This window comes from Anopheles bellator, chromosome 2 (genome assembly GCF_943735745.2).
Source record: "Anopheles bellator chromosome 2, idAnoBellAS_SP24_06.2, whole genome shotgun sequence".
In the NCBI taxonomy this organism is placed as follows: Eukaryota; Metazoa; Arthropoda; class Insecta; order Diptera; family Culicidae; genus Anopheles; species Anopheles bellator.
In genome coordinates, this window is record NC_071286.1 from 55,046,746 (window position 1) to 55,113,732 (window position 66,987).

Genomic DNA, 66,987 nt, shown 5'->3' on the forward strand with positions numbered 1-66,987 from the left:
TTATATACGTGAGCTTTTTGTCTCATATATGTATTTTCTTCCACTCAATCGTATATTTACACTCTTATTATTGGTGTTGAAACACACGTTGTTGGTTTTGAAACGTAATTTATTTTTTATTCATTCAGTGCATCCTCGTATCATGGCCGCAGTTTGACAGTTGTCAACTGTTATCATCTGCCGATTCAGCTGGCCTAAAAATTAATACACTTAAGAAACGGAGCTCTTTCCAAATGCTTACAAATGTTCGACACTTTTCACTCCATGTAGTATGCAGAAAAGGAAGCAAATGATGGGGAGACCGTCGCTGTTCTGTGTCGCTGCTGCGCTCGCTCCACCAATCGATGGCATAATCATTTTTTGTCCCGCCCGACCCAACCAACACCCACGCCTGCTGCTGGGCCTGGACGGTCGCATGGCCTACTGTGCGAAGGACGCGCTCCTCCACACTCTAACTGCTGCTCCCCCGGATTCGCGTGGAGCAATTTAGTGATCGTCGTTCGTCGTCGAACGCGCGCCCGCTGGACTCTGTTGGGCATGAGAGAGGGACCACCCAGCTGCGGCGGGGGGTCAGATGGCCGGGACTGATGGCGGCGTGTGGCTCACACCCAACAAGGGTCCAGAGAGAGAGAGAGAGAGAGAGAGAGAGAGAGAGAGAGAGAGAGAGAGAGAGAGAGAGAGAGAGAGAGAGAGAGAGTGCCAATGCGTGTGCCTGCTACCGAGTGGTCCGCGAGGGTTAGGTTCCTGTTTTTTTTATTCATTTCTTCGAGTTTGCTGAAGTGCAGCAGCTTTTTTGGACAATCGGCGCGGATCTCTCCTGTGGCTCTCTCGTTCGCCGCCCTTTGTCGTCACACTCGTCACTTCCATCTGTCAAATCCCAGCTTCGCGGAGGAGCGAATCAAAGCAAAAGGTACCAGCCAGTGGATATGGTGCCTTAGGAGGAGGTCGGATGTCGGGGACAGAGGAGCGGACGAATTGTGCCCCCAGAGTAGCTACCCTCCAAGATCCATGTGCGGCGGCCGCCGTGGTGGGTGGTGGCTGCACTTTTTCTGTTGCGGTCTGCGGTGTTTCTCCCGCGCGCACCTTTCGCGATAGTTTCTTTTCCCTCTTCTCGTCGCTGCGACCAAATTCGCCCGCCTCGTCACCCACACACACACATAGAGACACGGGCTGACCAGCACATAATTTCCCCGGGGGAAAATCGTGAACCTGGGAGCGGGCAATGGCGCGATGCCGCTCTTTGGCTCTGCCGCGCACTGCCTTCGGTGGCCATAATTACTCCACTTTTTTCGCTGTGGTGCAACGCCAATCAGTCGCCCCCGCCGCCACCACCACCCACCCGCCACGGTAAGCGCGCTTTATCGCGGCGAAGCCTTACCCTTAGCGTGTGACCCTTATCTCCGGGTTTGGCCATCGGTTATTACGAGGAATTGCTCGCCGCGCGTTTAGTGACCAATTGAACACTTTTTTAGAGACGAAGGCGCGCATGTAAATGAAGTGTGTACAAGTGTGTTAAATGAAGTTTCTCCACGATTTTTAAGTTTCTTTTCCTGTAGTCAATATATTCGCAGTCTAGCATTGGATTGCTTCCAAAGCTTTACGCTTATAAAGCCTGACGTACTGTAAGGTAATAGAATGTTCGAAGTCGTCGTTAGCTTCACCTATCTGGGGTGAAAGCTTAGCACTAACAACGACATCACTAAAGAAACTATTTCGCTGACATCTCGCGTCAGAGTTGGTGGAAGCCTTACAAAACCTGCATAATCTCAATGCTCACATACGCTTCTCGCACAGAGTGTGGCAGCACGGGTTGTTGCCGTGTCGAAGATGAATTCGTCGAAATGTCCCGACACTATAGAAGTTAACCATGCGTTGAGAATTTCTTAAAGCTTAACCCAAAAGTCCAATGAATGAGAAAATATCAATTCTTACCAAAGACCAAGACTAGACCAAGGAAAAACTGTGTGGCCCAACACCACAAGCAGTTAATAAGTGGAATTGTGATTTTTGGGGTTCGAAAAACCTGCACATCGTGCAACAGAGGCCAATGCACCCACAACGACTGACTGTTTGAGTTCTTCAGCGAAATTGAAGCTGAGGACTTGAACGGTATTTTGTTTCAATAGGACGGCGCTACGTGCGATACAGCGACAGCCACAATCGGTATTTATGTTACGTGAACAAACCAGCAACTATTGACGACCTCAAGACCGACATTGACATTGGCATTGCCGAGATAAGACCACAGATACTCGAAAATGTATTCAAAAATACTGCCAAGCCAGCCGTGGTGGACATTTAGCCAAAATTGTTTTTCATAAAAAAATGAAATGAATGAACCTTTCGAATAAATGTTCAACTATTGAAAAATATTACCCCGTTTTTTATAACCAAATGAAAAAAAAAAATCTTTAATGGGCTTTACCTATACATCAACCTAATAGTTCAGTCTTGAAAACAAATGTTCATAGCCTTGCTTGGCCCATAGCTCATCGTCTTTAGGGTGGAAAATTCAGCAGAAGCTTTATGTCAGAATCGAATGTCAATTCGTCACTAGGCTTTCGAAATATTTTCACGAAACATATTTGACCTACATCGCGGATCATGCCAAGTCTGTCAGAATACCCAACTGAATCAAAGTGATTGTAATCCAGAGCTTCGATTCAAACACGCTTGGTTCTGTACCAGTTCTGTTGTTACATAAGACACACCCGACGACAATCCAGAAGATGACTCTTCCACCTTTGCGATGAGATCTGTGTGTGTGTCGCGCCAATATTCAGAGGCCCCGGCAATAATCCCCGTTCCTCAATTTCCAACTAATGCCGCCGTGTGCCGCCTGGTTTTGGCCAGGTTTTTGCACACTACTCCGGGGGAGGATGAAGTTATTTTCGCACGGTTTTACACTACTGTGGATTACGTCGAGCGGCGGCGGCGGCGGCGGCCGGTGGCCTCTTCGCCGCTTCATAGACGCGCGCGGTCCACGGATTCGTGGTTCCAGATGCGCGGTCCGAAAGTACGTGCCGCGAATGGCCGATGTTTCGATACGGTTTCCCTCTCTCGCTCTTTTTCCTGTTGCCACAGCGCCAAAAGCGGGGACGAACGCGACACACATCTGCCTGCCTCGGCACCGGCTCTCTTGTATGTGAACGTCTCGCGTCCCAAAACGGACGCGCGGGGTGCACGCAAACGCACACGGCGGGCAACGCAACACTACCGTGGCGGGTTCGGTTTTCGTTTTCCTCTTTTTCCACCCCGGGGCCGCAGAGTGTTTTCCCTCTTCTGATTCCTGGTCTTCTTCCAGCTCACGGACGCGCGCGCGCGCGCGGCGGCGGCCCATCGCAAGAGCATTAATAATAGTCTTTTTATTCGAAACCCCACGAGGAGGAGCACCACACGGAAGGGACGGCAGCGGCGGACGACGGCCAACGTTGCTCGCGCGAATTTGCATTCGCGCGCAGAGGCCAAGCTCTCGAAACCCCAGAAGGTGATGGCAGCGGGAAAGATTTCCCTCAATCCCGTCCCAGGTCGGGCGGGCGCCATCTTTTGCCGTGCTCCGGCGGTACACGCGTCCCATCAGCCACAGCTGCCTCTGCCTGCGGCACCATCTTCCGCTGCATTCGGGGAATGCATTTTGACAGATCGGCTGGTTTGCCAGGTTCTGGTTTTGCATCGTTTAGTTTTTTCGTAAGCTCGTTTTGCTTTTGCGGGACATCCCATCCGAGGTTATGGTATTCCGTGGGTCCGTGATGAGGGCCAAATCATTTTTTGATCACATTTTGAATTTTTGCTGTACTTCAAACAAGACTCTCAAAGCTTCACTAATTATGTCTCTCTCCGTTCGTCGTGTGAAGTGGACCCACGGTGCGAAACTGTTATGACTTTATGTTGCCCTAATGGTGTCAAAAATTGGGCGTACGAATTATGCTAAAATCGACGATTCTTCGATTAAAATTCTTGCACATTATTGGCCTTCAAACTCGATCCGATCGTCGTCGTCGTTTCGTCTCGAACAAATCGTATCGTACACGTATTAATATTATGAATGAAGAATGCAGTAAGAAGTAGAAGCTTGAAAGCAAGACCAACCTTCATTAGTCACCATGGTTACTGTTAATGACGTGCGATGAACATCGAACGAGAGAAGCAACAAGCATCGTCGACATCGAAATTCAAAATCGACGAAGATCCGTGCCGATAATTAAATATTCTAAAAGCAAATGAAGTAAATGGGTAAAACGTGCCTCTTCATGGGATTCATAACGCAATCGCACTATTTATCCACATATTAGTAACATTGTAAAATCGAACGACTTTCAAATACTCTATGTATGCGATGTATTCGATGTGCTTGATCGATTTCTGACGCAGTTTACCTTTTATGGATATGAATTTAGTAGGAAAAGTAGCGTTAGTATAATAATAAGAAAATTGAGTAACAAATTGAGTTCCGTTAGGTATCCCGTCCCGTTCGAACAATCATGAAGTGCGTGGCAATAGCTTTGATTACTGAATATTCTTGCCGCACTAACAGAGATAGTTCGGCCGTAGCGTTGAATAATGCTTATGGATTTTTAAACGTTGATTAGGATGATTAAGAATGTTTTTCTAGAATTAGATTTTGCATTTTCCTGGTTCGGTAAATGAAACCTAGGGCGGGTTCGGTCGATGACGCTGCCCTCCAGAGTGGCGTACGATGATGACGGGATAGACAGTAGTTCTTGTCGGGGCATGGAGTGTTGTCACCACATTAATGAGTCCGCGCGCGAGCACACGGCGGGCGGGACCAGTGCGCAGTGTGTTTGCTGTTTTTTTCCTTTCTGATAATCTAGCGCGCGCCCGGGACACGGGTCGAAGGGGCCTTCGCTGGTGCGATGTTTATGAGCATGAGCTGCTGCTGTTGTTGCTGTTGATGATGGCGAACGACAACTCGCGCGCGCACCCATCACACACCATCAGCAGCAGAGCGCGCCTACGATGGCACCTTTAATTTGCGTAATCTCTCGCACTCTTTCACTCGCACCCTGGCCCTGTTTCGATTATCGTTTTCGTGCGCCGCCAAGGTGGGCGGGAGTGTGCGGGATGAGAGCGCCACCCCGTCGTCACCCTTTGCAGCGGCGCTGCTCCGTTTACAAACTCGGTGACCAGAAGTTGTGCGCGGCGTGTGGGGTGCGTCATGATGGCAGCCATCCACCGCCCCCCGTTTGCTTCCGGGTTGTGGGGTGATGGTGGGTGGTGACACGGGGAGCACACAGCGCCCGCCGTCCGCACTCTCGCTGTATGTGCTTCACGGCGGCCGTCATGGACCACCGCGCGCCGGTGACCACCACCGAGCTTCAGTTCGATTGGAAATAAATTTCATATACGCGACCGACCGAACCACCTCCGACCACTTTTGCGTGAGGCGGTAAAGAGGTTGTCCATTGGGGCGGGGGGTGGTTGAAGAGCGCCATCGTTCGCGTTCGTGTGGCAGTGAATTACCCTCCTCATGGTGGGGTCCCCCTTGGGAAGAAGAACCTCCGGTCTTTCGGGGTGGCGGCCGCGAAGAAGAAACGCGTGCGTTTTTATGTGCAGCAAAGGCCCCCTTGGCGGCCAGGCAGTGGTCAGGATTATAACTCAGGGTCTCTGAAGAACGGCTCCTTTGAGCTCGCGTTCCATTTAGAGGGCCCCAGCGCGCTTCTGCGAAAACGTTTACAATCTCGTTAGAAAAACGTCCGCTTCATGTCTCTCTCTCTCTCTCTCTCTCTCTCTCTCTCTCTCTCTCTCTCTCTCTCTCTCTGTCTGTCTTGTTCGTTGTTTTGCTGTTGGGTTTTGTTTTTTTGTTGCCCTGTATGATGCCTCGTTGATTTTCTCACGATCAAAACATCCTTATCCATCCGTTTCCATTTTCCAGTTCATTTCTCGCTATCGCGATTGTTGATTGCCTGCCGCGTCGTCCCGTCCGTCTTTTACCGTCCCGACCGCCACACGCATACGAGTTTATTAATCGCTTACCATAACTCTGTGTTCCCTTCTCTCCACAGCTCTCAGCTCCCGACCGAGATGATGATGATGATCACGATGATGCTGGTGTGGCAACGCTGACGATGATGATGAGAAGATCATTGGAACGTGTGCGGAACGCTCGCCTCGCGGATGTTGGCGGCAATTACACACAAACACGCGCACGCACGCACAGAGCCAAAGAGAGGCACACGTTAAAACTCGAGGCAACCAATCGAATCCGAATTTGGTGCGAAAAGTAGACGACGTCGTGGTTCGTCGCGGCTGCCGCCGGCCATGGGTCAGAGCCAGCAAAGAAACGGGGCGATCCGCGAGACGGACGGAGAACGGAGGCTTCCTGTGTCACACAGCGAAGCGATCACAGCGGGACACTGTACGAAATGGCGCCTAGAGTGCTTCGACACAATGGTGAACCTGTTCCCGTCTCTCTCTCTCTCGCGAGCTCTCGCATGAAGTGCAGCAGATGCGGCAATGCACAACCCTCTTTGGGACACGATTTTCGTGAGACGTTCGATCGATCACACGGCGCGGGGAAGTACGCGGCGAGGACCCTCGTTATCTCGCCCCCCGAGTGCTTACGGAAGTTTATGACAAGTTGGTGGTGCTTCCACGAATTGTTCCACTATCTCTCTTTAATACATCTGCCCCGGGGCTGATCCGGCAAACCGATCCCTGATACCGAATGTGACATTTTTGCGTGCTAATGGTTCGTGGAAATTTACCCACCAGATGAGGGTCGATTGCACAGCCGATTGAGAATTGTCAATCGTGCATAATTAACGTACGGTTCTTTCAATGCCGGATTGAAAATATTTAACCATGCCCGAATTTTGCATTCGAGCGACTGCTCGAAAAATCTTACTCTCCAGCTCGCGCGGAGCTGATCAAAGCAATCACTGTCTTGTCACACAAATAGCACAAATAGCATTCGAAAGTGTACTAGAGGGGCGCCTGAATTTTGAAAACGCTTTCGAATGTTGTAAAACGCTGTTTTTGGTGTGTTTTCCACACGGATCCCTCTAATAACATTTTCTTCCGTTTTTCTTCGCCACAGCACGCGCGGGGTGCGAGCGCGCAGTATTTATTATAGGAAAATGCACCGAAAACAGCGGCAGCAGTAGCAGAGCGAGCGAGCGCGTCTTGTGACTTAAACAATAACAAAAATAGGAAATCATCTCTCAATCAGCAGGCCAGGCCGATGAGTGAAAAGTGATCTGCGCCGACGACGACTCATCTCAAGTGGTGAATGTGATCTCATCCATCGGGCCCGTGAGTTGGAGCAGAATAAGAATGAAAATGGAGCAGCAACGGTTGTTGTTGTTGTCCTGCAACTGCGGCACCGCCCCGTGTGCCGTGTAGCAAAAGCAACAGTGTATGTGTAATGTGTATGTGCGATTGTGTAGTGTGCTGTCCGTGCGGCCCCGAAAATGCGCCTGTGAGAAGAGTTTAAGAATTTCGCTTCGTTCAATCGTAGCAACCACCGGCGCGCGGGAATCAGTGACGTCACGAGCAGCAAACTTGGGCGAGATGGTGTTGCCGCCAACCACGGGTTGATTGTGTGCGTGCGTTGGGAACTCTGTGAAGTGCGCCGCGGATAAGAGCGAAAAGATAATAATTGTATGAATCACCATCCTTCCCAATGCCCCACTACCCCCATTGTTCGGCCACATTTCGGTGTCTCATCGTTCGTGACGTAAAGTGTCAAGTGAATCGGAATTTGTGAGCAACTCGAAGCGAATCAATCAACCCAGCGCGCCGCTACGAACACGTCTCACGAAAGCGCTTCTTCATCCAGCGCACTTTGGTCGGATATAATAAAGCTGTAACAAGCAGTCAGACGGGTGGTGAGGACGGGCACTCGTTCCAATTGTGCAAAATCGGGCCACAAGAAAAAAAGGGTTACGAAGCGTGTGCTGAGGAGTGAGAAAGATAAGAAGTGGTAGTGAGTGAAGTGAGAACGGCCTGCCACGGCGAGACGCGAACAACAACAACAGCAACAACTGTGCACGATCGGCAATCGGAATCGCTCGGCCTCGTCCCGCCGCCGCACCACCACCACCGTCACTCCCGGCGCGATCCAGGGATCCCTTTCGGCGCCAACCGTTACCGAGCCAGCCGTCAAAATTGGCAGAATGGATAAAGATGGTGACAAGAAGGGCGGCGGCGAGAAGAAGGGCGGCGGAGGTGGCGGCGGGGGCGGAGGGCAGTCGGGGGGAACCGGTTTGGGTGGCGCAGCCGGTGTCAACGATCCGGCCGCCCTCCTAGACGCCGCCTCGCTTTTCGGTAAGTAGTGGCCCATCGGTGCTGTGGATCGGATTTGTGTGTCAAAGAGGTTTAGGATCGGGATAACGCGGAAGTGGGCGTAATTTAGTTTGAGTAGTTTGTTTTACAATTACAAGAATTGTTTTTGAGGGTTAGAAAGATTTAGTCCTATTAGTTTGAGGAATCTTCCGAACTGTCCTGGATAGTCTATCATTGTTGATGTGATAAATGTCATTCCTTGGGGTGGTGCAGTATTTGATCTTCATCCGCCGGAGTTAACGTCCGACTCACGTAGCCGTTAGACTGCATGAATTTCAACCATTTTTTGTGAGCAAATATTTGCCGCTGGTTATCACTTACACGACGAGAGTGTACTGCAAGAGGAGACCACTGAGCTGCAAACGGTCAAATTTTGAAACAGAATCCACTGCACGGTGATAGAGAAGCTAAGAGATGAGAGGCGTTCCGAGGCGTCGAATCCGTTAGCTTTAGGAATTGTAGATAGGATTTTTTCAACAGACTGGTAATACTCATACAGTGGCCCCTTTCGAAAGTTGTGAGCAGGAAGAACATTTTCTTGAACCCCTGCGACTCTGAAGTGAATCCAAATTTTTCCTACGATCGTTGACCCGCGCTGAGCCTGTGTGTTGTGTGTGCATATATTTGATGTATATCGTGTATCATTCCACTTGCTTTTCACGCCCAGTTAATTTTCTTCAATTCTTCTCCCTTCTCCCTCTCGGTAGCATACTGGGGACGTGATCCGTCAGCCATGGCAGCGGCGGCCGCCTCGAACCCGCTCTTCGGTTCCCAGTTCGCGATGCCTGGCGGGCTCGGTGGTCTGATGCCCAATGCCGGGTCCGGTTCCGGCAGCGGTGGTAACGACCGTTTCTCGATGTCCCACCAGCACCAGAACACGATGGCCGTGGCCGCCTCGCAGGCAGCCTCGCTGGCCGGTTTGCACAACAGTAAGTACTGTACCGCGATTTTCCTACCATTGATATGTGCTATTGATGTGATTGTGTTACCGTCTTTTTCTGCACTCAAATTGTTAAAATTTCATTAGGTCTTTCCAAACTAATTTCACTCTTCTTTGGTGTTGTTTGAGCATTCGCTTCTGTTTATTGCTGTTGTTTCCTTTCTTTAATCTCGTTACAAAACTATTTCGTTGCTGATGCATTTTGCATAGTGCCTTGTTGTAGCCATACTCAACCAGCATCAAGAACGTCACCTAATGTTTGGAGAATTTTATCTGAAGCCAACGCGAATGATGGATGAATGATTTCCGAACAGCGAATCGGGATTGAAGTGGTGCCACAGAGCGCATAACACATTACAATTACGTACTTTTGAATTATTTAAAATATTTACACATTATGCACAAGCCGCCGTTGTCCATGCCTTTGTGGGTGCAACAGGTACACATTTGTGTTTGCCAAAAATTGGTATCAGATCGAAGGGTGGATGATGCATTAAATGACCACCCCACCTTACCCCACTGGCCGTCAAATTATTCACACTTTATTAGCCAATAGCTAGCGGACCAGCCCAGGGCCGGTATGCAGCGTGATGTCACGTCAAACAATTGTGGGCCCGCATCGAACTCAATTGGGTGGAAAATTGCAACGGAATTCAAACCAGCAGCCTAACGCAAACATTTCACTGTCGTCATCAATTGCGTTTCGTCGATGTATTTTGATCGCTCTCTGATATTGAAAGTAAAACCCTACGGCACGAATCGCTGAACGAGGGACAGAGAGGACTGGTGCGCACGCGTTGGCGAGATAGAGACAGAGCGTCCGTAGCGCGAAGGGCATCAGCTTAAAGTCACTCACCGATTTTGTGCTACTTTAAAGCTCTTTAGGTCAGGCGCGTTTATGTTTAATGTGCAGCACTGCCATGGACAAATAGTAGAGCCGAATTAAAGTTGCCCTTCATTTTTGGGTCAACATTTGGACTGAATGAGCTTGAGCGTTGCTGCGGGAGTTGTTTAACCCCCGGTGCAAATCCGAGCTGCAATCATTTTCATTCAAACTTATGTGAGTGTTTAATCATGGTTTTGTAGCCAACAAACTGTTTAAAGACGCCGAAACCGAAATATTGATTAGTCTACATCTGATGAACATGCTCCAGTCGGAACTTAAAGCCGCTTTTGTTTGGTGCCCACTTGTTGTGGGAGCATTAAAGGGGCCTATCCTATTTCCAGATTATGCATTGATGTTTAACGAAAACATGCACCACCAACATCAACATGCACACCACGCCACCCCAGTCATCGAAGGGAGATTCGTTCACGACCGCACATCATCAGTTTCGATTACTGCCAAAGAGCGCCGGGCCCGGCCGGGTTTAATGTCTGCCATATATGGCTATAAAAATATTAATCGTGTAGCAGTCCCATAATCGTAAACGGCTCGCGAAATCATCGGGGGGGCAGTGGGCGAGTTTTATTGGCAAGCTCAGTCTGAGCTCTGCTTTGGTTGGTGACTTATTTGGCAAAATCGCTGAAAATGATAGGTTAAATCCTCGAAAACGAGCAAAATGTTAACACCACTAAATAGATATCTGGCACAGGTGGTGGTGATGGCGCGCCACTGCTCGCTGTAGGCGAATTATGGAAAATGATGTTTTTTTATCCAACGGAGCTAGCTTGTTCACTTAATCCCTTAATTCAACAATTATATTATGACGCGCCCCCTAATCAGTTCAGCTTTTGATTGATAATGGATTTTGCGATTAGCATAATCGTATAAAATTACTGCGCCTACATGCTGCCCACCCATACATGCGTGTGTATGCATGCTCCCTTCTCTCTCTCTCTCTGTCGATGCTGGTGTGCGGTATATTATGCTTCACCACACAGCATATCATCGATGGCCGAAAGCGAAAGTGAGCATATAATGCCGCGTGTGAATGATTAACGTGTGCGCTGTGCGGGCTGCCAGGACTCCAGGAATCTAGGTCTTTTCCTGTGTGTGGTGGTGGTGTGTCTAACCGATACACACAGAACATTCTTGCGTCACATGACGTCACAATCCATTCACCGTCTTCGTTCCGTTCCGTTTCGTGGTGTGCTGCAGAAATCGGCAAACTCAACTGACTTTAAGTTTACATACGCGCTGCTCCTCTTTCAGCCAGCCAGAGTCAGCTGACTTCGAGTGGTGCCGAGATCAAGTTCAAGGTCACGACGCCGTGCAAGAAATGCAAACGTGGCCAACTGGTTCTGTATGTGTGTATGTGTGTGTTGTGTGCATGGTGCGTTGCGGCGAAATGCGATGTGTTTAGCCAAAGGTTAAACACTCAGCCAAGCCGCCCCACACAAACGAAGCTTCGGCGAAAAGGGCTTTTCACGAGCGCGCGGGCGAGTTCTTCTTTTTCGCACTTCTTCCGTCACTCTCGGTTCCAGACATTCTTCTGCATTGATATTTGGTCCCTCTGACTACTGAAATTCAATGAAAAAAGTTTAGCTCAAAGGTTGTCCTGCCTGCGGATTCTTTAATTTGTTTTTGATTCGTTTTCGAGGATTTTTAGATTGTTGCTTTATTTTTGAAATCCAAAACCCTGGTTGTATACATTTAAACCATACAAAGACAATCCAAACTATGAATTTCCAGTGTTCCAATGGGATGTGGAAATCCGCTCTTGGAGGTCATTAATTTTCGCCTACGTTTTCATCATCCTATCCATCGATCGCGGGGAGTCGCCGAATCGCACATGTAGCCAATGGCTCCCCAAGTCCGCGTCGTTCCATTTTCCGTGTTCCATTCTTTGCTGGCCAACAATCAAAAGTGGGTCATTTCCGAGTTGGTGTGGTGGCTCTGTGAAATTACGGATGATTCTTTATTCGCCTGGAAATCGTACTGCTGCTCTCACGCCACCCTGTATCGGAAAAGAGAAAATGTCGGACGCGGTTGGGCCGCTCGGATGAAGGTCCTGCTGCTGCGCGCTCACCCGGTTGATATCGTCCCGCGCCGTACGCAATTGTTGCCGTTCTTTGCTGTTGCTGTCCTTATTTCATCCCCTGGATGGAAGCGTGATGGCTGGTGCTGCTACCGTTGGGGTACCGCAAGCGGCGAAACCCGTTTATAGCGACCAGCAAGGGGAGAACCGCTCGTCGTTGGAGGTGTGTGACCGAAAAAACGCAGGGGAACTCGAATGAACAAAGAACGCGCACGACGCCGCGGCGGTAGGCCCCGTTCCGCGGGATCGGTTCTGCGTTTTTTTTTGCCCAGATTATAACGCGCGGCGCGCAAGGGGTTGGATTTGGGGTGTGTGGCCACCACCGTTCGTTCCGGTGGCTTCTGGTGGCTTTTAGTTTTGCCTCTTAGCCCATGTCCCATCATCATAACCAGCAGCATTGGCAGCAGCAGCAGCAGCTGGTGAATGTTCGGACCAAGCACACGAACACAGCGACAAATGCTGCGGTTCCCCGATGCTGCCGCCGTCGCCGCCGTTGTCGTCGCGTCGATGCTTGTGTCTGGTCAGGATTTATGCTGCGACCGTCCGCGCGAGTGTGCGTGAAGGTGTGCGACCATCTCATATCCGGGCGAGAAGAGCGAGACTGTCCGATTGTCGCACAACCACCAACGGAGCTGCCGCGCTCCTGTTACCTGTGGCCGAGCGCGGACCGGCGCGTAAGGACGGGATTTTTTTTCCCCCTAGGGTCCTTCTGGGAAGCGCGCTGCGAATGCTGAGTGAGAAGTGAGAGTGGGACCGTGAGTGCGAGAGAGAAAGAGAGAGTTTAGGAGCGATCTGGGGGCGACCGAAAATTAATGATAACAGATTTCTTTTTTCGGATGATACTTCCGAGAACGGTCATACTGAGAGACCGAGCCGTTCATACCATTCTCACACGTGAGAAGAATGAGCAGTGAGAATGAGGGGAACTGCTGCTGGTACTCACCGCTCTCCGAAAGTTTCGCCACGCTCTCACGCTCTCTCACAGCGCGAGAGAGGAATTTACAGCGAGCGCACGCACACTACGCTACTTGTGGCAACACAAACACATTCAGCATTCCGCCTAACACGAACACCAGCGTGAAAGAAAGAGAACTCACGCACCTTTTGGCACGAGACTTCAAACGCTGTGTCGGGCGGTCTCGTGTTCCGCGGCGGCGTTCATTGACGGACGGCTGTGCGTGAAATGGGAGCATAATGCGTGGCCAGCATTTATGTTGCTGCGGATCGCGGCTGTGATGCTGTGCGATGATTGGAGATTGTGTTTGCTCACTTTAATGTAATTATGCTGATTATCCAATGGCCGATTGTGTCCCCCCCCGAATGTAGCGGGAGAGAGCGAGACAAAATTTAATGTGGGAATCCTGAGCGATCAACAATTTAGCGACTGTCGTCAACACGGCGGGGATATCTGGTTGTTGACCTTCAAGTAGTGTCACGATGCTTACACCACCTTTTTTTTTGTTCTGCGTTGCCTGCAATTTCTATGTGTTGTGTGTTTTTGTTTGTTTCGTTTGTTTTCACTAAATTAATGCTCTGCAATTTTCTCACTTTCCCCGCAGGTTGGTGGTCGATGGCGCAGCTGGCAGCTCAGGATTACTTCGCCCGCCTGCAGGCCTCCGGGATGTCGCAGCTGCCGTTCTCGCACGACCTGGCCGGCGCCTTTCCGGCGGGTCTCGGGCTGGGCGCGATGGGTGCTGCGGCCGCGGCAGCAGCGGCCGCCGCCGGCGGAGGCAGCGGTTCGTCGCCGGGCGGTGCCGGTGCTTCAGGTGGCGGTTCCGGTGGTAACACCGGTGGCAAAGGCTCTGGGGGCGGTGGCAAGGGGAAGAAGCGCGACCGCAGCAGCAACAGCAACAGCAGCAACGCCAGTTCCTCCGGCATGGGTGGCGGCGTCGGCAGTATGGTCGGTAATCCGGGTGGAAGCGGCGGTGGAGGTGGCAACTCTTCCTATAAGGTGCGTTTCGAAGCGAACCTCTTTAGTATAATGTCCTTTTATATTTTTAGACTTACGCCAGGGCGCCATAAATTCTGGATGAACCTATGAACCCTCAGAACTCATAGTTTTTAAACTGAAATGACAAAACGATTTTTAACCTTTCACTACTGTGTCCAGAAATGAACAGGAAGCAGTTTTCTTTGATTATCATGGTGTGTCATGAATCATGAATTCCTTCCAAACCGGCCAAAGTGTCAACAAAGACTACTTTCTGGGTGATAGACGTCGTTTTCGTAATGCTGCAAAAAAGACCGGATTTGTGGAGAGATAATTCTAGGTTCTTTGCGTCACGAGGAAGTGTTGGCATTTTAGTGATAAACTCGAGATGCAACCTCGACCCAGATCGTTCTGCAATCTGCGTATGCGTCTGAATAAAGCACCATGTGAGTTTTGGCTATTCGTTAGGCTCAAGAGACGGATCCGTTGACACTTTTTACAGTCAACAGTTGAAATGAGAGCCGTAATGAAGAAGGCAATTCCTAAAAAGAACTTTTCGGACCGTTTTAAAAATAAGATCAAATGTAAACATAAATGCTTTTTAATGCAGATGATTTAGATTTAAAAGAAAACAGATAGATTTTGCGAGTTATAAGCGAATTCCCGATAGTTTTTGGCAACAGTAGTGACATCCAAATGACTTCACTTCATTGGGGTCAAAATTAATTTTCAGCCGTTTTCTTGAAGGTGGCCCAAGGGACGATAAACAATTTCCTTTTCCAGGGCCTAAACATGGCAACGGAGATTAAGGGACCGCAGATACGTGGCGACGACCCTCTCAAATGTGTGCCGTCCCTTTGTCTCGACATTGACGTACAACGAACATTTTGTGATGAATTTCGCGATTTTCGGTGAAGACCGCGTATACCGGAAGGATGGATTCATGTGCTGTGAATGCCATTGAAACCGGGACATGTTTGCCCATCCCTTTTAGTTCCCTCTAATGGCCACCAAGCTTTCGTAAGGGTACACGCGCGGTGAACATAAATTGCTACATACACACAGGGCCATCTCGATACACGCGATACAGGACCCGGTACCTCCGTTGGGACTATTTTGTAGGCAGCGTGCGGCGTGTCCCTGACAGTCCCCGGGTGGTTTTATTATCATAAACGCGCGGAGACTCATTTGATGTTGTCGCATCGTTCTTACCCTGCCACCGGAAGTGGGATCCTTTCCACCTTGGTTTGTGCCATTGGAAAGGACGCACCTTTCGGGGGTAACGGGATCGTGATTAACCTTCCCCGCAGCATACTACTTGGATTGGGTCGGCGGAGAGCCCCTTCGTGGGGCTGGTTCTAGCGACGTGAAAAAGGGTTTTTGGGACGGTCGGAGTTTGTCTAACGTCGTGTTCTCGTGCTTCCCGTTCACTTGCGGCAAAACTTGCGCTCCCGAGATTTATTTCATTTTGCTTCACCGCGTTGGGAACGAGTCGGGCACGCTATACTCGACCTGACCGGGGGCACCTCCAGACCCGGTTGCCGAACCTTATTGCAATTTGTCTTTTGGTGGAAGTCCTGTGGAAGACGAGACGAGGTCGGAGGGTTTGCCGTGCTGTGCCGTGCTTGTCGTCGCACACGGGGCACCTTTGGGGTCGCTTCGCCAACTCGAAGCGTTTTTTGTGATAAATTTTTGACGAGTTTTTTTTTCACTTCGCTTCACTTCCTTTGCCCCTTGTTCTTTGGCAGGATTTGATAAAATGTGATTGCCAGCCGTGCTTCGTGATCTTTCGCGGGACGTAATTTAAAGTTTGCAGCAAAAGATGTGTTTTGTGTCGCAAGCCGTAACTATTTTCTGTTTTATGAAGATTATCGTGGTGAACATCGGTTGTTGGAGGTTTTTTAATACAATTTGTGATTTTTTGTCTTCTAGAACTCATCGTCACCGTCCGTGTCGCAGGCCGCCGCAGCCGCAGCGTACAAGCAATCTCTCTACAGTCAGGCGACGTTGCACAAGGAGCTGATGGCCATCACCGCAGCGGCCGCCGCCGCTCAAAATCAACAGCAACCGACCAGCAATCAGCAACAGCAGCACCAGCAGCAACAACAACAGCAGCAACAACAGCTGCAGCAAGCACAACAACAGCATCAGCTCGCCAGCCTGGGGATGCTGGCCGGACTCGGTGGTGGCGGTGGTATGAATTCACTCGGCGGTGGCGGTTCCTCATCGAAGCAAAAGTCCTCGTCCTCCGGTGTTGGCCCCTCGTCGACCGGTGGTGGTGGTTCGTCCGCGTCGCCTCACGGTGCCAGCCGGTTGATTGGCAACGATTCCATTTCGATCACGCGTGGTTCGAGCTCGCCATCGGTGAGCGCCAGCAAGCAGCAACCGACGCCCAGCGTTACCATCAGTGCCAGCCACGGAAGTCCGGCCCACCAGCAGAACCATCTACAGAACCTGTCCTCGTCGTCTTCGTCGTCGCGCTTGTCCAAGGACTCGGGCAAGGGTGGCGGCAATAGCCAAGGCTGTGGCCCAAGTGCGGCGGATTTAGGTACGGATATTGGAGCGTTTGAGTTGATTCGAGGACCGAAGACATTGAAAGATTCTGATGTGCAATCCGTAGGCCTGAGTGCGTCGATGAACGCCCTGAGCACACTGTCGCAGTTCAACAACCTCGATCTGACCACCCAGCAGAACGTGACGGCAACGATGAATGCTCTGGCCGCCAGCCAGGCCAAGGCGAAGGACTACATCTCGTCCGGAATACTGAGGTGAGCGTCAGGAGCCGTGTCGTAGCCGCGTCTCCCAGAGGCGCTGCACTCGGTTACGCAAATTTTGTAGCACGGGCAAGTGTGCGCGGTGCGCGGTGCGCGGTGCGCGTCAACGCAACGCAAGGATAGGTCAATCAAAAAGACCCTCGACGGGGGTGTTTCAAATATTTCATTTAGGGCTACGGAAGCTCTGGTAAACGTCCTAGACACCGTCCTCCCCGACGGGCTGTAATGTTTTTTTTTTAAATCTTCGTTTGCTCCTTGTCGTCATCCGTGCCCAGGCCACATCTAGAAAAGGAATTTTGGTAGATCACCGAACAGAGTGCAGCAGCAATATCGTGAGCACTTGCGCCGACCCGGGGCCATCGTGAACAAAGTTTTATCCTTTGCTTCCAAACGGCCCCAAAACGGCACCCAAGTTCCGTTTATTGTGCTTCCGTGCAACCCATTCGCTCTTCTCGCTTCTGCGACATAAATCTTCGCGAGAAGGAATGCACCACCACCACCAGCACCGAATGCAGCGCACAGCCCAGAGGCAGTGCAGTCCGTAAATTTGTGCTGATTGTGCCTTTCGGGAAAACCCGGGAGTTGGGCGGGCATCGTCCGTGGGGTGCGCCGTACGCCGTTTCCGACGATTTCCCACCCTGCTGGGTGACAGTTACGCTGTGTGTGTGCTTTTTTCTCTCTCATTCTGACAGAATTTATTGTTCTCCTCTGTCATTGCAGTAGGTTGTCCGATGGACAGATGGGCATCGGTGTATGGGCAGAAGAAAGAAGTAGCGAGATAAGCCACCGGGCCAGGATAGGAAGTGGAACACAGGAACACGCTGAAGCAATTTTTGATAGTCAAAGAAAAGGAAAGAAAGGTCAAAAATAGAAAGCGAGTGAAAGAGAGTCCACCGGAGGATGCCACTGAGAGCCATCGATGTGAGAGAGAGTATGTTGTTTTTTTTGTAACTTTAGATGAACATAGTTTTTTGCCTTGTTGGCGCTAAGGCGTACCGGGCGCACTGGAAGACGGAGAGTTGGGACGGAGCCCCACAGTGGGTCGTACACCGCCGGGGTCTACCGGCAACGAGATGTGAGATGTGTTCGTTCCCCCTCGCTCGCGTCGCTTCGCATTCCACGGAGTCCTTCGTCCTTCGAAAACTGGTCGGCCTGCGGTTTTGCATGATACACGGTGGCCAAACAAAGGCTCTACCTAGCACGCAACATAAACGGAGCCCCGGAATGGGACTGTAAGCGAATAAATTATTCCATCCGCACCCGACGCCGACACGGCGTGGTCGTCCTACACCGAACACCGACGAGAGGTGGTCGGGGTCGGTCCACAACGCCGGTTACAATGCTCGCTGGAAATTTAGTCCTAAGCTCTCCGGCGCTTCTGATCCCCGGGGCCGATGGATGTGGGTTTACGGTTTCCATCATTCGGCTAAACGAGAACGTCGGGCGCTCCTCGATCTCCGCTTTCGGATCGGGGGGTATGGGACGTGACACCACACGACGGGGCGTTTTGTACGAACATATACAGCCGGCTGTGAAGTCAATATAAACTATATACATTTTTCGGGTGATTTTTGCCCCTTTTCTAGTTTTTTTTTGCGGAAATGTGCGCATCTAACTAAGCAAAAGGACCCTTCCGGGACTGACGGGGAGGGATGCCGGAGGATGCAATATTTTTTGGCCTCGCTCCCTGTGACTACTTGGTTGGTGGTCTTGTGGTCCTTTCGATGGCTTCTGGTGACGGTTGGAAAGTTTTCCTACCATTTCGTAACGCGCGGGTACGGCGCGTTTACGTTCACATGGTGGTCCCGGTCCCAGGCCCCGGTTTGTCGCGCATGTGTTCGCATTTCCTGCCGATTGCCATTTCCCAAAGATGATGCTAATGAGGGCAGAGGGCGAGACGTAAGGATTAAGGGAGGGCACCGTCAGGCGATGGTTTATTTTCGTTTCCCTGCCGACCCTCGCAAAGAGCCCACTACTGTCGCCCTCGGCCCCGCTTTTCTCTGTCAATGTGTGTGCTATTCGTCTGTGGCTCTCGGGTGATCGGGCGTGTTGCATATCCGGGGCGAAGAAAGCCAAAGCTCTCACCTCCATCGTTTGGCCTGCCCGGCACAGGCTGCGCGCCGGCCGCTGCTAATGAATGTTGAACTTTCGCTGAACTTCGTGGCATGATCTCCTTTGCGAGAGACGGTCACACAAACGGAGAGCATTTTTTTGTCGCACCGGCCACTTCTGAACCGAGCACTCCTCCCAATGCTTGACCGACCTTCGAAGAGACTTTGTTTGTATGCGTTTGTTACGGCAAGTCCTTCTACGCACACCATCAGAATTGGCAAAAAACTGGGTCTCTTCCTGTGTAATGACCAGTCAAGTCATGTTCCCTCTGTCGTCAGAGATTGTTGAAAAAAGAACACCGTTTCAGATCCTGTCATCCGGGCACAACAATCGCGCAGTACATGTGTGTGTTTGTGTCGATTGCAGGGGCACTTTTAGAGCACAAATGGTTTTAATCGATCGAACAGCTTCAATGACCATCCTACAGAAGCTGTTCCACCATGATGGTTGGGTGGACGAAGAAAAGTTCAGGGAATAAGGCATTCTATGGCGAGGAATCTTCGAATGGGACAGATCATCACACCACTCGAGTGGTGAGATTGAAGAATAATCGCACATTACTACGCGAATCATCGGATTTAGACCAAATTAAAGAATTGCGCTTACTTTTTTTGCTTTTGTTTTATGTTGATGTTCAATTCCTTTCTTCGCGTGATTTCTGTTCTGTTTCCAGATGCGTTCACTTGATTTGGAGCTTTTAGTTTTCTTTATTTGCGATCGCTCACACACGTTCTTTAATATGTTTAACTTTTCAAACTCTTTCTTGATCTTGCGAAACTCACATCACATCGGTTGGCGATTCTCTGGGGCGTCTGGTAGTGATCCTTCGTCGCTGCTCGGTGTACGTTTGCCGCCGGACACGGAGATCATCAAGTACACCTCGTCCATCGTGGGACCCAAGACACCGGGCACGACCGGCCGCGGACGTAAGAAAACCATTTCGCTAGAAGAAAATTCCAATTTTGCTCAAGTACATGGTTTAAGTGCAGCCAAGCGCCAGCGACTGGAGCCGAACGACTATGGCAACAATAGCGGAAGTGGCGGCAGCGGGTCCTCCCATCTGACCGGCAGTGGTTCCTCTTCCGGAGGCATGTCACTCGGATCTTCCAGTGGCGGGCTGCTTCCGCCCGGTCTTTCTGCCCACCATCATCACCAGCTCGGCAGCAACGGTGGCATCGGAGGCCTTGGGCCCGGATCAACCGGTGGTGGTGCTTCGAACGATCGGATAGAGGTCATCAAACTGCCACCAACGATCACATCAAACGGAGTTTACAGTGCCAGCAAGGGTGGTAAGTTTATTAGTTCTCACCAGGATTCGCTTTACGCTATGTCTTAATTCGCTCTCTCTCTTTCCAGGAAAAGACTCGATGGCCGATCATGTCAACGAGTGGGCCGGTTTGAATCTCAGCGCCAAGGGTGGCTCTGGTGGTGGTTCTTCGTCAGCGGCCGCTTCGATCGTGTCCTCACTGACGGCGGCTGCCAACCTAGGCAGCGGTGGTGGTGTTGGTAATAATTCTGCCGGAAGCTGCGAACAGGACGATGCGCCACTCAATCTATCGATGAAACCCTCGAAAGCATCTTCTGCTGGAGGATCGGTCGATCTGTCTGGCAATACCTCGAGCTCTTCATCTGCCATGGGATCCGCTAGTGCCAACAGCTTGCAGAGTCTCAGCACGATTACGGCGGCCCTCGGTGGCAGTGGAGGCAACGATTCGTCACGATGTAAGCATACTGCACGTAGAAGAAGAGGATCACACCACACGTTGATGATAGGTTGGATAAGAGAACCTCTGGACGAGAGGAAGAGGGAACAGTCGACACTCGATAGGCCAGAAGATGTAAATGGGGAGAGGAAGTAGAAGAGTGTTTTTCGTTTCCGGTTCCGTTGTCGATTTGTTTCACGCGTCACATTTGAATGATCCTTTTAGTGTTTTGGCTCTATTTGCTCTCTTTTCTTTTTCTTTCTATGTATCTTCCCGTTTCTTTTCTTCTCTTTCTCCTTCTGCGTGTGTGCCCCGCGCTGCGCCATATTCCATTTGTGTTACGTTTTGGAAATTCGAATCTTCTTCTTCTCTCTCTAACTTTATGAATTGGACAAAATTTTTAAAATATGTTTCAACCTAAAAACTCCTAACCTTATAATATAGCCCGTCGTAAGACCGACAACAAAAATCGTCGCAATGCGGCGTCGGCGGCGGCTGCAGCGGCAGCGGCGGCGGCCTCGACGCTGATGTCCACCACGTCGCCCAGTGGTGCAGCAGCGCTCGGCGGTAACCCCCTGGACGGGCACGTCAACATAAGCCTCGCATCGGCTGCAGCCGCCTATGCGGCCGTTTCTCCGGTTTCCTCGACCGGAAACGCTGCTCCCGCTGGTGGTGGTTCCGTTGGGTGCGGCGGTAGCAACCTTCCCGGCACCACTACCACCAGCAGCGGCAGCAACCAGGGCACCAGCAGCACGCTCAACTCCCTGCTGATGGCATCGGTCGGTGGTTTGACCAATCCGGTCAACACCGTCAGCAACAGTGCCGCCACTGGTAGCAACACTTCCAGCGCTACCAGTGCCAGTGCCTGCACCAACCAGCAGCTGATGGCGGCTCAGCTCGGCTTCAACAGCTCGCTCTCGGAGCTTTTGAAAATCTCCAATTACGAGGAGTACGATTACGCATCGCTCGCCGGTTGTTAGTATTCGGTTTTACTTGTGACTTAATTTTCCCTGTTCGATTTTTATTTGTTTTCTTTTATTTTCGCTCATAGTCGTAGCAACTCTTCCCAACCGTAATCTCATCCCTACTGCTCTTCCCGAGCACCCAGAACTAAAAATCGCGTGGCAGTCACAAATTTCTTCTAACAATCTGCTACGTGTACTCCTTAGTATGAGCTTCGTTGCTTTCTTCTAACTGCCCGCCTCGTACTTTAAACAAATGTCTTTCCCCCTTAACCATAACTGTAACGATGAGAAATGGCATTCCTCAGCAGTGTTATCCTTTTTGGAGGCATACATTGGAGGCATTAAAAACATGGGTAATAAATACATGATGCATGGCTTGCATGAGACAATAACCAAAAAATGAACCAAAATTAAACTCTTTGTCAACGTTTGGCTTAAAATAAGGAGATCTTGTTTTAACTTACAAAGTGGAGTAAAAAGCTCGCATCACTGAGATTTCGGCTTGGTCGTAAATTTAAATAAATTTAAACATTACGAGTCGCCTGATTTGCTTTCGATAGTGTAACCATGTTGTGTTTTGCAAATGCTTCACGGCTTCTCTGCTACTTCTTTGGGAAATCAAATTCACTTGAAAAAGCATAACTAATGCTTGAACACGGAATGTGCTGTCTGCTTTTTAAAATTGCCCAATCAAACATATCAACCAAGAAAGCAGTCCAAACACAGATATTTTTAAATCAAACTTTTTGTTACTTTTCATGAATCATTTTAGCTCAATTTAAGGAAGGACGGCCACGTAACTTAGGCCGAGGTGTTTCGAAGCCAAAAAAGAACACCGTCGCATCTCTGTTGGCCCAGAGCCGTGCCGTCGGGTCCAAACCTCTAACTGCCCAGCAACTGTTGACGCAAGAAGCCGAAATGGTATGTAGGGGGAGATGTACCTCATATTGGGATGAAAGCGGCAAAGAATTAAATCACTCAAACATCAACTCTTATCATCACTGCAATAGGAAAAACTTCGCCAAGCAATGATCGAAGCGAGTCGAAACCAGCCCCTCGACAACAGCACTTCCAACACGAACACCGACACGGAGAGCATTTCCGAGAGTGGGATGTCCGAGTCGGAGGGCGAGGAACACATTAATGTTAGCGATCTACGGGTACCGCTAGAGAAAGGCTGGCGAAGGGAGACTGTCATCCGGGGTCTGACGAAGAGTGGGCACATTAAGGGCGAGGTATTCTACTATCCGCCGCAGAGTGTGAATAAAATGAAGGGCATGAATCAGATACAGTTGGTAAGTAAAGCCAAAGCTTCGTTTATTGGTTCGCGTTTGTCTTGATCGTTTCGTGCGTTGTGTTTGCAGTACTTGGATCAGTTCAAACCACGAGATCTCGGTAGGGATAACTTTAGCTTTTCGGCGAAGGCGATCGTCGGTACGTTCCTGCAACCGGCTCCGCCACCGTACGCCACCGACGGCGAGTACATAAAGATGACCGACGTCGAAGTGAGTCGGCGGCTGGAGGAGCTGAAAGTGTTCACACGCCACGCAGCGCTCGGTGTTGAGCAGCGTATCGAAATCGCCAAGCAACAGCAGCTCATGCGCGATGCCAAGAAACAGGCCAAGGAGGAGATGAATAAAAATAAAGAAAAGGTATAGAACTACTTCTGAGTACAACATCATTCGAAAGCATCATTATTCAGTTCAAAATTCATTATCATTTCGTTTTATTCCTTCGAAACATTGCAGGCTCGCCAGGCCAAGGAAGCTGAGCGTAATGAACGGCTTGAACAGCAGCGCAAGGAACGGGAACTTAAGAATCAGCAAGCGCTAGAGGTAAATACCAGCTAATGACCGTTTCCTAATGAGTTCAGTTGATAAAAATGATGTTAATAACGTTTGCGTTTGCAGGCCAAGAAAAAGCGCGAAGAAGAAATCGCCCGGCAGAAGGCCGAGGAAGCAGCACGTAAGGCACAGGTACGTACTAAAGGCGCGCCCTGCTTGCATTGGATCCATAAATTGAAGGACAATTTTTTTAATTTGGTTTCTTCGTTTCTTTTTACCCTTTTGATTTTATTACTACTCACCCACCAACGCTCGGAATCGCGCTAATCGTTTTTTTTCCACTTCGTGAACCTCGAAAAAATAAACATTAAATTAACTCTGACAACGGGCAAATAATAACATTGTCGGCGACGGTACGTTGACAAAACTAAAACACAACTAATCACACTACAGGAAAAAGAACAAAAGCGCCAGCAGGCACTGTTGCAAAAGGAACAGGTACAGAATAGAGCATTTGAGGACGCGTGTTAGTTGTATCTTGTGTCGGTTTTTGGTTTGTTTATGTGTGCTGTTGTGTCCGGTCATCGTTTCCATACTCCTCTAGAACTGTACCACACCGATATGCCACATAGAAAGTGCCCAATTTAGTCTAGAGTTTGTGACATCATTTCCTTTTCGTTCTCTATGCTTATCAGTTCTCCTCATGCGCCATTATGTGTATCTTTATTCGTGTGCCTTACGTATCTTATTGTAGTCAGTTCTATTCCGTTGATTATTTGATCTTGGTTTTCTACTTTTTCTGTAACGTACATCATTTGTGTATGTCCTATTTGAATTTATCAATTTGTCTCATTATGATTCCCAACAAGCTCATTGTCACCCGCCGGTTGATGTTAAGAATCATCGTATCGGCGTAGTCCCCTGTCTTCAAACTAGCGTGCAGCTAACATCGAAAACGAAATATCCCTTTGATAGTAATAAAACCATAGCTCTCTCCCGTTTTGTGCATCTGCCCAGCACCATGCTTTATCCGTATCTGTTTTGTTGTATGTTATGTTGGATTACTGAATGCGATGAAAATAGTTTTATTGCATCGGAAATGAGCTTTTTCTAACCGACGGTTTTGTTCTCGTTATCCGTTTCTTTCGCAGGAACTTGCCAAACAGAAGGAACTTATGTACGCGATGGAAATGGTATGTAACATATACAATCCGTCAATCGTTTCTCTGGATAATGTTTGTCTAAATTTGTTTCTCGCACTTTTGCATCAGGAACGTGAAAGGAGGCGGCAGCATATGGCACTCATCAAGCAACTAGAATTGCGTCGCAAGTTTGAAGAAAAGGAGAAGAAGAAGCATCAGGTGAGCGAATCGGTCGAACCGATTTCGTGTCGTTCATTACGGGGCAACGAAACGATAATCGAACTACTTTCCGAACTTGTATTTGTAGGTGATTCTGGACAAGCTGATCCAGCGCGAAAAGAAGCTGGTGATGCGCAAGCGTGACACGAACATCCTGTCAGAGTTGAGGTAAGTTAATGTTCAATGCCATAAAAGCTGCTTCCAATCCATCTAAAACACATGGACTGCTTGTTACTTTTGCAGGAAACCGCAAGAGGACTCGGAGATCATCGATCAAACGGAACTGCCGACGTTCTCCCGCATCCCGGGTTTGAAGCTGACCGGCACCGGTTATGCCGATTTGCTGATGGTCTTTGAGTTTTTGCACAACTTTGGAGAAACACTTGGTTTCGGTGAGTAGGAAGCGAACGTTTTGTTTGTTTCATCCAACCAGCTAATATCACGATCACATGTTGTTTGTTTTGTTTGATGTTTTGCAGACATGGAATCACTGCCTTCGTTGCAATCGCTGCATCAAGCATTAACGTCCGAGAACGCGATCGATGCCGAGGAAGAGCTGCTCTCAGTGATGACCCACCTCTTGGTGTGCGCAATCGAAGACCCAGGAATTCCGAACCCGGGGCGCCACACGACACTGCTTGGCCAAACATTGCGCCAGGCTGACATTACTCACACAAATGTGTCGGAAATACTGCGTATTTATCTGTACGCCGTCGCGACGGGTGAAGTGCGGCTTCAGTCCGGCATAAATCTCGAGCGTGACCGTGACGCGCCGTCCAAGCACCATTTGGTGAACGACGAAGACTTCAAGATGTGCAGCACCAAAAATTCACAGTTCTACGAGTTGCTGGCTGAGAACGCGCGCTACAAGCTGTCGGAGCTGTTGAAGGATAAACCGTTCGTCGCGCTCAACCCAACGACGAAGACGGAAATTCTCGCCATGCTGTGCAATGACCTGCTAATGAACAAGGCGGTCTGCAAGCAGATTGACAGTAGTCTCGAAGCGCAGGCGCAGCTCAAAAAGGAGCGGTATCTGTTGGACAACAAGATCCGGAAGTACAAGATGCTGGTCGCCCGCAAGCAGCGACTGGAGCAGTACGAGAAGGCGCAACAGGCGGCACTTGAGAAGTCACTCTCGATGAAGGCGGCAGAGGAAGCGAAAAGGGCTGCCGAAGAGGCGGCAGTCCTAGCGGCGGCCGCCGTTGCCGCTACAGCCGTCAACACTACCACGGATGCGGCGGCAGAAGGTGCCAGTGAAGGTAGCGAAGGGACCCCGATGAAAGTGTATTCCGGTGATGGTGTGAATAGCGCTGACGTCGTCAGTACTTCGCTGGAGAACGGTGGCCCTACTGAGGGAATGAAAGCGTCAGAAGAGACGAATGAAGGTGTTAAATCGGATGGACCACCGATGCGGCTGGGCGATGCATCGGCGGCAGAAGAAGCGACGTGTCTTGAGGAAGGCGAAATATTTAACAAAAACGATCACAGCCAGAGGAACGGAGGTGACGAGGAACATAAAACTATCGAGCAAAACAATGAAGCCGGGGGCGAGGGTGAGGATGACGACGACATGGATGATGACGATGACGATGATGACGATAATGATGTGGTGGAAATCGTACCAATGCCAGTCACCTGCACGGTGACGGAAGAATCCTGCCCCAACACGATCGCACCCTCACCGGAGGATGGCGAAAATGGGGAACAGTCGAAAAGTGAACCTGTCTCCGAAGGAGATGCCATCGGCAGTGCTGCTGCTTCGACGTTAGAAACCGGTAGCGATGTTGGGAAACTTGCCAACGAAAGGGATGCATATGCAGGGGACTCTAACCAACCGGAAGCAGCAATCAATGGCATCGAAATGGGTGGAGTGGATCGGAAAGAGAGGGACGTTAATGGGGATGGCAGTGTCTCGCAAGAAAACTATAATCCCTCAATCGGTGGCCCGAGAGTGGTTGAAGAATCTGGTCCGCTGGCTCACGCGTCACCATCTCTGCCGCTCGCTCCGGCTATGCACCACAAACCCTTACTTCAGCTCGAACCGGGAGAGATCCCTCCTCCGGGAATGGATCTGTCGGCCTATAGCCAAGCACCGCTCGACATCCCGACCATTTCCGTCCCTTCCACTCCGGAGGAAAGTCCGATAAAGATTGGTGATAATGGTGTTACGATGATCGGCTCTGCGCTACCCAATGGAGGGCTGATTAAACCGCTAACCGATGATCACCACCATCATCACCAGGGCCAGCATCATGCATCGAACAGCTCTGCTACCGAGCTCGATCTGCTTTCGAAATCGATGATTGGAGCTGGCGGCGGCGGTGGTGTTGGTGTGGGTGGAAGTACGTCGTGCGTTGGCGAGCGTGTCGATGACGACAACAGTGACCTGGAGAGCGAAGGTACGCAGCTGGAGGAGGACGAAGACGCCCACCTAACGGCGGAAGAAGCGCAGCGGAAGTACGATAAAATATTGGAAACCTCGTTTCAAAACAAACAACAACTCGAGAACGCACTCAATCAGCTGCGGGTGAAGTGTTTCGGCCAGGATCGGTTCTGGCGCCGTTACTGGAACCTGGGCAAGTGCGGCGGCATCTACGTGGAGGCGATGGAATCAACGCAACCGGAGATGTACCGTTACGAGAACGCACTCGAGGAGCTGCAGGCTCGCCCGGATTACGTGCCAAAGTATGCGCCTGCCCCGGTGGCTGACCATGGGGTGAAGATCGCGAAGCGTGATCCTTCCAGCAGTGAGCCAGCCTCTGGCGGTGTCGCCGATGGTGATTGTAAAAAGGAAGAACTGGAACTGGAGAACGGTGGCGGAACGCACAAAGTGGAACCACTTTCGGTAGATGAAACTGGTCAGCCCAGCGGTAGTGGCAACAAGCGCAAACGATGCTCTTCGGTGTCGTTGAAGAAGTTGAAGAAAAAGAAAAAGAAACCGCGAACCACATCCGAGGGTGGTGCGTCCTTCGGGGGCGGCGGACAGACGGAGGCTTCGGCTGCCGCTGCTGATGACGGTGACGATGAGGATGAAGATGAGGATGAAGAAGGCGACGAAGGTGATGAAGGGGCGGACAGTGACCGAGGAGAGCGTGAAGCGACGAATGATGGGCGCTGTTCACGGACAAGTATCAGCAATGGACCCGCACTGGAAGACGGCCGCACCGGTGATTCACAGTCTGACGATTGTAAGATCATCGATGAACCAGAAGTTGTCCTCACGGAAGGGGAAGCGCCGCGCGCCGTTGTTGCTGTCGCACAAGATGTCGGCCAGGCGGACGAGGAAGCGAAAGAGAAGAATAGCAACGTGGAGCAACAACAACGGGCAACTGGTGGCGTAGATCAGTCGTCGCCGGATGTTTCTTCTCTACATCATAATTCACAACCGGAAACCGCATCGGTTGCTTCAGCGCTCAGCACCACCAGTACCGGTAGCACTGTGCCAGCTGGTCGGACGAAAAAACCCGATGATCAGCTAATGGACATCGAGGACTCAATCCCAACTGCGATCCTCGTGCAGAAGGGTAACGATCACGACGAAACAAAAACGGTCGAAGTCAACAGCCAGATCGGAGGCGTGAACGTTGGGTCGAACCCATTAACTCAGCAGCAGCAACTACAGCAGGAGGAGGACGATGATGTGACGATGGTGCAGGAAGAAACACCGACCATCACCATCCCAGACGATGACACGGAGAGCGGCGATCGATCAACCGATCAGAGGCCACAGCAGCCGATCGACGAGAAGGGATCACAACAGCTAACCGGCAGTGGGGAAAGTGGTGGTGGTGTTGTTGGTATGATGAACTGTGATATGAAGCCAAAACTGGTGGAGAACGGCGGAACTGGAGGGAATGGGGAGGAGCTGCGTGATCCGGGGGAGCTGGTCGAGTGTCAACTGCGCGAGCTGGACGATGAGGAATCGGCGGGTGAGCAGAAGCGAGAAGACTTTAAAGTCACGCAGAGCGCCACGGGCAAGTCCCAGGTTACGACGACCACAACTAATGCCAACACGAAGACGACGACTTCGATCATCTCGTACGGCAGCGATGTGGAGATGATCGAGGTGAAGGAAGAAGAGGACGAAGGATGCACGAACAGCAGCAGTCTCCGCGGTGCATCGACGATCGTCGGACCGGCCCGTTATCTGTATCTGCGCGACGTCGAGACGAAGCAGGAAAAAGAGTTCAGCGATCAGCTGCTAAACCGCTGGTTCTCGATCGTCGACAAGGAGCTGCCCCTGGCGAGCACCGAGTGCCCTCTGCCGACGATCAACGGTAATACTCCCGCCTCGATGGCACGGCAGATTTTCACCAACATTACGTGCCGAGAAATCTGCCAACTGCAGGGCAACCGGTGGGACATTGGGAACAACATTCAGTTTTTTAGCGTGCCGCTTGAAAAGGGCGTCGAGATACACTTCCCAAACGAGTCGATCCTTTCGCTGTCGGGTTTGGACGATGACGAGATCGGTGATGTGATTGGCCGAAAAAGCAAACCCGAGCCACTGCAGCTGTCCGATATGAAGCCCGCGTTTAAGCGGGAAACGATCGACTACATCTACAGCCAGCACCATCCGAACAATCTGAAAGCCGAAGTGAAAGACGAAGCGGGCGGCGATCCGGAAGAGTACGGGAACTTTTCGCTCCCGGCGTACATGACACTGACGCTCTCGAATCTAACCGCCTACGTGCAGTGCGATCAGTTTCAACCGCTGCAAATGACGGCGGAAGAGGAAAAGCAACTGGAGGACATTAAACTGCACGGTGCGCCCCGCAAGACCGAACCGACGGTTGTGCCGCGGGAGTTTCGGTACGGCTGGTGGAAGATCAACGACATCGAGGAGCTGAACGAGCTGATCAAGCGCCTCAATCCTCGGGGCGTGCGGGAGCGGTTGCTGCGGCAGAGCTTGCTGGAATCGCTAGCCGAGAGTGTCAATCTAAGTACCCCGCACCATGTGGCGCACCCGCGTGCACCGCCACCAGCGTGCGGTTACATCGAGCCGGAAGCCTGGAATGCATGGAATCCGACGATCGCGCGGCGTGTCGAGATCGCACTGCTCGATCAGATCGAAGCGATGGAGGATAAGGTGGCGAGCGCCTCGATGCAGGTGAAGGGTTGGCAAATGCCGCAGCGTGAAGGTGACAGCGAGAACGGGGTCGTCGAGGACGTGACGATCGAAATGTTGCGCGAACGGATCCTCGGCATGGAGGCGGCCATCGAGCGGCGCTACCTGAAGCCACCGCTGGGAATCAAGTGAGTATGATCTAAAGGGTTGGCGGGGCGCGGGAAAAAAGTGGGTGCGAAGCAACCTTGCGGGAGGGACCGGGACTGCTGGACCCGCCCTCCCGTCCACGTACGATGGCATATGCTGATGGTAACGCTCCGGCAAACCACACTTTGGGTCTCCCATCCACAGCACCACCGAGGCACAGATGGCGGTGATTGCGCAACAGGAAGCGCACCACAACCAGAACAATTCGAACGTGTCGAACCTCTCGAACTGCTCCAACAGCTCCGCCGAGGACGAGAACTTGCCTAAAGGTAAGATTCGGACTCTAGATACGCGGTACTATACGAACGAGCCCCATTCTTAACGGTCTTGCTCTGTCTGCAGGTTTGCTATCATGGCGCGATGCAGTGGAACGCTCCGTCACTACCGCCCAGCTGTCGATGGCACTGTACGTGCTGGAATCGTGCGTTGCCTGGGACAAGAGCATCATGAAAGCGGTAAGTCGCGTCCTCACGTACATACACCACCGTCCACGTTTCCACACCAACCGACTACTGCGTGGTGTGATATCCCCACGTAGAATGTCACTATGACTACGACTACGTGACTGTGTGTATGTGTGTGCGCTCTTTTTTGTATCATGTTTTGTGTGTGCGCGTGTAATATTGTTTCGTAAAAAGAAAGCGTATAGTATCAACAAACAACAACACCACAACAGTGTGTTACCACCAACAGTGGTGCTTCGTAGAGGAAGCCACGTACTTATTATTTAACCATTTCAAGCAAAAACAGTAATATTTTATTGATTCTATCTATTCGTAAACCGTGAACCGCCAAACACCGTCCAAACCGTCGTCGCCTCAGTCAGTCACTGCATACCCCATCGATCGCAGGCTCCTGCGATCAGGATCTATCACCATAGTGTAGTGTGTACACGTGTAACAAGTCGTATCCCCGCTCCCCAACCCCTTCACCAACATGTATATATGTGTTCGTTTGCGTGTGTGCTTGTGTTGCATGACTTTAATAACGGGTTTTCGGTGCCTACCACCCCCCCTCATCATTAGTTATGTTCGCTGCAATGATGATGATTTTCCTTATTTACTTGATTAGTTCCATATATAGAGTTGCAGCACAGGCTTTTCTCACGGGCTATAGTTCTATTGCTCATATAGTTTGTGTTTTATTATTATTATGTTTCTCGTGCTTTGTTTAGTAACAGCTGCTGTCGTTTGCGCTGCGCATTGTTAGTTTTTGGTCCACGTGTTTTTGTTCATCCTCTTCCTCCTATTGTGGTTGTCCGTTTTTGCTGCTGCCTAATGCTGCTCAGCGCGTGTCCAAATACTGATTGTTGTTTCTTTCTTTCTTTATCATTTTCTTTCTTTTATCCTTATATTCGAATATAATATCATTGGCATATGCTGCTGTAAAATGCATTTTTATCGTTCGAAATCCCGTTTTTGTCGTGGTATCGTTTTATATGATTTTAACTTTGATTTTCAACTGCGAACCTCAACCTTTCCTTCACAAAATCTCGCTCCGCGATAACACAACTTTTGGGCGATGTTTTTCTATTGGTGCACACACTTGTTTCCCCACTCACTTCTACCCACCCGGAACACCCGGAACATCCGGATGCAATCGAATGCCCGTTTTGGTTTTCGCTGCTGCGCGCGTGTGAGGACAATCTAACGACTTTAAACGAAATACCCCTTGGATGTTGCGCCATGTTTCTTTAGCTACGCTCGAATGAGAAGGTGAAAAAGAACGGTGGTAGCCAAAGGCCTAGGGCGGTTACAGGAGGAGGCAGCAAAGGAAGCAAAAAGAAAAATGGTGCCGGTGGCACCCAAGCGAGCAAGAAAAGCACTGCTACTACTAATAATCATGCTACCAACGCTACTAACAACTTGGAATCGGGTGGAACGGCGACGATGACGGCGACAGCGACAGTGACTGCGATGGCGGCGGCGACGACGGCGGCGACGGCGATGATGGCCAACGGCAAAGCGAAGAAGAAAGTCACCTCGAAATCCAAACTGTCTTCCCTTCTATTGCAGAATTGTCAGTTCTGTCAATCGGGAGAGTCCGAGGACAAGCTGCTGCTGTGTGATGGTTGTGATCGCGGCTATCACACCTACTGCTTCAAGCCTCGCATGGACAAGATACCGGACGGGGACTGGTGAGTGCGTTTGCTGCGGTGTGCTAGGGACGAGGAGTATCGGTAACAATAAGAACTAAGAGCATGCATGATGATCGTGATGCAACGGCATTCGAGATCAAGCAACAGATCGATTTGAATGAGTCTTGATTAAATGTTTTAGACCAATAATTGAAACGAAGGTAGTCAAAATCGAAACATGATTGAAATCTAAGCTCTATTTGAAGTAAAGAGTAATTTTTAGTATTTAAGTTACCTATAAATCATAATAACTTTCAAACACATTCTACAGGTACTGCTTCGAGTGTAAGAACAAAGCCACCGGAGAGCGGAAATGTATTGTGTGCGGAGGACTGCGACCACCGCCGCTCGGCAAGATGGTGTATTGTGAGCTCTGCCCCCGGGCTTATCATCAGGATTGCTACATACCGCCGATGCTGAAGGTATGCACCGAGCGTGATGCTCTGTCGATTGGTAATTCCAAGCCGCAAGCCGCATGTGTTTGAAACATTTCCAACCTTTTGCTCTCCACACAGTATCCACGGGGTAAATGGTACTGCCAGAACTGTGTTTCTAAGGCACCGCCCAAGAAGAAACCGCAGCGTAAACCCAAGGAACGTACCACCAACAATAGCTCGCAGAACCACTCGATGCTCAGCACGTCGCTAAACAGCTCGCAAAATCAGTCGTTGAACTCGTCGCATGAAGACATTGCAACGACCCCGTTAAGGTAGCTATTGTGTGCTTTTGCAGAACGTCACTAACGCCACACATTGCTTACAAAATTACATTTCACTCGATTCACCGATTCTCAAACACAAACCACACTTATGCTCATTTCTTACTGAATCATATCTCACTGGCTGTGGTGTCTGTTTATTTCTCATCATTCTTCACGAACTTTATCACCTTCATACTTTACCATCCTTTTCCGTTCGGTTGGCTTTGGTTGGTCAATTAACACTCACACTTCAATTTGCGCCACTTTTAACACATGCTTTGTTGCGCCGCACCCGCCATATGGGTACATAATCGTTGAAGATCGTTGTTGTAAAGATGAGAACAATTTAGAAGATATTAAAGAGAACCCAATTAATACAGTCCAGCACATTCAATAGCGTCCACGAGTCATGAAGAGTCGTCGGCGCCACAACATCTACAGCACCATCCGGTCGCCGGTGGCAGCAGCAGCTCTCTGCAGGCGACGGTGCCAATCGGGGCGCCTACCTCGTCTTATCATCACCTCCATCAGCAGTATCCACAGCAACAGCAGCAGCATCCGCTCCCACACCATCATCATCATCCTCAGTACAGTGGCCATAGCGGTACCACCGTTCCGGTTGATGCTGGCAATTATGCCGCTTGTCATCCTCCGGTGCCCCTGGAGCATCAACATTTGTCCTACCAGCAACAGCAACAATACTACCAGCAGTACTACCCACCATCTGCTGCTGATTACAATGCCCTTTATCAGCAGCAGCAACAGCAATCGTCTTCTCAAGCGCAACATCAAATCACTGAAGGACAACCCCATTTTGGTGGTGAAGGAGGTGGTTCGACATGCGAGCCTACCGCACCGGCTGTAGTCGCAGAAGCCGGTCACGCAACTGACTACGAGAGTAGCACCAATCGGGACACAACGGTAGCCGCGCTTGGTCCGCCGCAGGGGAGCGATGCTTCGTGTAATGATACTACGGTTACACAATCCGCGGATCAGCAACACGCACAACAGGAAGGTGCGTCATCCTCTCCATCGACGGCTGGTAGTAGTAGCAGTGGTAGCAGCGAGGAGCAGTATTACGTCCCGCCTTCGGGCCAGACGACGACGTCGGCTACGGCTTGTACTTCCGGCTACTCGGACATTGAACAGCAGCACAGTGTGGGCGATGGCGGTGACGGTGGCGGCAGTTGCGGAGGTGATTCGTCGGAAGAGTACGCTTCGCGGCCCTCCCCGATGAAGGACTCGTCCGAACCGCGCAAGGAACGCTCACGGGAGCGTGACGAGGCGAAGGAACGTGCAAAGCAAGAGAAGAAGGCCACCAAGAAGCTACTCAAAGAGTTGGCCGTCTGCAAGACAATTCTGGAGGAAATGGAGGTATGTCCCCTTGGTGGCGCCCTATCATGACAGTGTTATCAATGTTTGTTTTCTTGCCCTACAGCTTCACGAAGACTCGTGGCCATTTTTGCTGCCGGTAAACACGAAGCAATTTCCAACCTATCGCAAGATCATCAAAGTTCCGATGGATCTGTCGACGATCAAAAAGCGCCTCCAGGAGCTGACGTAAGTGTATTTGAGCAGCTCGGCTGAGCCCGGCTATTGAAGCTTCTGTTAATTTCGCAATGTTTTCCACCCCTGGAATAGATACAAATCACGCGACGACTTTATCGTAGACGTGCGCCAAATATTCGACAACTGTGAAGTCTTCAATGAGGATGACTCACCTGTCGGCATCGCTGGCCACGGTATGCGAAAGTTTTTCGAGCAGCGGTGGACCGATCTGACGGACAAGCACTCCTGATACCATCAGCCGCAAGCGTCTCAAGCACCTGTTCCCGGTTCGAACGCGACTGTTGGCTCGTCCTTTGCCACTCCGTTGGAAGCAGAACCGCAGACGGATGGGACCACCACTTCTCCGATGTCGGTCGTTCCGGCTGCTTCACAAATGTTGCCACCTCCACCCCCACCCTTAACGACGGCCGCTACATCATCAGCACTGCAACAGTATGCCAGGGAACTAAATGTTTGCCCCGCAGACAGCAGGACCATAGTGAGACGGGATGAACCGAGCGAGAAGAACATATCGTCAAGCGAATGGGACGCGTAAAGGCGAACCCCAGCCTGACGATGTACAGCAACTACTGCTGTGTGAGACTTAAGCTAACCAACAACCAACAAGAGAGAGACAAGACTGCGCCTAACACACGACGGGGTCCGTGGACTGACGAAACACACGCGGCAGCATGGCAGTTCTTCGACATCGAACACACAAGGAAATGTCGCCCAGATACCGTGCAATTGAACATGGAACGAGTGCTCCATCGATCGTGGCCAGTGTGAGTGTAAAGCGAGTCAAAAACAAAAATTGTAAATATCTAGAACAATAGCAGGATTTTGAGAAGTTTGTTTTTTTTACGACGTTAGCCATTATGGGGGGAAGCGTAACAGTTCGATTTGTAGTTTGCAGTAAATGATCCAAACGAACCGTATCCACGACCGTATTTCCCTCAATGGGGATGGTAAAAATTGATGCAACAATCGTTACAAATGAACGCGGAAGAGCGAAGGTAGCCATTTTAAATTAAAACCCTGCCGAAAACGGCTGCACAAGCAGAAGCGGCAGAAAGGGGGGACACAACCACAACAAGTAACCTGTTCCGAAAAGTATTATACAACAGTGGCGAAACTGGACCGAAACACGGCGCACGGCGCGTGGTGCTTTTTCTGTTGACCAATGGGAAAAACAAACAATTACAGCAAACGTAGACCGAGAAATATTGTGAGTTCAGAGGAACAGAGCGAGAGAGAGAGAGAGAGAGAGAGTTAAGTGAACACGTTGATAACTGCAATGAGACTGACCGGGGTCTCGCCTCTCGTTTGCCTAGTTTAGTCCGTGAAGAATTGTACTATGCGTAAGAATTCGTCCCTCCGTGCAGTGACTGGCTAGTGTTTAAGAGGAAAACCGTTAGAAACCGGGGTTTGTGGTGTGACGTCAGGCTGATGAGAGGCGGTAGAAGCAAGATTTTAAGCGACACACAAATATCTCATTCATTAATTAGTAGCGTGTTCGGCCTGCGACCGCTGCGACCCCGTGAGAACTCCATCCTTTCCCTTGTTCCAACATCGCAAAAACTTTCTCGACTCGAGAGGCAATGATATACTATTTATTGTAATAAAAGTAGAAGAGAAGAGGGAAGAGAGTATATGTGGCGAGAATCACTCAATTATGTTGTATAAATGACTGAGATAGAAAAAAGTGAGCACCGGAAGCGCGCGTCTTCTCGATACGGCGAGAATCGGATAATACTAGCGTTAAGCGCGCAAAACAGCTGTGGCCCCAGCTCGCCCCCAGTAGTGCGGCTCTGCTACACAGCATTCGCCGATGGTCTCTAGAAACTCTGGTGCTCTGCAGATGAAGCATTCTTTGCAGGCACCCACACATGACCTATAATACAAACATACACACGGTTACGTATAATTTCTTTAAACGACAACTAGGTTTAGCAGTACATTTGTGGACACGGATGCATGATTTTCTTAGAACCATCCGGTGGTAAACTTCTTCGTTCTTCTAAAGTTTCTCAACTAAAAGCACCACTCAAAGAAGAGGAACACGGATGGAAAAGGATGTTTTGTTTGTTGTCCCGTATGTGCCACCTGTGAGCGTCGTGTTCTTGTCGCGTTATCGGTTCCGCAGCAACACCTTTCGTTAAGTCCCACCAGAGAACGGAAAAGAGCTTGAAGCGCGATCAGAGCTCTGTCGTTCCGTAGTTTTGATTTACATTTTAGTTTCCCAAATAAAAATCCCTTCGCCAATGGAGAGAGACCACGAGGCAAACGAGGCATTCGGCGAGGCGACGATGGCTAGTTTTGCGCTGCGATCGGTAAATGCATTTAGCGAACGCGAGAACAGATGTAATAATAATTGTAATGTAATGCAATAAGGCGCGCAAAGCAGCAAATACGTGAGCCGTACGCGAAGCAACATAACGAAAGATTGGCAACGACGGGAAGGGATGAAACAAACGTAAAATGCTTATAAATGTGCGAGCAAATGTAATAATGAGCACCCGACGGCAATTTTATAAGACAGAGACTGGGCAAAAGAAGCTGAGAAGCGAGCGCGAAATGAAAGATGATAAATATGCTTCTAAAAAGCTGCGATTTGACACACATACCCAATGGGTGGTGAGGACGAGAAACTAAATCTCCCAAAAACTGTTGTTGGAGGAGAGTGTAAATATGATTTTAATTTCCCACGCGCACCAAATTGGTATTTTCATTACGTTCACCATCTCCCACCGTGTAACTCCGCGTGGTGCACACACCGAATGGCCGCCCCGGCGGTGCGCGAATGGTATTTTCGGAGCGCACAGCATGTAAAATGATTTCATTGTTGTGTGCCTAATTGAGAGAACAATCTTGTTTTTTGCTGACGGAACGGACAACTGTTTTACTTCCTAGTTTAATGTAACATAATCATTATTAGTGTGTCTCTCGCCGCACGCAGATGACTTACACTCTGACTTCTGGGAGAGAGACTTTTCTGGTGCGCGAAATGTGTCATCGTGGCAACGCGTAATGCGTTGTTGCACCAACTGAGGACAAGGGCAACGGCATTGAAATCGGGTATCACTCGCACTCCTTGATCCTGTTATACATAATTGTACATAGCGGACTCTCACAAACACATTTACAAACTGACTACGAATTACTTAGGTCCAGAGACCGCGCGGGAACTGCGTCGGTGGAGAATAAACGCGCGGGAAAGAGGAAGGCGACACAATAAAATTATACTTTCCGACGGAAACGATATGAGCGTAGCATGAGTAAGGTTTATGATATTGAAATATAATAATGATAATTAGTGAAACAGTGATAAAATTTAACCTCTGGCTGACTGTTGGCGCAATTACCTGTACATCCGAAGTATCACCATAGCTGGAAGGACATGGAAGCATCAATCTTACCTCTGTTACATTCGTCCGATATCTGCCGGATGGTGTGGAGGATCAAGGATGACAATCAAACACGATCGAGTAACTTATTTAAACTATCGTCTATTTGTCCCTTTTGCTGGATCTTATTTATACTTAACGCTTAGTCTATGTACATATATTGTCCTCTTGGTTCCAAGGGTTTGGTGAAGCTCCAGGACGCCAGCACTGAAACCTACTCCGCGCCTTCTCTCACCCGTTGCGACACAGAAACGCGACGGCGACGGACGGACAATCGTAACTATGGTGTGTAGGCTTTCTTTTTTGTTGTTTAAACTGTCTCTGTGTTTTCACGGGGTTTCCTTTTTTCTCTCTCTATTGGTTTTCGTCTTTGCGTGTGTTATGGCTTATCGGCTTACAGATTAATTGCGCACATGGCGTCGCGTTTTGCTGTCCCGAGCGTTTCCCGTCCCCGACCCGTCCAGGGCGTTGTTGCCCGTCGACCCCTCCAGCATCTCACCGAACGAGGCACTGTCGAGCAGGGTGAGCAGCGTATCGACGGCGACACCTTGCTCATCGGACGGAACCGGCGGCCGGGCATCGAGCGGAGTGGCCGTGCTCCGGTACACCGGTGGCATTCGAGTGGTGACGACAGCCATCGCTGCTCCCGTGTCCGGGTCGTGATTCACGACGTGCCGTACGATCGGATCCCGGGTGCTGGCCACTGGCACCATGCGCGGAAGCTGCATCAGTGTGTCGTTGGTGTTGAGCCCGTAAGTTTTCACCTTCGAGTGACCCTCGATGATCAGGTAAAGCGGTCCCCGCTCCATCGGTGCCGATGTGGCCGGTTGTTTGTAGTGCGAGAAGATCCTCTCGGTTGAGGTTACAATCGGTGAAGCGGTTGTGGTGGTTGTCGTGGCCGGTCGCACCGTTAGGGGCGGCGAAACGGTAGTGACGAACGGGCCGACCGGAGTGACAAAGGGTGTGCGAATTTCGTTGCTCATCGGGGCCTTGGATGGCTGAACGTATTCCGTCGTCTGCGGCGGATGGAACACCGTTTGGGCCATGGCGTTAATGTTCTGCGGATCATAAAAGCTCGACGTGTACTCGGTGACCGTACTGGTCATGGAGGTTTTTGTGAACGGATATGAGTGTTCGTTCTGGAGGATGGTCTTCAGCAGGGGGCGCTTGATGATCGAGGCCGTGTCACCGGCCGGGGTTGTTAGCCGAATTGTCGTAAGGTACGGTTGCGGCTGCTGTTGGCGGTTGCTGCTAAACCCGGTAGCCACCGGTTGTTGTCCATCGCGATGATGGTGCAAGAACTGTGCTGTTATGCCTCTTTGGGGCGCTGTTTCCGACAGCTTTTGACCTGCGGAAAAACACATCAAAAGAGAAAGCACATAAGACTTTATTTTCACATCCATTTGGCTCAATACATTTTTCCCCGTAAACTTTTACAATAAATCGATGTGCCTCGATCTTCGATTTTTTTTGAGTGAAACTGAAACTCGAATAAGGCGATACATCTCTTGGTTCTTGCATCTTGTGTGGCTCGATTCCAAGATCCTTTTTCAATATTGACGACTGGGGATATAGTTTGATATCGGCTTTAGGAACGCTGTGTCGTTATGCAATTTTGGGGGTTGTTCCGATCTCTCTGTTCTGCTAGGTTCCTCTCGAAAATCTTCGCCCTGTTCATATATACTGAGATACGTATTTGTTACTTTAAAATGACGCTAACTACATTCGAACTATATCTTGATTTTTCGACACGGAATGTCGGTTCTATAATAATATTGTGTAAATAGCTTAGTCTCATTTAGATGCCAATTGGTTAGTTTATTTATAATCCCGTATGCGGGTTGTTACCCTCAAGAGTCTATTTTTAGCTTCGAATTGCGTTGCCAACATATTAACATGTTTCTCGTACCAATTCCCCAACTTTTCGACGCATAAGTATGCCAAACAAACAACAATGCATTTTGAACGGCAAAATGGCACAGATCTGCAGTAAGAATTCACTGTAGTTAAATCCAGCTTTGAATGTTCAGATAACATAATGATGCTCAAACCGTAAAGATTAACCGTAAAGCCCAACTAGGTATTGATTGAATTAACTTAGAAAGTGATATTGTAGAATGACGACAGCGATAAATAGGACTGAACCTGATCAATATCGATCGAGCATGTCACGCTGCTATAGCTAGTCAACGAAGCTGTCCCACAACTCGTAAATCCCTTTAAAAATTATAACAATAACTGGAAGATAAAAATGAATTCCTCGAAAATACAGGCTATATTTTTTCCATATAAATTCAGCAAGCGAATTGTTCCCCTACTTGAGCAAAATATCATTATAGATAGTCAAAATGTACCATGGTCTTCTAACACCAAGCACCTAGGGCTGACACTAGACAATAAACCGTCTTACCGTCCGTCCACACTTAGAAATGTTAGATAAAAAGCTGGACATACTCATCAAACTGCTTTATCCATTGATAAACATAAAATCAAAACTAAATCTTTCAAACAAACTCCTCATATGCAAAACACCTTTTCCTCCCTCTCTTAACCTATGCCTCTTCTATGTGGTCGCAATGCTCCAAAACTAACTTCCAATCAATACAAACCAGGCTGAATAAAATTTTCAAAATGATCCTCAATTTACACTGGAGAACACCAACGAATATGCAATCCCAGTGTGGAATATCTCTGTACTCTTATGTAATCAAGCATGTATGTCTCATAAAGTTTCAAGTTGAATATAACAAAAAAAGGAAGCTTTCCCACGGCTAGGAACGTACCTGCGTGCGGTGGAAAAGGTGCTCCCTGCCGGAACTTGAAGTCATCGTTCAGTTGACTGTCCACTCGCTGCGAGGCCAAGGCCGGGGCGCCCCAGAAGCCGGCGCCATCCTGGGACACTCCCACCAGGTACGGGACGTTCAGTGGCGGCGGCATCAGGATCGTTGGCAGCTCGCGGGTATTGAGCGTCCCAGACCCCGCGCCATGGTGCAGCGCTCCCGATCCCGGAGAGTAGTAGTGGCGGCGTTGTGGCGGCAATCCGTTGTTCCACTGTGGCCCTGCCTCCTTGTGTAGGTTGACGTTGGCCTTGTTCTTCGAGGGTACCCCAAGCAGCAGGATGTCGTTGCCCTGGGGCTTGTCCTTGTTGGCCGCACCGTCGGACCAGTAGCGCACTCGGTCCAGCACCGGTGGACTGTAGTCGTACGTTGGGTCGTTCTTCAGCGGGTCACCTCGGCCCACCGGCAACCATTCGTTGTATTCCAACCGTGGGGAGTGAAAGTTTCGTGCCAATTCTAGCGGAATAAGAAGAACTGAATGTAGAGGGTTTCTTTTGCCTTCGTCGGATGTTCCTGCTCATTTGAGCTTCTGGCTTCGCGAGATCAAGATGAGCTCCACCCCGTTCCGTTCCGTTCCGTCGTGTCATTAAACACACAAATAGAAACTAGAGGACGTGAAGAGTGCTAAGCCGGGTTGCGTAGAAAGCATCGCTCAACCTCACGCCGCGGTACACCGGTGGGAACATTGCTTCCCTGGAGTCCCTGGGCCTTTTTCAATTTCCCTCCCAACAGCTAGTCCACGGCGGACGGTACCGCACGCAGCTCGTTGATCACCGGTTTATCGCACCGACAGACCGGTTCCGTTGCCGCCACGCGCGCTGCGGTGGTTGCCGGCGACATAAACGCACGCCACCCATTCACCTAATCTCGACGCAAGCCCGGCGGCGGGAAGCGAGCATTACACCCTTTCCCAGCGGGCACAGACCCCCAGACAGCAGTGTCTTCTTCTGGCGATTGAATGAATTTCGTGCGCCAAAGGAAAGTGGTGACTGCCGCGCGCCGCGATGAAGACAACAATGGCCAATAAAAACGTGCCGGTCGGGCTGCCGGTGCAATTGCACCACGGATCCGTTAACGACCTTACCTTCACCTCGAGGCTGGGTTGGCCTAGAGGGAAGGTAGAGGCTGCCAGCGGTGGGGATATTGCGCCTGGTCATAGCTGGTGGGCTGTTGACTTCGTCAAGTTGGTCCAAAGCGAAGTCGTCTATGCTACAGTGCCGTCCGGCCGGCCGAGGATATCTTAGAAACAATTTCCCAAAACCACTTGAAATGTCAAAAAAAGGATTGAAATATACAGGAATAAACGAAAAGTGACGACTTAAGACCCACAAAAAATTGGAATGAAATTGAAGGAATTGACCAGAGTTTTGAGAGTATCGCCGACAATTGCACCGGACTGTGCCCTGCCGGACCTTCCATGCCAAGCGTTCTTCCAATGCTTCTGTAGGTCAGTAGCAATGGTGTCACCCATTACCGAGGCCCTCCGTGGTTTTGGTCGTCATTGTTCAAGCTACTCGCCGGTCGCTGCGAAGCATTAACATCGGCTAACCGGCCACTCTGACACTGGGACTTTTCGTCGCTTTCCTTGAACTTGTCCCCTTGTGAAGATTCGAGTTCATTGAAAGCGACTTTGGGAAATGACCAAACTATCGTGGCCGCCGAGCCTATCCGAAAGTGTCTCTCGATCGGCCGAGACGGTTACCTAATTGGCGCTTCCCAGTGCAGAGAGTGCAGATCGTCTTTCCCGGCTTCTTACACACCGGAAAACACCGGAATGGAGTACGCCGGAAGGGTTTTCAGAAACAGAAAACAATCGATCATCGAACCGACCGCCGCCGAGTAATGAACCGACCCCCGCTTGGCGCTGCTAAGTGATAGTTGACTGATAAATCTTCCCGCGCGGAAGTCGCTGACGACAACGATCACGACGATGATCACGGCCGTGGTTAGAAAGTGAAGCCCGTACTGTTTTCCGTCGATCCGCCAATCACTGTGTTGCACCGCGCGCGCTTTGTGGTCGATCGGCGGAGAAAGATGAGTCGCGGATGGCGAAATGCAACCGGTAATTTAGACATTTACCCCACCGGCCCGCCGGCCACGGGGTGATAAATAGCCGGCAATGAGCGTTGGCTGATGACAAATTTATGTCCACAAATTGATTTGCTTGGGACTGGCGAAGATGGGTCGCGAAAGTGAAACCGTTGCCCGGGCTATTTTGAGCCTGGGTCTTATCAGTTTCCATTATGCCATCATTAAATTGGAAGGGAGTCGCTGGAGTCGGCGTGGAACATGTGGTTGAAGTTTACTGTCTCTTGTCAATTCCGGGCCGCAAAAAGGGCCCGCGCCTGCCTGGTGTTCGGACGAAATTCAAACCGAAGGTTCGTCGCTTACCGAGTCAGTCTTTCGTACGGGATTGACCCTGATCGACGGGTTTTACAGCCCAGTTTCCCAGTTTAGACAAAATAGAAAACGCAGTAAAAGCAGAATTTGCAACCACGGAACGCACCGTCAGATAAGATCCATGTTTAATTTACGCTCTTTTTCGCCCATTCTCCCCAAACCTTGCCGAGAGCCGAGAAACCGTCGTTTGCCTTTGTTTTTGTTGATTAGTTCGGAGTCGGTCGGCGCGTCGCACAGTGCTCTGTGTGTGCTGGACTCCATTCATGTTCCAAGAGCCATTGAGAGCTGCTCGCACGTCCGCACCGTCCGCCGTCGAATGTGCGCCGCGGTGTGAATGAAGTACAAACAGAAAATACATAAATGGTTAAATAGCATAAACAAGTCCAGGACGCCGCTGGGGCCGCTGTTTGTCTTCGGAGGGCCCGGCGGTTCGTTCACTCGGGACGCGACGGACCCCAGGAGAAAAGCAATGGGACCGTTGTGTGACCGTTTTTGTTGTTGTGGCCGCTGCGGCCCTGCGAACGCGTCTTAAAACGCCGGTGTTGGTAGTTTCACTAATGAAATCAATAAAATATTTTAGTTGATTATCGCGACACCCGTGGCCCGCGGGGTAGCGCTTCGGCATCGCGCCTGGGAACGCAGGCCGGTCCCTGCGCGTCCGTAGGGCTTGTGAGGTATTGTCCGCTTGGGTTGGCGTCGGACGGTCCCGGTCCCAAAATGGTTCTGCCCGATTGTGGCCTGCCCCTTACGATGATCGCGCAGATGACCGTGGCCCTGGCAGTGAATGTTCCCGACCATCCGCAGACCATCGCCAGCATTTCTCTCACCGCACCGAGGATCCTCGCAAGCTGTTGTGGTGGTGTGGTCGTCGCGGTTGCGGCACCGCGGGCGATGACGATGATGGCCACAAACAAACCCACCCCAAAGCTTAAGAGACTGACGATGGCTTGGGGCTTGGCAAGCAACGGATCGGTTTCACCTAACTGCTGCAGACGAGGTCAGGAGCAAGCGCAGCCGTTTCGCAACAAAGTATGGCATACTCGATCGTGACACGATCACCCCGGCTTTAGCCGACCTCCATTCGCATGAACCAAATTTAACCTACAAATTCTTGTATTTAGTTTCTCACATAGCCAGCGTTGAGCTGTACCCTTTTCTCTCAAAAATTCGTTCGCTGAAAAATTCTTCCGACTTTTCGCAGACTCAGGACGCACTAGCTGTCTTTACCTAATTGTACAATGAAGCTTACACTTTCCTTGAATATTTCAATTTGATTTGAATCCAATCTTTCTCTATAGTTTGAGGCAGGCATCTTTGCCTTGTGATTTAAAAACAATCAAGGCTTTTCCATGTTGGAAATCAGGAAATTTTGATACCAATCGATTCACCGTAGATCTATCGACATTATCGTCACAATAAAGAGGCTGGTAACCGACGATCAATCTCAATGGGATTCACTTTCTCAGCAGTTAAAAATTCGATAACGTAGGCTTGTAGAGGAGAAATAGAATTTTCACATGCCACCAGACGGGATTCTGAAGTTTAAGTAGTTCGTTTTCTACAAGCATGTGTGCATGTCAGAGAAATCTCGTAACTTTGAGACATTCTTAAACTATCAAATAAAACAGTTTCACTACTAGGGAATATCAAAGTCATATAATTAGTTACACCAATAAATCATCAAATAGTTCGATCATGATGGTGATCATGATTAATTTACGTTCTGAATTACTTTTTCCATTATTAAACTATCTTCAAGCTAAACGTTCAATGTTTTTTAACCACCATTTTTCTTTTCTCTCTTACGACTCCCTTTTGAATACTTCTATTTGAACGTTGAAAAAGTAAAACAAAATATAGCTTTTCCAGTCATTTGCCTTTAAGACCAAGACAACAACATAGGGCAATAGGACCTCATCGTTCATTGCAGCTATTCACCGGTATATAACGAATGTGTTAGATAAAAATGGTAGTCAACCATGAACTTACCATGCATTAAGTGAATTTTAATTAGAGATATTATTTTTAAACTAAACCAAAAGCGCAGTTTAGTAAAGCTAGAAAGCTGGTCCAAGGTGTGTCCTGCGTATTCAGCAAGAATACCTACCATTGTTAAAGCTAATATCGGCCGCACCATCGCTGGCAAGGATTGAGATGTCGTGGGATTCGCTGCTACCGCTGCCAAGAGCAAATCCGTGCGCATCGCTAGTGTCCACCGTGATGCCCAAGACGAGCAGCACCCAGCAGAACACGAGCAGCAGCCTGTGGGGTCTGCTGTGGCTCCTCATCATCATCTTCACTGACCGATCGGTGGCAGGTGGAGTGTCTCTTTGCTGGACCTATTCCCCAAAAAGACATAAAGAAATAAAAAACGGAAAGTTTATGGGCGATCAGCGCAAGGTGATTTACGGCACTGGCTGACTGGCCAATTTTCGCCATTTTTTCGCCGGTTTGCTGGCTGCCCCTTTTTTATCGCTTCGTCGAATTTCCGTCGACCACAATATCTGGTGCAAACGATGTGTGTGGGGTTTTTTATTGGCCCTCTGGCGTTGTGGCGTTGTTGTGTCAGTGTGGTGGCGTCATTACACAATGGTATCAGATTTCCCGCCGTCGCTTCTTTCAAAACGCGCGCTGATTGATCTTTCGACTTGCCGGCCCCCCGTCTCGGTTACTTTTAACTCGATCTCGCGATGCATTCGATAATGCTCGCCGTAATGGGCGCACACCGAGCCAGACATTGTTGTGAAATCGGTAATGATGTCGATCACGCCGTGTATCACCGACCGATCGACACCGAACAATGACAACGTGCCAGCGGTAGTTCCTGCGCTGGGTTTGTGATAACAAAGAGCACAAGAGAAGCCACACGCGGTCTAAACGGTCTATCAATCAATATTACATAAAAACGGGGGCCACCGCATGGTTTTAGTTATGCTACGAGTGCACTGGCCACGGCACTGCTAGGCCCGGAAACTGGAGCCATTGAAGAACCCGGGTATGGTGATGTGGAGTGCCATCAACAATCCCATCTCGATGCAGGAAGTGGCCGTGCACTTGCCTTGCCAATAATTGATTGAAAGTAAAAGTTTTCCACCTGGCGCACGTGCGAGGATCCCTTTTCGGGTGGCCGATAGTGAAACTTTCCGCACCACATAATCCAACGGGCCACAGGTGGAGTCTGTGAAAAGTGGTCTCACTCCTCCCGGGCTTAGTGCTGCTCAGCTGTGAAGGGCCCACGGTAGGGTTCCGGAGTGCCGGAACTGTGACTCTGCGCGATGATTAATCGAGGTTTGGGTAGCTCGGATGGTTTCGGACACGCCGAAACACACAAAAACACATTCAGCCCGGCTCAGCGGAAGACTCGGACGTTGTTATCCGTAATATGTTTCGCAAGCACCTCTCACCGTCTTTCATCCGAGAGCTGCTGGACGGTGGGCTAGTTAGGCTCAGCCGTTGGCCGCTGCTAATGAGCAGCTTACGCTACGCTGACTTAACACACGAGCTCCTCGCGGCGTTCGAGATGAGTAGATGGCCATTTATGGTAGCCGAGGCCGAGCCGATACATGCCGGAAGAAGCGCCAGTGATCATGCGGCGCATTAGTAATATGATTTCTTATTTCATTACTTCATTACTTTTGACTTTTGATTCACTTTGTTCGCTTCGTTCATCAATTTTCAATCAATCATATTTTTTTTCTAGTTTTCTTCATACTTGTTGAAGAAAACTAGTTAAGCTTATTAAACACCATAAGTGAATGAAGAACTTGATTTTGTTAACTACTTTTAAATGAAAATCCTTCAATCGTTTCACGAAGCCAAGTAATTATTAGTTTTATTAGGTTGACTAAAGAGAAATCTATTATTTTTGGGTGAATTTGAAAACATTTTTTAAGATTTGATTTAATTTTGAAGAAGATTTAAGTTTCCGATGATCAGATTTGTGTCAAATATGCATCGTTTTGTTAGAAAATTTGAACTAACCTTTCAAATACAAGTTCAAGCATCGGAAAATGTTCAACCGTTTTTGTATATCCAAATGAAAGGGTGCACACCTTTTGACCACCCTGTATATGTAACGACTCTTCGAAATTTACAACGCGTTTAGAGATGCGTTGCGTTAAGAGTGAATAATGAAATACACTTTGAATTAGCGGAACTCAACATACTGTGAGTTCAAAGACTATTCGTTTTTCTTGGGAAACAACGACTATTCCTTGTCTGGGATACCTCGGGGGGTACGTCTGGGCTACATTAGCTTAATGCTTCTGCTGTTAGCAGCTTTTGTGGCATAATTTTCCGATTGTGGTATCATTAATCGTATTTCGAGTCCGTTTCTTACCTATTATGAAAAAAAACAATATTTCCAATCGAAGTTCTTCCGGCTCAGAAAACGTTAACCCCCCGGGAACCTTCCGTGCACTTCCGTGGGGAAGCTGGCTTAAAGTTGGGCTTAAAGTTTCGTTCACTTCACTATTAGCCGCGATCGCTGCGCAACATAGCCTGGCGTAGTAGATCGTCACATTGACACACTGGCCGACTGGCTGGCGGATAGGCCGAAGTCACGAAGTTCGGAATGGACCAAAGCCGGGGTGACGCACACGCGGAAAGAGATGAGAAAAAAAACGAAAGACACAATGAGCGACACACGCGAGAGGCACAACAAAAACGGCAAGACATGTGCCGTGTTAAGCCCTATTTAGGGGATTTATGCGACAACGCCGAAAGGACGCCGGACCGGGAAAGAACAAGGAGAGTGGTGCCCGGAAAGACAGACACACCGAGACAGGGAGAGAGAGAGACGGAGAGACGACCTAAAACAAACCGAAAAACACGACTATCGCTTCATTAAAAACCGCTTTGAACTTGACCGAAATCAATATTTTCCCAAGACCACTTTCGACGTTTCCGACCGACCGACGAATTGTAGATCGTTTCTGACACATCGTAAGTCGGCGGACCGCCGCCGGTACCGGTTGCGCCAAAAGAGCGCAAGGGCGGAATAAATAAACGCGACACAACAGAGGGCAACATTTATGCTCCAGCACACACACGCACACACACGCGGTCAGGCGCGTTTATGGCCACACGGTAAACGCATGTATCCGCGCGGGAAGTACACGACCGTTACGCACGATTTCCGTGGCCTGGCGGAGGCTCTGGGAGGATCGCTTCCTCCGTTGTGTTCGGTGCTTGTTGTTCCTTTCCTGGTTTTTGTGGTCGGTTCACCCTTTCATCCACCCACTTTTGCACTTATTATAATTCACTTATATGTTGCGGGCTTCACTGTCCTCGCCGAAGTTCTTCGATCGCCTTAACTACATATTTTCACTCATCTCTCTCTCTGTCGATGGCACGCCTTTTTAGCTTTGTTTTGTATCTTTCTTCCCGTAACATCCATCATACGAATCCTTTGCGTTGTTCTTTTCACTTTCTTCGTTTTGTTTCCATTTGCAACATCTTTATGATCGATTAAACTTATACATCCCGCGATGCGTTATTTTTTCTTTCTTTCTTTCTGTTTTTCCCTCCATTCCGGGTGAATGTTTTCGTGAACGGTCACTGCGCGAACCATCGTAACAAGATCATCGAAAACGCTCGAATGCAATTAACACATCAATCCGCGATCAATCTTTCCGTCGTTGGCACCTTCCATTTTGCGGTCATTTACTTTGTCGGCAGATTTTTTGTGATAAACGACGGCACGGAGAACGACGGGTCCCTGCCGAGCGGGAGTCCCGGCTCCTGGGCGTGAACCTCCAGGACCCGGGGATCAGAGCTCCTTCGGAAGGAAACTCCACTCTCACTCGACAGTGGCCGGTGCCGTTAAGTTGTTGTGATGATGATGATCTGTGAAATCATTTCGATACGCCATTTTCACCAAATTGTAGCCAATTTTGCATATCAACCCAATGCTGGTAACATTATTCAATCGAACGCACACGGTCACAGCGTACGCGAGATGCGACATTTGGAAAGTGTTTATAAAACATTCATAATGTTTTGGTAAAATTTTCTTTTCACGATCGTGGCACATATTTTCCAGGCAGACATTGAACTTAAACAAATCCTCTTTTCACGAATCCCAGAGTGAACACACTGATGGAGGACTGCTAATCGAAAACTACTCAAATTCACCACAAACTAACCTTAGTGTGCCCGGAAATGCAAATTTTCGAAATACGAATAAACTAACACGCCGGACACTGATCACGATCCACAGGACACCGAAGAAAGCCGCGCCGTGCCGTTGTTTTTCGCAGAGCGCGCGCCAACGGAAAGCAAAACGGTTCGCTTGCGTATTGTGTTGCTGTTGCCGATCGACTGATCGCTTGATTTGAAAATGAATTAAATTTTAAATCATGATCATCATCGCCGCCCGTCGATCGGGTTGGTTCGCGGTTTGTGCGCGTTCGCGTGTGTGCGCGTTTTCGTTTTCCTTCGCCCTGTTCGTCGTCGTCTGGTCCTGCTCTGCACCACACACTTTCTCTCTTTCACTCAGGGAGGGAGGTCTCCAGTGCTTCCTCAAGATCGCACCACCCAGCCACCCGGCCACCCGGCCACGGCCGTGGGGATCTCTGTTGGTTCTACGCAGTTTTCATTTTCGTGCACCAGGCGCATTGATAGGTTGCTTAAATAGGCTTTCCTTGCCTATTTAAGGATTAAATAGGATAGGATTTACATTGGATTTCCTTGCCATTTCGTGCAGCAACTAAAAATACTAAATTTGTTTCCAACAACACCAAATGCGACAAACTGAGTTAAAAATGATATTTAGGTGTGACTAGTTATTGTTTCTCGTCGTTTGTTTGCTTATTCCGTTACTAGAAGCCTTTTCCGAGTACATACTGGATTGTTCAATAAGTTTTGCGATTCAGTAACAGCGCGCACTGCTACTAGTTAAAACTATTTCGGTTATATTGGTACACTCTTCATATGAACTTCATTGGTATTGACGTGTCACAGTATTTTTTTTTCCAATGCAAAAAAATGAAGTATCGTTCAGTGAAGGAATTTTTATTTTTGGAAGGTTTAAAAGCAAAGGAAATTTACGAACGAATATTGAAAGTATATAAGAACTCTTCGCCTTCAATTAGTACATTAAAAGGGGTGTTTCTGAGTTTAAACGTTGTCGTACGAGCCTTGTTCTACGGAACAAATACGGGAAATCGGAGTCGTAGAAAAAATACAGGATGTCGTATTCGAAAATCCTCGAGTGACTGAAAGAGATTTAGTATAAGCCTTAGGCATTGGGCAGTTTTTGACTGCAGTGTTGGGTTTGCAACAAATGTATTGATGTTCATTTCAAACCATAAAATTGCGTTTTTCTTATTGAACAGCCAGTTTTTCTTATTGCCGATGTGCGAAACTGTGGCTTCGGTGGGTCTACTTTTGGCGGTAAGACGGTTTCCCTTACAATCCCACCGAACGTCGGAGTCAGTTTGAGAGCATCATCTAAACGCTGCGGATGCTCCCAATTCGTTTATGAATTTCAATATAACAACTTAGACTAAATCCATTTTCTAAATCACCCCACCGCTTCAATTTCGTCAGTTGGAAGTCAGCTCTTTGTAAATGACAGCAAACTGACTTACGTTTATTGTTTAATGCTTCTGCTAACTTGCTGCTTGAAAAATTGCAAAATTTATTCTGTTTTTTTCCAGCGAGGTGCATGTTTAACGTCAACATTTGGGGAACGGAACGAAACAAACACTTCTGAGTCCGTAATAACCTAACAATGTGATGTAACGTAACAGTCACATTAGATCCCAGCATGGGCTTTCTTCGTCCCACTCTGACTTCCAGACACTTATCAAGGCGCGCGTGGTGTCGTACGCGATTCGTGCCCCCCAAAAGGGTCCCACCCGAGACCCGAGACCGAGCCCGTATGTGTAGCCCGGTCTGTTGATTTTCTTTCCCTTTCTTTGGAACTTTCTTCCGTTGCGTGTGGCGCAGTGCGTCGGCGCAGGCGGCTTATCGCCGTCGCCGCCGTCAGCCGCTCGTGTGCTATCATTGCCCTCTCTTTCCGCCCAGACGGTCGCGGGTTCGCGGTTTTTGGCGCACTTTTTCCCGCCACCAGCACCATGCTGCTCTATCGGGCTCGTCCATCGGCGCTCTCTATCGCGCATTGTCGCCCGCTCGGGGTGGTGTGCCATTGTGCCATCGACGGCTCGTGGCCCGTTTGGCGGGGATCGGGTCTCGATTGTTTCACTGTCACTTTTGCTAACAACGTCGTCTCACTCGATCTCACGACCGGTGCGGTGGTGATGGCGAAAAGCCGTTTCCATTGCGTGTCTGGCCCAGAACGGGGTGACCGACGGCACGATTGGGTCACGTCGAACATGAAACACATTCGCATTCGCGCTGGTGTTGCGAAGACGACCGAAGAAGAAGAAAACCGGACCGACCGCCAGGCCCACCCGGACTCCCTATCGGGCGGCCGATCTTTGCACCGCTTTTGCCGAAGTTCGTGAATGATGGAAGATGAAGCTTCACGCCCCGCAGCGAGCGGATCACGCGCCGATCGTTTATCAGTTTACGCGCGCCGCATTTCCCCCCACGGGGGCCGACAATCTGCGAATGTTTTTATTTATGTTTTTTTTCGGGGGGGCTGGGACGCCTTTGTTGACGCTCTCCCTGGAGGTGGGTGTTTCGTTTGCGTGCCTGCGCCGCGCCGGAGGATAACTGATCCTCCGCTTCGGAAGGATCGAAGGAGAGTCGGGCGGCGGTAGGTCAACTGTAACATGCCCGTAGTTAACCTTTAACTCTGTGTGAACTGACTGTGAGGGGCTTTCCTCACCTGCTCACTCACGCACGCACGCACGCACGCACGCACGCACGCATGGCCAAGTGGGGGGCTTGGCAATGAAAATTTGCTCACCATCCTGTCGCCACCGTCTCGTCCATGATCTCGAAAAGTGGCCATGCTCGGCCGTCGCAACTCAAGATGGAAATGTGGCACAACATGCACACGGTTTGCTCCACATTTTCGGTATGATGCTCAATTTCGGTGCGCCATCGAAGCTTATCGTTACCGGTAAGACTGTTTGGCCAATAGCGTATCTGTGTGTAGGTGGCTCGAAGTCTCGCCATCAGTATAGCTGAAGAATAGTTGTAAGTAATGATCATCAGCTCCAAGTTTTGATATGAAAGGCTACATCTCATTACACTTTACTGATAGTAAAATTTACTTTAATTTACCAGGTGTAAAACTTGAACACCGAAACTTAAATAGCCCTAGCTGTTAATTAGGTCTTTCTGCTTATGCTTATGTTGTCAAAAAACATGACGTCGTTTTCACATCAGGCAAATGATTTCATGTCGAAAAAAAAATAAGCTCCTATAGCACCTGATGAAGCATTCAATTTGAACCATGTATTGGTCGACAAATGACCAGGATGGGCTCCGTGCCAATGCGTCTGGACACAAAGCAAAATTGCTTCAAGATTTTGTCAGCATTTGTCTGGGAGCTGCAAACGATAGTTTTCATCGATTATTGTAGTTGAAAAAATGCTTAAGAATGAAATCTCTTGAACGTAAACGAAACTCTAACCGGCTGAGTAACAACTTCGCGATGGGCTCTGAACGACAATCAATAATCAGTCTGAGATTTCGCTCACCTCACCTCAATGATATGTAGTTTGAACTAAGGCATCAGATATGGCTAAGATAAATTTATTACTTTGGCGAACATTGCTCATTTTAATACATTATGCTTTCGCGATTGCGTTCCGATAGCACTTTTCCTTTCGACAACAGTCATTCTCATCATACATCAGCGTTACTGATCGCAGCGATGTGTGGCTGCCTGCGCCGCGAAAAGTTGGTCCCACAGATTGTCCCGACATCACCGACGATCCTCGGCAACAATCGGTCGTGCGAAAGTGATGTCGATAAAGTGTCAGGTGAGTATCAAACATACAAAGGAAAGGATGCGCGTGCAGTGTTGATTCTGCACTTGCAGCTTGCGCCAATCTTGGCGGCGCTATCGATGTTATGGCAACACACCGACGAAAGGTGGCTTATGAAATGGGGCTTGTATGATTTAACCTCGCCGAGCATGCTGAGGTTGGCCCTATCGGTGCCTCGGGTTATGCCTCGGCGCAGTACCTAGCAATTGACGTGCCTCGTCAGCTCTCGAATCAACGGCTCCACTGATCGCTCCGAAATTGCATGGAATCAAACGAAAGTGCAGTTCAAGATCCCCCTCTCGTGAACCGGTCCGTCGTTTCTCCAGCCCATGGGGAGCTCCACTAAAGAGGGTAGCAATGGTACGTGAAACAATGTACCGCCCGGCACACGGTGACACGAGGGTGTTCCGCTCGAAGCCCAATTCGAAAGAGAAGCTCCAGTCCAGGGTCCGGCCAACGGTTTGATGAGCGTTTGTGCATAAATCTATGCATAAAGTTCAAACGAGCGGTTTTCGCACCGGTCATCGGTCGCATAATTTGCTCGTCGAACACTTTCTTCCTGCTTTTCGCCACACACGGGTGGACAGCCCGGGTCCGGGTTCCAGTTTGGCGTTATGGAAACACAAAAACGAGACGGCGACGCTGGCGACCGACGCTACCGAAAGCAACATTTAAGAAACCACATTATGCAGCCCATGTCTGGCGTCGTGGTTCGGGGTGAAACGATGCTCCAAATGTGATCGCGATGATCGCGACGGCGACGACGACGACGACGACGTTGGGAAAGGTTTCGCAATTTGCATACACCACACCAGCCAGCCAGCCGCGAGGCGATAGAATGCCGATCACGTAATGGACCCAACCGACCAACTTTCCAACGCAGTCGCAGGACGTAGACGGCGTGTGGTGTATGGTTTCGAAAACAAAAAACGAAAACCCTCGAAACGTTTTTAGTTTTTTGGCTCCGCCACCAGCTAGCGTAGGTGTTTCGAGAGAAGGTGGTTCACATTTAACTCTATCGGCCACCAGGCCACCGTAACCGGGTAATCTCCATCGAGAATGTGTAACGGTGTTACGCTACTGCCCTGCTTTTGGCTGATATCGGACAAAGTTCACCCATCTTAACCATTTAGCCACCTAATGTAATGTTTTTGGAGCTAGTTTGGGGAGCCTGGCTTGGGGTCGTAATTGAAGATCGTAGGTTCTCAACGCAATTTTCGCTGCACTACGCAAATCACCACCAGCGAGGAAAAATTACATCATTGCTGTGACTGTTTTACTAGAAGTCTATCTCCGGGAGACAGACCAAAAGCGAAAGGTTTTAAAATATTGTAGCTTGAACTTGAAGCTAAAAAACAGCGTTTTCCTTTTCTCTTTGGTTTATTTGCTAAAAGTTAGGTCTTTTTGTCCGCGACGCATTCGAACTGACAGCAAACATGTGAAAATTGCACGATGTAAAAATTTCAACTTTCGGCTTACTGTATAATTTTTGTGTAAAATGAGTTGACTCTGGTTTCGGGCTCATCTTTCGCTTACCAAACTACCGGCATGGACGTATGATTTCTCCGTTGTTTTTTGGCTAATAATAATAACTTGAATTTGAAATCGAAATAAATAAGTGTATAAGTGATCGGCACCAGCGCACCTGGTGGATTTACCAGAAACTATGGCTAGAGCGATAGATCGCACGCACATCTAGTAGCCATAGAGTAGATGCAAAAAAATAGAGAAGCGGAAAAACACTCGATAGACAGTGAAGGAAGAAAGAAAGGTTTTTAGTTTGTCGCTGATTCAAGAGTGAATAAATTTAACAATAAGGATGGGTACTAGGGATGTGAAATGGGATACATACGACAAGACTGTGCGAAAACAATCGTGATCAAAGCGTGGTGAAGTAGCCCAAACGGTGGACAAACCAGGATGCACGGCCAGGAAGGTATTTATGGTGGGGCTAATGGGTATTTGGTGAGACTTGAAAGGAATCATTTACTCATCATCAACAGTTGCTTCGGTGTGGCCTTACACTAAACTCAAATCTCTACTGTCATTCGCAAGCACCGTTCGAAGGTAGCGATTGACCAGAAACGGCCAGAATCGGTCAACAAAAGAGATGTTATGTTCCATCAGAAGAATGAACATTGCAAAACTTCCGTATTGGTAAGAAATTGAGATCAAGAAAGCACTGTGAGAACAGGTTGCTACGATTTTTCGATAACAACAACCAGGATATCCAGTTAAGAGTCATTATTAAACTACCTTTTAAAAGGCAACAATATTGGTGTTGCATGATACGGTAAAACAATAATTTTAATAATTACGAGGAAGGATACGAGTAAGGATTACGAGAGGGTGTCCGTTCGGAGGTTGCGAAAAACAAAAAGGACCCAGGACAGGCACGAGTACAGGTTTCAAGCACACTAGCGAATTGTACTTCTTTTATTACACCGATGTGTGTTTTCGATTTTCATAAAAATACTAAATTCTAAGAGCTAATATTTTAATTTAAAATATTACACACAAAACAAAAAGAATTAAAATCACAATGCCGACGCTAGTAGCTTCCAAGTAGCGTGTGGAGAGACTGCAAACGGAAGTAGTGAGCAGTAGTAGGGATCGGTGATGGTGGCAATAGCAGAAGCAGCCGTTTCGCTTGCTACAGGTATTGATCCTGCCGCCGGTCCTGAGGCGGATCGGATAGGCCCCGGGGCTCGGATCGGAGGAGCCACCTTGTTATATGAGCATCGCCTTGACGCCCGCGATCGGTGGCATCTCCTTGATCGTGCGGCGGAACTCTTCCACCTCGCAGCAAAGTACATATCCGGCCCGGGCCGTCCGCCACGCGTCCTCCTCCCGTAGCTTCCTCAGCCACGTGACCTGATCGCAGAGGCTCACGCAGAACGTGCCCTGCTTCTCGAGCTCCTGCTCGGTGAGCTGTGGTTTGCTGAAGAGCGCGAACGCTAGTGCCCGGTCGCCGGACTTGACCACCGTCCAGTGGATCTTCGGCACCGGGAAGCGGTTCTCGCGCACCAGAAACACTTCCGCGTTCTGGTCGTGCTTGTCCTTCAGCGTCATCACACCGTGCGCCCCGGTGTAGATCTCGATGTCGGGCACCTCAAGTGCCCGGATGTCGTGCAGCAACCGATCGTAGTTCAGCAGCAGATCGCGATCCTTCACGATCTGATAGTTCCAGGCCATTTTTAATACTGAAAGATACTGTCGGTGGGTAAGAAGAGCTTCATTGATGTACCGTCGGGACTCGATTTTGGGAGCATTTTTCGCACCGAACACACCACGGAAGCGCTCGACCTGGTCGTTTATGTTGAGCGCCTTGCTGAGATCGACCTTATAGCGCTGGGTCGGGTGGTACCCGTGGAAATACGTCGCGTTGTCCTTCACCTTCAGCGCCAGCTGCTCGACCGTGTTCGCTCCGGACTTGACTTTCGTGTGAATGAAGTGCGTTCGGCCGAGCTTTGCGTCGTAGCAGGCTTCGCCCAGGATGTACGACTTGTTGGTGACCGGGTTCGTGAAGCCATACTCGATCGAGCGCAGTGCCGACGGACAGCCGCGCACCGACACGATGATCTCCTCGATCGGTCGCTCCTTGCAGGACAGTGCGGACACGAAGTTCTTGTCCTGCCCGTTGACCACTACAAAGAAGTTGATCGATTTAGTCTCCAGCTCCAGGATTACACTGGACGATGACGGTACTTACCGAACGTTTTGTCCTTTTTGCACTTGGCCCACAGTACCTTCTCGGAGGAAAACTCGCGAAAGTAGTTCGGCGAACAGGACAGCACCACCTCATCGCCGGTGGCCAGCGTGATCTCTTCCAGCTCGAGACTATCGTTCTCTGGCGTAACCAGTGCTCCGTTCTGCGTGAATATCAGCGGCGACGAGTAGGACCAGTCCGGCTTCAGCGGCACCACACAGCTGCTTTCGACGGCTGTAATGAGAAATTGTCGGAATAGAACTGATACTTTGTTTTAAATAGCTGTCTGCGGTGGCTGTTCCGGACAAGTTTAGATTGGGTTTTGGGAGGACGAGTGCTAGGATTCAAACCGGGGAAAGGTATTTCTAGTAGGATGAGCTATGAGAAATGCGGTTGAGGTTTCAAATTAAATTTATTTACATGCCGCATGCGGATTTCTTCAAATTCGTTTCGGTTTCTACCTCATCTAGAGGTTCAAAACGGTCTCCACGGAGCGTCCGTTTGATTTTTAGCGAATCACGAGGAAGTTTAACTGAATCGGGTTTTCTTGGAGAGCAGAATTACCCAAACGATCCATAATTCCCAAATAACATTCCTTGTTGACGGCTTGTTTCGCGGTTTGTTTCTAGTCACCGTCGACATGTTATTACAACGTTATTAAAACCCCCAACACTCACGCTGAAAACATGTGCCGCGTTTCGCCCCAACAAATACCCCATTCTATCGCGTAGTGTTGTAAACCGATCGGAATCGGTTGATTTCCAGTGGGATTTTACCGAGATCATCACGTTCTGTTTTTTTTTTTCAAACACACTGACGAGGTGGTGGTGTGAACCTTTCGACGGGCGAAGGTCAGACAGGCTTGCGGGACAGGCTAGTCCTGCAGACCCGCGGACCCCAGGTCCCGCGAGTTATCAGAGTAACGAAACGCGTCAACGATCGTTCGGACGATTGTATAGATTTATGCCACGATTAGTTTGCGCGCCCGCCCGGCTTACTTTGTTGCGCTGAGGATCACAGCGTCACCAGCCAACCATCATCATCATCATCAACCGCACAACCACCGAGCAACGAGCTCGTCGTCAATCAGCAATCAGAGGAATCAAGGCACACACTTTGTACGTTCGACCGGTCGTCCAGAGATCGCACCCATCGCATCAGCCCCAAGGAGAGCTGATCCGCCAGCAGGGAGTAGCGCTCCCGAGATTTCTGGATCGCCCGTGGACGGCGTAGTACGGGTCACCGGAGCATACAAAAAAAAAGAACCGGCCACTAATTGATTAAGTTCTCGGCCTCCCGGACCACGAGCCTTTACTTCACTTTTCTTCCTTCGCTTTGTTCAAACAATTTCAATTGCGATTTTACATAAATTGTTTTTCATTTGACCTTAGCCGGGGAGCTACGTGAGACTTCACGGCGGCGGGCGCGCTACGCGAAGTGTGTCTGGCCCCAGGTCCCGGCGGGGCAGATGTGTGTCAGCTGCTTGAGCTGGTCACACAGCGAGTGCCGCGATTTAGTCCACATCAGTACAAGTCTTGTACTACGAACTCCTGTCTCTCTCTCTCTCTCTCTCTCTCTCTCTCCCCGTTCACAGCGTCATTCATTTCGTCACTGCCCTTTGAACGCACCGACTCCGGCGGCCAGCAGGAGACACTACGGCGCGCGCCCGCACTCTACTTATGCTCGTAGCACTGTCCGCCTTCTCTGTCGCCGCAATCAGCGGCAATCTCGGCGCCGTCCCTAGCAACTGGACACGACGACGGCCAGCTGTTTTGCGAGCGAATGGTTCTACAGCGACGACGTAGACGTATCGCGCGGCCTTTACTACGTGTACGCGTTTCGAGCACCGGGGAGCAGTGTGCCTGATGATAATTCATTCATTGGGCGGTCGGGTCCCCAGGAACGCCACACCAAACACTATCAAGGAAGTGCGCGCCGGACAAGGCCGGCACCTAGTCGGCGTTGATCAAGACCGATCCGAAAATGTGCTCCCTCAGAACTTCCACCATCAGCAGAGAGCAGAGTGGTTGGTGCTGATTCTGATGATGATGGTGATGTTCCTGGTTTGAAGCCCTTCACTCGCTACGGCGGTTCGGTGCGTGGATTGGCCAATAAAGCCGCGGGCCCACATGTGACTAAGTGTCCGACACACACCGTGCCCTGTGGCCACGGTAGAAGTTGAAATGCGCAATTGGATAAATGGGCCCCCGCCGTAGGGTTGTTGTTGCATTTCCGGAAACTTCGCCAGCTCGCGGCTCACGTTGCGGAAGACTCGGCGCTGGCTATGACGTGTGCCCTGGGGGGATCGTACGTGATTCGCTGCACGGGGCACCAATGTTCTCGAACACACCCACTTTTACCGCGGCCGGGGAGCTCCTATCAGGCCGTACGCTAAAAGAAGGCATCCTCAACCATGCGGGAACAAACAGCAAGTCGTGCAGGGTGAACAAGGGCGAGATTATCTGAACTATCCGTACCATTTCCGGCCGCCCGCTGACGTTCCGTTTGCAGCGCCAACAGTAGCAGAACGGCAACGATTCGGTGCATCCTGGCGATCCCCGAATTCCGGGACAACACAGCGCGACGGTTGGGCTGCTGAGGGCCTCCGCAGAGATACGCTTACACACGGGGCTTCTGTTCGTTATCACGCGTTATGATTTGTTATGATTTGTGCCTGAGACCTTGGAGGCACCCTACGACGATGGTCTACGGTACAGCTTCACTGGTACACGGCAGAGCACACGGGCCAGCATCGAGCACACGAGTGGTCGGAACACACGAAAAGAAGAACACAAAACCTAAAATCGCTTCTCGCACGTCACTCGCTGACGACCAGCAGCAGCAGCAGGACGGTTCACTGATCTCCGGTCCGGTACAACTAGCAACTGGCAAGCGCGTCTATAGAGGAGAGTGTGCTCCACAGCGACCAGTCCCGTGAGTACGGCAAGCCGAACCTGCAGGAGCTCGTCCCGAATTGCCGCCGTTTGAATTATCAGATTGCAACTAAATTGTGGGACGAGCGTTGATCTGAATTTATACGGCCTGCGCTGGTGTCTGTGTGGCTGCCCTGATTGCTGGCCGGACGCGTTGCCGACTGGGAAGATACGCGGACGGCAGACATCGATCGAGTGGCTGGAAAGATCCCGCCGTGTGTTTGAGTGCATATGACTCGCAGCGCGATCGCGCCCATTTGGTGGTAGTAGTCGGCACACCGAGTCCGATCAGCGAGAGCGATCCGCGATCGTTCTGGGAAATTCTCGGAATGTCACTTGTGAGAGGATATGTGAGAGAGATGCTGCATTTTGCGGAGGCGAGTTTCGCCAGCTTGTTTGAGTTCCATTAAAGAATTTTGTAGTGTTTCCAGCTAGTAGTGTGACTAAAGACCATAACATTACACACGGAGTACGCTGTGCTCAATCTCGGGATCGCTCTCTCTCAACACCACTCTCAGAGCGTTGACTGTGATTCGCTCGCGTTCTTGGCAATGAACCGACACATGGCTGCTGACAGGCACACGGAAAGCTCGCCTCGGTCTCTCACGCGTACTACTCCGATACTAGCAATGAGGCCGGGCCGGTGGATCTCCCGAACGGAGCCGATCGGAAGCGGCTAGCGGAGCTACGGAACGAGAACCACGATCGTCATCAATCATAATTTTGCCGCAACATACCGACGACGATGGACGTTGGCCATCCACAATCAAGAAGAATGTTCACTGCGCACAGTTACCGAGGCCCCGACAATTGTCAGTGCCGTGTATTCGCCGACACGCACCTGAGAGACTCCAGCCTTAGTGAACCCTTTTTTCGTCGATTTTTTGCCATTGCAGCCACTGGAAGCAGCGCGTGACGGATTGCCTTATCAAAGTACCGTGCCTCGGAGCAGACGCCCGGTCTAGGTCGGGCTCGGCAACTCGCGTTTCAACTACGGGCTGACCCGTCGACATCATGATCCGGATTTGAAGTGCGTTGACCATACCACGAGGGGTTAGAGCACACGAACCCGCAAAACTCAAACCCACTTCAACGTAATCATCTCGAGAGAGGCATGACGTTTTGAGTTCCTCCCCGGGGAAAAAAAGCAAAATCCAAACGGTAAACAAAACACAAACTGTAGCTGACGTTTCGCGAACGATGATGATAAGAAAGGATGATCGGCTGGCGGGAAAAAAAATCGCTGTTAATTGATCGCCCAGCCCCACAGGGATCCGTTTGGTTTGGCCCGGTTTCGAAAGCGACCACCGTGTCAGCAGCTACACCGAGGGCATCTGCCCCGTAGACTTTTGCGTCCTTGACCAGTTCATGTACCGGGCAGAGCCGATGCATAATCAGAGATTTCGACACTGAGGGACATCGACGCCGAATTGCTGTGGGCGAGGTGCCTGCGATCGGATGGGCTCATTTGGTTTTCCAATAGCCGCGGCTCCTCGCGGTGTGCCATTCGGAATTGTATATTCAAAGCATGTTCTGCAACCTCGATGCTCGATGTAGATCGTTCTAGTTAGCTCTAACATGGGACGCATAATCAAGTAGCGCCTCTGGCGTCTACTAGAGGGTATTTATGCTAACATCGGACACGGGGGCTTGACGATAAACTCGTAGAGATTCGAGTAATCTTTTTCATATCCGTGTCCTGAGTGCAGAAAATATATCTGGCAGTTGCTTAGTTGGTTCTTGACAGTTGCACCGCCGTCCAGTGAAAGCGAAAGGGATTCATCGCTAAATCCCGGGACAGTTGTCAAGCTATGGCTGTAGCATTTCAAACAGCACAGATTCCACGAGCCGCGGAGAGGAATGCATAATGAGAATGCTGGCGATCGCCAGAAGAGCTTCCACTCCTTCGAGACCCCGTTGCGTAATGGAGTGTTAATTGCGGCGAAAACGGTAACTCAAGAAGAGGCCCCAGCTGGCCTTGTCTGGGCTGGGACTTTCTCTTTCACCGTCGTTCGCGTATTTGTGCATTGCCAGCACGTCAACGCAGAACTTTTATATACTTTTACTGTCGTTGGCCGCCAGCCGGTTCCGGAAGCAAGTTGCGGAGTTGCGGATGTCACGCGCATATTGCGCGCATATCGCACGGGGCCCTTGAAGACGCGCTCCTGTCACATGCGATTAATGTCATTACGCGTCGCGGTCGGTCGGAGTAATTTCTTCACTTTCATTGCTGGCCGCCGTGCTTCACGTGCCACGATCGCCAACAGCTAGTTATGGCGGGGACCGCGATTGTTGTGCGGGGCTTTCGTATACGGTCGACGAAAACAAACCACCCCAGGTCCAGTAGACACCTCTCCGAAGGGACGCCACTCCGGGCGAACGGAAAGTAAAGGGGAAACCGCTTAGTTTAGTGGACTCACCCGCGAGCGCATCCGTCGCGCGCAATTCAGCAATTCAAATCACGTCGATAACCGTCGACATCCATCTTCGCTCCCGGGACTTTCATTCGACAAACTCCTGGGCGAATAACTTGAGTGTGGAATCAGAGTTTGCATAATGCGAGGTTCATTTAAACCTGGACTTTTCAAGTCCAGACCCTAACCAAGCAAAAGAAGTACAAGTTGTCCGAGAGTTGGTTACTGACTGTTCCGGAGACCAAATTAATAATTTGCAGAACGATCGGACTTTGGCTGACGCAACTCGCAACTGTTCTGATTCGGGCCGGACCACAGCGGATCCACCTTGATATCCTCCGTGGCATCGTGAATCGACTGGACAATCTACCGCCGGTAATGCTCCAATAAAACCATGTCAATGAACCACAGAATTATAGTCACTCGCCCACCGTATTGCGTCTCCCTGGATCCGGTTTAGAGCTATTTCGGGACTGACCATGTCATGCCATGAATATTCTGGCGCCCCCATGGAAATCTAAAATGACTCTCTGTCAACTCTCTGCATCCGCGCACCCCTCAGTCCGCCGACCTCACGGGCGGTTGCCATTTGCGCTCGGCCCAATGTGTCTCACTGTGCGCCGTCAAACGCCGGCGCCGATCCTCCAGCCTTTTCGTACAGTCATTTAGCTTGGTCGGGCCCCTTAGCTACTGCTGCTGCTCCACGATGAATGAAGTTCCCAGGCCACAGAGGCTGGCCGGTTCGAACCACTTCCGACCAGATGGAACCGCTTTCGATTTGTCGCCTGGCGTTCGAAGTTCGATTGTCATGGCGCGGGGCTTTCGGATGCTTCCGACGATGCACCGCTTGGCTGGCGACAGGGTTGAAGGGTGGGTTGGGAAGCGGCGTTCGAGCGTGTTCTAAAACTGGACCCCCTGGATGACGACCGATGTCTGGCAATCATAGTGCGCCAGAGGCCCCGGTGCAACGGCGCACAAGGCTCAGGTACGGTACGGGGGAGACCAGGAGGCGATCAGTGATGACGACTTCTGACGACGTTGCCCGGTAATTGAGCCCGGCACCGAGCGGGCGGGCCTGTCATCAGCATCACGTGTCAGCAGTTGAACCGACAATTGAGTGGAGCTAAATTCTGCTTAATTTAATATTTGCGGTGCGCTCACGCGCGCCAAGTTCGTTCGGTCGCCACTGCTGTCGGCGCGAGACTTATGGGATAGGAACTGGTAGCGAGAGGTTTGGGGATTTTCAAATCGATAATCGATACCTGCGTGATCCCGGCTGGTCGTCAGATGCATTTTATGACTTATGGCTTGCGTTTCCATCTAATCCTTCTGAAAACGCTTCTACGTTCTATCTGGAAGTCGGTGAAATCGGGAACGGAAAGATCGAACAAGGACATCCGACAACGTTTGCTAAAAGAGTCACAAGCTAACGTTTCTGCTTTACATTATTGACATGTTCATCGACCGATTTTCTTTAAATTTATCTCAACAGGTCGATTTTGTTTCTGTTTAGTGCAAGATCGAGCTCAATGAGGAGTTTAGTCAATGTGTGAGCATTACCATAAGGAATTCCAGTACAATAGAATGAACAACAAGACGAACTGCACAACGTTGTATCGTTCTATGAGTATCTAATTACCGAAATGGAGCTTCTCGAAGTAAAATGATCTAAACTTTTCGTCGTTTATCTCAACAATCAGCTTTAAGTTTATTTTTCGTTTCTTATTTATCAAATCAAATTATTTCAATATAGTTTTAGCAGAGAATTTATTATTTTTTTTAGGAATTGGAAGCGATCCTCGTTTTAAAATGCACCTGAGTAAACAATTCAATCCTTGGACGTATCGTTTCGTTTGCGTTGTTCGCAGTCGTACATCTCATTTCAGGTAAGTGCGATTCGGGACGCATTGTGCTCTTATCCTTTATCTTTCTGGATCGATCCAGGTTTCGATCGTGCCATTCTGTGGTCGGTCTCCGGTTGTCGGATGACTGGCCGGTTTTTGAGTTAGCTCCTGTCTCATGTCCTCTTTCGCGAACTTAAACTTAAATGAACTTAAACATGAACTTAAAAGCGTTGGTTTCGTACCGTACAAGAGTTTTGTGGAAAATGTGGTTATGATTACTCCTACTAATATTATGAAGCAATATGGAGAAAACAGTAAACTTGAATCCTCAATTAGTTAATGAAAATGAATGAAACAGAAAAAAATAATCTATAGAGAAAAACAAATGGAGAATCTTATCTATTTAGACATTAATATAAAATGTGTATCTGAGGTGTTGTGAACTATAGCGTCAACTTACTGAATGATGAACATTTTGACACGGAAAGTGTAACCCTTGAGAGCAGCCAACTAACGGCAGCCCAAGACAAACTCGCTTTGGGAGGGTCGCATTTACCCGTTCGTGGTGTAAATTAATTGAACACATCAACATCCCCTAATAGGGCCCCTGCCGGTGACAGACTTTCATGCGATCGTGGCTTCTCTCACCGACACACTCCGTCCCTGCACTACCACCGAAGGGCAGAGTCAACGACCGAAATGTGATGCTGTTGGTGGGCAGAAAAACAAACGGTACGGCACCGGCCCTGGCCAGTTCGTGATCGCTGATCCAAACCGGGGCATCTAGGTGATCACCGCGCTGCTCCTCATTATGGCTGACTGACCGACTGAAGAGCCGGTGCCGCAACCAACCTTCTCTGCCGGGTGCACAGTTCTTGGAAATTGGAAAAGTGGGTGTTTTCCAACCAGCCAGCCAGCCGGCCAGGCCAGGACACCCAAGCCCTGGCCGATACTTACGTAAAGTCCGGTGCGCTTCTGGTGTTGGACTCGTCACTGACGTTTTATAGCACGTGCCATAAACGGTGTAATTTCAATCACTCGTCAAACATTTCCGCGCGCGCCTTGAACCCAGTACCCAGTGAAAAACCAAAACCAAAAACCTCTGACCAACCTCTGACGATTCCGATTCCCCTGACGAACCCCTGACGAACCGAGCCATGACGAACTCGGGACCATGATCTAAGACCAGCCCCACGGCCCTGTTCCCGTATAAGGGGCTACCAGAGCCTCTGGTTTCGGATAAACCTGCATCGACCTGCTTCTGTCTCGCTCTCCCATTCACGATCGCTGTTGTTTTCCCGGCGCTGGTCCAAGGGCTTGGTCCTGGGCTGGTGGTTCGAGTTTTCAATTTTTCCGATCGACTCCGGTGCTCTATGGTGGCTCGCCCATCGATCGCTCGATGACAGATTGATGAATAGACCTCGACCAATATGGCGCTGATGTCACTCTCTTAAAGGGAACGTGGCGTGAAAATTTCGCTTTCATTCTCGCCCCGTTCCGCACCGCACCACCGCCGGTTGACATCGATCAGGGGGTCTGAAATGTGGTGAGAAAAAATGAAATTGAAAGTTGCACCACGGGCCCGGCGTTATCGGGATCACTAAATCGGGCTGTACGCAGGTGACGGATCGGAATGTCGCACGCAAATCGTACGGTGTGCGCCGCGGTTTCCAGAAGTTTCCACAGAAGCTGTTCGAGCCGTGCGTCTTTAAAATTGAAATGGCCATCGGCACGACATCGGGTGTGTGAATTAATGGTTAATGGTCTATGCAATTCTCCTACGGCTTTTTGGAAATAACCTTCAACACATTACTTGACTCGGCTTTTATCAGCCCCATTGACTCTAAACGGTATCCACGGAGCGGGCTCTTGAGTTTAGCGGATAGATTGAATTCAGTGGATGCTAAGTTAGTCGGGAATACGCTGGTTGTGGTCGAATTTGTGGATTTTGATCACGAAAATGTGACGCAAAACTTGCTAGTAATATCACAAAGCAAGAACAACTGGTTCCCGGTGTAGTCCCGGGGTTTGGCTTAGTTCGTACTTTGGGTTTTCAATTCTCTCTATCTACATTGTTATACAATTACTTTATCTACATTTAGATGCAGTGAATTTTACTTTTTAGAATTCCTACCTATATTATTTTGATATTTTTAAATATTATCCTTGCTTCCGCCCAACGTCTCGCGAAAACATTGCTATCTGTTAGACAACTTATTGTGTTGTACTATTATTATTCATCTCCGTATTAGATGATGATGATTTTTCGTAGTTCGAAATCGTTATTTAAACTCACAAAAACTTTTTTGTTTTTTAAATTGATTTCCTGAATTTTTTAGTGAGAGCGAAAAGAGCCATCTAGGGAGAATTATGGTAACTACGCGTAACGTAACCGTAATGGGTTTGAGTCCCGATAATAATGTAATAATTAGCTTTTGACTGTAGTTTTTTGGTACTGTTTAATTCCCGATAAAAGTGTACAAACAAGCAAGCACGGGAAAATTTGAATTATAATATCAAAGAAGGATCAATCCCCTTTCTAATGATCCATTTATTTTATAATGGTTCTAATCCATTACCTTTTCTAATATCTACCGTTGCTGATAAATGAGTAGCTGATAAAAGTTGGTTTTAAAGCATAATTTTTAGCACTCTTTCGACTTTGACAGATCTCGGAATCTGCGTAACATGGTGTGTTTGATATTCGGATCGCTCAAAGCTAGGAAAATACTAGCAGACCTGGCGTCCTTTGTTTCGCCCCAGAGGCAATAAGTAAACAGATTTTAAATTTTAACGAGTTCATTTTTTATTTATTAAAAATTAAATTTAAATAATCTAGTATTTAATCGTTTAAATAAAATCTTTAATAGGCTTCTTCAGGATTTCTTTTTTCTTCAGTTAAGAATTTTGCATACACTACATTTTTGGTTTTATTATCAGGCGCAAAAACAAACAACACAGATGGTTTTCCGACCCCTGCACAAGGCACATATAATTGACCATGGGAAAAACAGTGATTTT

At 49.5% G+C, this 66,987-nt stretch overlaps 3 protein-coding genes across 4 annotated transcripts; 1 reads left to right on the forward strand and 2 right to left on the reverse strand.

Moving 5' to 3' along the window:
* Nucleotides 1-8,135: 8,135 nt before the first annotated feature.
* Nucleotides 8,136-34,764, forward strand: LOC131207738 (uncharacterized). The gene is made up of 32 exons (XM_058200363.1): nucleotides 8,136-8,286; nucleotides 9,012-9,233; nucleotides 13,785-14,176; nucleotides 16,088-16,703; nucleotides 16,776-16,923; nucleotides 19,861-20,330; nucleotides 20,398-20,763; nucleotides 21,189-21,424; nucleotides 21,485-21,719; nucleotides 22,482-22,630; nucleotides 22,720-23,004; nucleotides 23,074-23,361; nucleotides 23,458-23,544; nucleotides 23,620-23,685; nucleotides 23,947-23,991; nucleotides 24,645-24,686; nucleotides 24,765-24,854; nucleotides 24,943-25,022; nucleotides 25,098-25,246; nucleotides 25,334-26,376; nucleotides 26,425-26,618; nucleotides 26,661-27,555; nucleotides 27,586-30,110; nucleotides 30,259-30,398; nucleotides 30,472-30,584; nucleotides 31,842-32,266; nucleotides 32,538-32,688; nucleotides 32,782-32,975; nucleotides 33,347-33,452; nucleotides 33,555-34,340; nucleotides 34,405-34,526; nucleotides 34,608-34,764. Exons 1-32 carry the CDS (start codon nucleotides 8,136-8,138, stop codon nucleotides 34,762-34,764), a joined length of 10,968 nt encoding a protein of 3,655 aa, XP_058056346.1.
* Nucleotides 34,765-38,322: 3,558 nt separating this feature from the next.
* LOC131207739 (uncharacterized) lies at nucleotides 38,323-45,446 on the reverse strand. Its single transcript, XM_058200364.1, has 3 exons — nucleotides 45,266-45,446; nucleotides 40,705-41,214; nucleotides 38,323-39,269 (listed from the first exon to the last, which is right to left on the reverse strand). Exons 1-3 carry the CDS (start codon nucleotides 45,444-45,446, stop codon nucleotides 38,323-38,325), a joined length of 1,638 nt encoding a protein of 545 aa, XP_058056347.1.
* A 10,020-nt stretch (nucleotides 45,447-55,466) lies between these two features.
* On the reverse strand, nucleotides 55,467-59,464 carry LOC131209221 (uncharacterized). 2 transcript variants are annotated; one of them, XM_058202232.1, is made up of 3 exons: nucleotides 59,253-59,464; nucleotides 56,779-57,009; nucleotides 55,467-56,713 (listed from the first exon to the last, which is right to left on the reverse strand). In XM_058202232.1, exons 1-3 carry the CDS (start codon nucleotides 59,320-59,322, stop codon nucleotides 55,797-55,799), a joined length of 1,218 nt encoding a protein of 405 aa, XP_058058215.1. In that variant the 5' UTR covers nucleotides 59,323-59,464; the 3' UTR covers nucleotides 55,467-55,796. The 2 variants fall into 2 exon arrangements, with proteins under 2 accessions (XP_058058215.1, XP_058058214.1); XM_058202231.1 differs by having other exon boundaries at nucleotides 56,779-57,036.
* Between the last annotated feature and the right edge of the window lie 7,523 nt (nucleotides 59,465-66,987).

What these genes read in the sequence shown, in the direction of transcription:
- LOC131207738 (XM_058200363.1), top strand. Translation starts at nt 8,136, where the DNA reads ATGGATAAAGATGGTGACAAGAAGGGCGGCGGCGAGAAGAAGGGCGGC. An exon ending in TTACAGTGCCAGCAAGGGTG is followed by an intron (nt 20,331 to 20,397) that starts GTAAGTTTATTA and finishes CTCTCTTTCCAG; the next exon opens with GAAAAGACTCGATGGCCGAT. An exon ending in CTCCCGCTGGTGGTGGTTCC is followed by an intron (nt 21,425 to 21,484) that starts GTTGGGTGCGGC and finishes GGCAGCAACCAG; the next exon opens with GGCACCAGCAGCACGCTCAA.
- LOC131209221 (XM_058202231.1), bottom strand. Translation starts at nt 59,322, where the DNA reads ATGCACCGAATCGTTGCCGTTCTGCTACTGTTGGCGCTGCAAACGGAA. An exon ending in TCAGCGGGCGGCCGGAAATG is followed by an intron (nt 57,037 to 59,252) that starts GTACGGATAGTT and finishes ACAAAGTATCAG; the next exon opens with TTCTATTCCGACAATTTCTC. An exon ending in CAAAAAGGACAAAACGTTCG is followed by an intron (nt 56,714 to 56,778) that starts GTAAGTACCGTC and finishes ACTTCTTTGTAG; the next exon opens with TGGTCAACGGGCAGGACAAG.
- LOC131207739 (XM_058200364.1), bottom strand. Translation starts at nt 45,446, where the DNA reads ATGAGGAGCCACAGCAGACCCCACAGGCTGCTGCTCGTGTTCTGCTGG. An exon ending in CGATATTAGCTTTAACAATG is followed by an intron (nt 41,215 to 45,265) that starts GTAGGTATTCTT and finishes TTATTCCGCTAG; the next exon opens with AATTGGCACGAAACTTTCAC. An exon ending in ACCTTTTCCACCGCACGCAG is followed by an intron (nt 39,270 to 40,704) that starts GTACGTTCCTAG and finishes GTTTTTCCGCAG; the next exon opens with GTCAAAAGCTGTCGGAAACA.